General features: G+C 37.1%; 1 long non-coding RNA gene across 7 annotated transcripts; it reads right to left on the reverse strand.

Annotated features, from left to right (window-relative positions):
* Positions 1-47,366: 47,366 nt before the first annotated feature.
* On the reverse strand, positions 47,367-57,679 carry LOC147304692 (uncharacterized). Of its 7 annotated transcripts, none has more exons than XR_015126933.1 (10): positions 55,962-57,658; positions 55,566-55,646; positions 55,139-55,300; positions 54,778-54,886; positions 54,553-54,672; positions 54,249-54,410; positions 50,257-50,370; positions 49,373-49,530; positions 48,888-48,945; positions 47,367-47,934 (listed from the first exon to the last, which is right to left on the reverse strand). It is a non-coding gene; the product is annotated as an uncharacterized LOC147304692 (long non-coding RNA). The 7 variants fall into 7 exon arrangements; XR_015126931.1 differs by lacking the exon at positions 55,566-55,646 and having other exon boundaries at positions 47,370-47,934; positions 55,962-57,420; positions 57,626-57,679; XR_015126936.1 differs by lacking the exon at positions 55,566-55,646 and having other exon boundaries at positions 48,888-48,942.
* Between the last annotated feature and the right edge of the window lie 14,410 nt (positions 57,680-72,089).

The following is a 72,089-nucleotide window of genomic DNA, read 5'->3' on the forward strand; positions in this document are numbered from 1 at the left end:
TACTTTGTTTCAGGCTACTTTCCCATTCAAATGCATGTAACAGTGAGAAACGCATTGTCTTGGCGAAATAAAGCGTTTTTGAACAACTTCATATAAATCGCTGTAACTTTTGATAGAAGACTCAGACAAACATGTTTATGGCTTTATCTTATAGAACTCAATATCCCCGTGCTGGGCAAACAGAACAGGTTTTGCAGCCGTTTGAGCTAAGATTTTAAAATTATTCACATAATGAAAACCTATACTTTGTTTCAGGCGACTTTCCCATTCAAATGCATGTAACAGTGAGAAACACACTGTCTTGGCGAAATAAAGCGTTTTTGTACAACTTCATATAAATCGCTGTAACCTTTGATAGAAGACTCAGACAAACATGTTTATGGCTTTATCTTATAGAACTCAATATCCCCGTGCTGGGCAAACAGGTTTTGCAGCCGTTTGAGCTAAGATTTTAAAATTATTCACATAATGAAAACCTATACTTTGTTTCAGGCGAGTTTCCCATTCAAATGCATGTAACAGTGAGAAACGCATTGTCTTGGCGAAATAAAGCGTTTTTGAACAACTTCATATAAATCGCTGTAACTTTTGATAGAAGACTCAGACAAACATGTTTATGGCTTTATCTTATAGAACTCAATATCCCCGTGCTGGGCAAACAGGTTTTGCAGCCGTTTGAGCTGAGATTTTAAAATTATTCACATAATGAAAACCTATACTTTGTTTCAGGCGAGTTTCCCATTCAAATGCATGTAACAGTGAGAAACGCATTGTCTTGGCGAAATAAAGCGTTTTTGAACAACTTCATATAAATCGCTGTAACCTTTGATAGAAGACTCAGACAAACATGTTTATGGCTTTATCTTATAGAACTCAATATCCCCGTGCTGGGAAAACAGGTTTTGCAGCCGTTTGAGCTAAGATTTTAAAATTATTCACATAATGAAAACCTATACTTTGTTTCAGGCGAGTTTCCCATTCAAATGCATGTAACAGTGAGAAACGCATTGTCTTGGCGAAATAAAGCGTTTTTGAACAACTTCATATAAATCGCTGTAACCTTTGATAGAAGACTCAGACAAACATGTTTATGGCTTTATCTTACAGAACTCAATATCCCCGTGCTGGGCAAACAGGTTTTGCAGCCGTTTGAGCTAAGATTTTAAAATTATTCACATAATGAAAACCTATACTTTGTCTCAGGCGAGTTTCCCATTCAAATGCATGTAACAGTGAGAAACACACTGTCTTGGCGAAATAAAGCGTTTTTGTACAACTTCATATAAATCGCTGTAACCTTTGATAGAAGACTCAGACAAACATGTTTATGGCTTTATCTTATAGAACTCAATATCCCCGTGCTGGGCAAACAGGTTTTGCAGCCGTTTGAGCTGAGATTTTAAAATTATTCACATAATGAAAACCTATACTTTGTTTCAGGCTACTTTCCCATTCAAATGCATGTAACAGTGAGAAACGCATTGTCTTGGCGAAATAAAGCGTTTTTGAACAACTTCATATAAATCGCTATAACTTTTCATAGAAGACTCAGACAAACATGTTTATGGCTTTATCTTATAGAACTCAATATCCCCGTGCTGGGCAAACAGAACAGGTTTTGCAGCCGTTTGAGCTAAGATTTTAAAATTATTCACATAATGAAAACCTATACTTTGTTTCAGGCGACTTTCCCATTCAAATGCATGTAACAGTGAGAAACACACTGTCTTGGCGAAATAAAGCGTTTTTGTACAACTTCATATAAATCGCTGTAACCTTTGATAGAAGACTCAGACAAACATGTTTATGGCTTTATCTTATAGAACTCAATATCCCCGTGCTGGGCAAACAGGTTTTGCAGCCGTTTGAGCTAAGATTTTAAAATTATTCACATAATGAAAACCTATACTTTGTCTCAGGCGAGTTTCCCATTCAAATGCATGTAACAGTGAGAAACACACTGTCTTGGCGAAATAAAGCGTTTTTGTACAACTTCATATAAATCGCTGTAACCTTTGATAGAAGACTCAGACAAACATGTTTATGGCTTTATCTTATAGAACTCAATATCCCCGTGCTGGGCAAACAGGTTTTGCAGCCGTTTGAGCTAAGATTTTAAAATTATTCACATAATGAAAACCTATACTTTGTCTCAGGCGAGTTTCCCATTCAAATGCATGTAACAGTGAGAAACACACTGTCTTGGCGAAATAAAGCGTTTTTGTACAACTTCATATAAATCGCTGTAACCTTTGATAGAAGACTCAGACAAACATGTTTATGGCTTTATCTTATAGAACTCAATATCCCCGTGCTGGGCAAACAGGTTTTGCAGCCGTTTGAGCTGAGATTTTAAAATTATTCACATAATGAAAACCTATACTTTGTTTCAGGCGAGTTTCCCATTCAAATGCATGTAACAGTGAGAAACGCATTGTCTTGGCGAAATAAAGCGTTTTTGAACAACTTCATATAAATCGCTGTAACTTTTGATAGAAGACTCAGACAAACATGTTTATGGCTTTATCTTATAGAACTCAATATCCCGTGCTGGGCAAACAGGTTTTGCAGCCGTTTGAGCTGAGATTTTAAAATTATTCACATAATGAAAACCTATACTTTGTTTCAGGCGAGTTTCCCATTCAAACGCATGTAACAGTGAGAAACGCATTGTCTTGGCGAAATAAAGCGTTTTTGAACAACTTCATATAAATCGCTGTAACCTTTGATAGAAGACTCAGACAAACATGTTTATGGCTTTATCTTACAGAACTCAATATCCCCGTGCTGGGCAAACAGGTTTTGCAGCCGTTTGAGCTAAGATTTTAAAATTATTCACATAATGAAAACCTATACTTTGTCTCAGGCGAGTTTCCCATTCAAATGCATGTAACAGTGAGAAACACACTGTCTTGGCGAAATAAAGCGTTTTTGTACAACTTCATATAAATCGCTGTAACCTTTGATAGAAGACTCAGACAAACATGTTTATGGCTTTATCTTATAGAACTCAATATCCCCGTGCTGGGCAAACAGGTTTTGCAGCCGTTTGAGCTGAGATTTTAAAATTATTCACATAATGAAAACCTATACTTTGTTTCAGGCGAGTTTCCCATTCAAATGCATGTAACAGTGAGAAACGCATTGTCTTGGCGAAATAAAGCGTTTTTGAACAACTTCATATAAATCGCTGTAACTTTTGATAGAAGACTCAGACAAACATGTTTATGGCTTTATCTTATAGAACTCAATATCCCCGTGCTGGGCAAACAGGTTTTGCAGCCGTTTGAGCTAAGACTTTAAAATTATTAACATAATGAAAACCTATACTTTGTTTCAGGCTACTTTCCCATTCAAATGCATGTAACAGTGAGAAACGCATTGTCTTGGCGAAATAAAGCGTTTTTGAACAACTTCATATAAATCGCTGTAACTTTTGATAGAAGACTCAGACAAACATGTTTATGGCTTTATCTTATAGAACTCAATATCCCCGTGCTGGGCAAACAGAACAGGTTTTGCAGCCGTTTGAGCTAAGATTTTAAAATTATTCACATAATGAAAACCTATACTTTGTTTCAGGCGACTTTCCCATTCAAATGCATGTAACAGTGAGAAACACACTGTCTTGGCGAAATAAAGCGTTTTTGTACAACTTCATATAAATCGCTGTAACCTTTGATAGAAGACTCAGACAAACATGTTTATGGCTTTATCTTATAGAACTCAATATCCCCGTGCTGGGCAAACAGGTTTTGCAGCCGTTTGAGCTAAGATTTTAAAATTATTCACATAATGAAAACCTATACTTTGTCTCAGGCGAGTTTCCCATTCAAATGCATGTAACAGTGAGAAACACACTGTCTTGGCGAAATAAAGCGTTTTTGTACAACTTCATATAAATCGCTGTAACCTTTGATAGAAGACTCAGACAAACATGTTTATGGCTTTATCTTATAGAACTCAATATCCCCGTGCTGGGCAAACAGGTTTTGCAGCCGTTTGAGCTAAGATTTTAAAATTATTCACATAATGAAAACCTATACTTTGTCTCAGGCGAGTTTCCCATTCAAATGCATGTAACAGTGAGAAACACACTGTCTTGGCGAAATAAAGCGTTTTTGTACAACTTCATATAAATCGCTGTAACCTTTGATAGAAGACTCAGACAAACATGTTTATGGCTTTATCTTATAGAACTCAATATCCCCGTGCTGGGCAAACAGGTTTTGCAGCCGTTTGAGCTAAGATTTTAAAATTATTCACATAATGAAAACCTATACTTTGTCTCAGGCGAGTTTCCCATTCAAATGCATGTAACAGTGAGAAACACACTGTCTTGGCGAAATAAAGCGTTTTTGTACAACTTCATATAAATCGCTGTAACCTTTGATAGAAGACTCAGACAAACATGTTTATGGCTTTATCTTATAGAACTCAATATCCCCGTGCTGGGCAAACAGGTTTTGCAGCCGTTTGAGCTGAGATTTTAAAATTATTCACATAATGAAAACCTATACTTTGTTTCAGGCGAGTTTCCCATTCAAATGCATGTAACAGTGAGAAACGCATTGTCTTGGCGAAATAAAGCGTTTTTGAACAACTTCATATAAATCGCTGTAACTTTTGATAGAAGACTCAGACAAACATGTTTATGGCTTTATCTTATAGAACTCAATATCCCCGTGCTGGGCAAACAGGTTTTGCAGCCGTTTGAGCTAAGATTTTAAAATTATTCACATAATGAAAACCTATACTTTGTCTCAGGCGAGTTTCCCATTCAAATGCATGTAACAGTGAGAAACGCATTGTCTTGGCGAAATAAAGCGTTTTTGAACAACTTCATATAAATCGCTGTAACTTTTGATAGAAGACTCAGACAAACATGTTTATGGCTTTATCTTATAGAACTCAATATCCCCGTGCTGGGCAAACAGAACAGGTTTTGCAGCCGTTTGAGCTAAGATTTTAAAATTATTCACATAATGAAAACCTATACTTTGTTTCAGGCGACTTTCCCATTCAAATGCATGTAACAGTGAGAAACACACTGTCTTGGCGAAATAAAGCGTTTTTGTACAACTTCATATAAATCGCTGTAACCTTTGATAGAAGACTCAGACAAACATGTTTATGGCTTTATCTTATAGAACTCAATATCCCCGTGCTGGGCAAACAGGTTTTGCAGCCGTTTGAGCTAAGATTTTAAAATTATTCACATAATGAAAACCTATACTTTGTTTCAGGCGAGTTTCCCATTCAAATGCATGTAACAGTGAGAAACGCATTGTCTTGGCGAAATAAAGCGTTTTTGAACAACTTCATATAAATCGCTGTAACTTTTGATAGAAGACTCAGACAAACATGTTTATGGCTTTATCTTATAGAACTCAATATCCCGTGCTGGGCAAACAGGTTTTGCAGCCGTTTGAGCTGAGATTTTAAAATTATTCACATAATGAAAACCTATACTTTGTTTCAGGCGAGTTTCCCATTCAAATGCATGTAACAGTGAGAAACGCATTGTCTTGGCGAAATAAAGCGTTTTTGAACAACTTCATATAAATCGCTGTAACCTTTGATAGAAGACTCAGACAAACATGTTTATGGCTTTATCTTACAGAACTCAATATCCCCGTGCTGGGCAAACAGGTTTTGCAGCCGTTTGAGCTAAGATTTTAAAATTATTCACATAATGAAAACCTATACTTTGTCTCAGGCGAGTTTCCCATTCAAATGCATGTAACAGTGAGAAACACACTGTCTTGGCGAAATAAAGCGTTTTTGTACAACTTCATATAAATCGCTGTAACCTTTGATAGAAGACTCAGACAAACATGTTTATGGCTTTATCTTATAGAACTCAATATCCCCGTGCTGGGCAAACAGGTTTTGCAGCCGTTTGAGCTGAGATTTTAAAATTATTCACATAATGAAAACCTATACTTTGTTTCAGGCGAGTTTCCCATTCAAATGCATGTAACAGTGAGAAACGCATTGTCTTGGCGAAATAAAGCGTTTTTGAACAACTTCATATAAATCGCTGTAACTTTTGATAGAAGACTCAGACAAACATGTTTATGGCTTTATCTTATAGAACTCAATATCCCCGTGCTGGGCAAACAGAACAGGTTTTGCAGCCGTTTGAGCTAAGATTTTAAAATTATTCACATAATGAAAACCTATACTTTGTTTCAGGCGACTTTCCCATTCAAATGCATGTAACAGTGAGAAACGCATTGTCTTGGCGAAATAAAGCGTTTTTGAACAACTTCATATAAATCGCTGTAACTTTTGATAGAAGACTCAGACAAACATGTTTATGGCTTTATCTTATAGAACTCAATATCCCCGTGCTGGGCAAACAGAACAGGTTTTGCAGCCGTTTGAGCTAAGATTTTAAAATTATTCACATAATGAAAACCTATACTTTGTTTCAGGCGACTTTCCCATTCAAATGCATGTAACAGTGAGAAACACACTGTCTTGGCGAAATAAAGCGTTTTTGTACAACTTCATATAAATCGCTGTAACCTTTGATAGAAGACTCAGACAAACATGTTTATGGCTTTATCTTATAGAACTCAATATCCCCGTGCTGGGCAAACAGGTTTTGCAGCCGTTTGAGCTAAGATTTTAAAATTATTCACATAATGAAAACCTATACTTTGTCTCAGGCGAGTTTCCCATTCAAATGCATGTAACAGTGAGAAACACACTGTCTTGGCGAAATAAAGCGTTTTTGTACAACTTCATATAAATCGCTGTAACCTTTGATAGAAGACTCAGACAAACATGTTTATGGCTTTATCTTATAGAACTCAATATCCCCGTGCTGGGCAAACAGGTTTTGCAGCCGTTTGAGCTAAGATTTTAAAATTATTCACATAATGAAAACCTATACTTTGTCTCAGGCGAGTTTCCCATTCAAATGCATGTAACAGTGAGAAACACACTGTCTTGGCGAAATAAAGCGTTTTTGTACAACTTCATATAAATCGCTGTAACCTTTGATAGAAGACTCAGACAAACATGTTTATGGCTTTATCTTATAGAACTCAATATCCCCGTGCTGGGCAAACAGGTTTTGCAGCCGTTTGAGCTGAGATTTTAAAATTATTCACATAATGAAAACCTATACTTTGTTTCAGGCGAGTTTCCCATTCAAATGCATGTAACAGTGAGAAACGCATTGTCTTGGCGAAATAAAGCGTTTTTGAACAACTTCATATAAATCGCTGTAACTTTTGATAGAAGACTCAGACAAACATGTTTATGGCTTTATCTTATAGAACTCAATATCCCCGTGCTGGGCAAACAGGTTTTGCAGCCGTTTGAGCTAAGATTTTAAAATTATTCACATAATGAAAACCTATACTTTGTCTCAGGCGAGTTTCCCATTCAAATGCATGTAACAGTGAGAAACGCATTGTCTTGGCGAAATAAAGCGTTTTTGAACAACTTCATATAAATCGCTGTAACTTTTGATAGAAGACTCAGACAAACATGTTTATGGCTTTATCTTATAGAACTCAATATCCCCGTGCTGGGCAAACAGAACAGGTTTTGCAGCCGTTTGAGCTAAGATTTTAAAATTATTCACATAATGAAAACCTATACTTTGTTTCAGGCGACTTTCCCATTCAAATGCATGTAACAGTGAGAAACACACTGTCTTGGCGAAATAAAGCGTTTTTGTACAACTTCATATAAATCGCTGTAACCTTTGATAGAAGACTCAGACAAACATGTTTATGGCTTTATCTTATAGAACTCAATATCCCCGTGCTGGGCAAACAGGTTTTGCAGCCGTTTGAGCTAAGATTTTAAAATTATTCACATAATGAAAACCTATACTTTGTTTCAGGCGAGTTTCCCATTCAAATGCATGTAACAGTGAGAAACGCATTGTCTTGGCGAAATAAAGCGTTTTTGAACAACTTCATATAAATCGCTGTAACTTTTGATAGAAGACTCAGACAAACATGTTTATGGCTTTATCTTATAGAACTCAATATCCCGTGCTGGGCAAACAGGTTTTGCAGCCGTTTGAGCTGAGATTTTAAAATTATTCACATAATGAAAACCTATACTTTGTTTCAGGCGAGTTTCCCATTCAAATGCATGTAACAGTGAGAAACGCATTGTCTTGGCGAAATAAAGCGTTTTTGAACAACTTCATATAAATCGCTGTAACCTTTGATAGAAGACTCAGACAAACATGTTTATGGCTTTATCTTACAGAACTCAATATCCCCGTGCTGGGCAAACAGGTTTTGCAGCCGTTTGAGCTAAGATTTTAAAATTATTCACATAATGAAAACCTATACTTTGTCTCAGGCGAGTTTCCCATTCAAATGCATGTAACAGTGAGAAACACACTGTCTTGGCGAAATAAAGCGTTTTTGTACAACTTCATATAAATCGCTGTAACCTTTGATAGAAGACTCAGACAAACATGTTTATGGCTTTATCTTATAGAACTCAATATCCCCGTGCTGGGCAAACAGGTTTTGCAGCCGTTTGAGCTGAGATTTTAAAATTATTCACATAATGAAAACCTATACTTTGTTTCAGGCGAGTTTCCCATTCAAATGCATGTAACAGTGAGAAACGCATTGTCTTGGCGAAATAAAGCGTTTTTGAACAACTTCATATAAATCGCTGTAACTTTTGATAGAAGACTCAGACAAACATGTTTATGGCTTTATCTTATAGAACTCAATATCCCCGTGCTGGGCAAACAGGTTTTGCAGCCGTTTGAGCTAAGACTTTAAAATTATTAACATAATGAAAACCTATACTTTGTTTCAGGCTACTTTCCCATTCAAATGCATGTAACAGTGAGAAACGCATTGTCTTGGCGAAATAAAGCGTTTTTGAACAACTTCATATAAATCGCTGTAACTTTTGATAGAAGACTCAGACAAACATGTTTATGGCTTTATCTTATAGAACTCAATATCCCCGTGCTGGGCAAACAGAACAGGTTTTGCAGCCGTTTGAGCTAAGATTTTAAAATTATTCACATAATGAAAACCTATACTTTGTCTCAGGCGAGTTTCCCATTCAAATGCATGTAACAGTGAGAAACACACTGTCTTGGCGAAATAAAGCGTTTTTGTACAACTTCATATAAATCGCTGTAACCTTTGATAGAAGACTCAGACAAACATGTTTATGGCTTTATCTTATAGAACTCAATATCCCCGTGCTGGGCAAACAGGTTTTGCAGCCGTTTGAGCTAAGATTTTAAAATTATTCACATAATGAAAACCTATACTTTGTTTCAGGCGAGTTTCCCATTCAAATGCATGTAACAGTGAGAAACGCATTGTCTTGGCGAAATAAAGCGTTTTTGAACAACTTCATATAAATCGCTGTAACTTTTGATAGAAGACTCAGACAAACATGTTTATGGCTTTATCTTATAGAACTCAATATCCCCGTGCTGGGCAAACAGGTTTTGCAGCCGTTTGAGCTAAGACTTTAAAATTATTAACATAATGAAAACCTATACTTTGTTTCAGGCTACTTTCCCATTCAAATGCATGTAACAGTGAGAAACGCATTGTCTTGGCGAAATAAAGCGTTTTTGAACAACTTCATATAAATCGCTGTAACTTTTGATAGAAGACTCAGACAAACATGTTTATGGCTTTATCTTATAGAACTCAATATCCCCGTGCTGGGCAAACAGAACAGGTTTTGCAGCCGTTTGAGCTAAGATTTTAAAATTATTCACATAATGAAAACCTATACTTTGTTTCAGGCGACTTTCCCATTCAAATGCATGTAACAGTGAGAAACACACTGTCTTGGCGAAATAAAGCGTTTTTGTACAACTTCATATAAATCGCTGTAACCTTTGATAGAAGACTCAGACAAACATGTTTATGGCTTTATCTTATAGAACTCAATATCCCCGTGCTGGGCAAACAGGTTTTGCAGCCGTTTGAGCTAAGATTTTAAAATTATTCACATAATGAAAACCTATACTTTGTTTCAGGCGAGTTTCCCATTCAAATGCATGTAACAGTGAGAAACGCATTGTCTTGGCGAAATAAAGCGTTTTTGAACAACTTCATATAAATCGCTGTAACTTTTGATAGAAGACTCAGACAAACATGTTTATGGCTTTATCTTATAGAACTCAATATCCCCGTGCTGGGCAAACAGGTTTTGCAGCCGTTTGAGCTGAGATTTTAAAATTATTCACATAATGAAAACCTATACTTTGTTTCAGGCGAGTTTCCCATTCAAATGCATGTAACAGTGAGAAACGCATTGTCTTGGCGAAATAAAGCGTTTTTGAACAACTTCATATAAATCGCTGTAACCTTTGATAGAAGACTCAGACAAACATGTTTATGGCTTTATCTTATAGAACTCAATATCCCCGTGCTGGGAAAACAGGTTTTGCAGCCGTTTGAGCTAAGATTTTAAAATTATTCACATAATGAAAACCTATACTTTGTTTCAGGCGAGTTTCCCATTCAAATGCATGTAACAGTGAGAAACGCATTGTCTTGGCGAAATAAAGCGTTTTTGAACAACTTCATATAAATCGCTGTAACCTTTGATAGAAGACTCAGACAAACATGTTTATGGCTTTATCTTACAGAACTCAATATCCCCGTGCTGGGCAAACAGGTTTTGCAGCCGTTTGAGCTAAGATTTTAAAATTATTCACATAATGAAAACCTATACTTTGTCTCAGGCGAGTTTCCCATTCAAATGCATGTAACAGTGAGAAACACACTGTCTTGGCGAAATAAAGCGTTTTTGTACAACTTCATATAAATCGCTGTAACCTTTGATAGAAGACTCAGACAAACATGTTTATGGCTTTATCTTATAGAACTCAATATCCCCGTGCTGGGCAAACAGGTTTTGCAGCCGTTTGAGCTGAGATTTTAAAATTATTCACATAATGAAAACCTATACTTTGTTTCAGGCTACTTTCCCATTCAAATGCATGTAACAGTGAGAAACGCATTGTCTTGGCGAAATAAAGCGTTTTTGAACAACTTCATATAAATCGCTATAACTTTTCATAGAAGACTCAGACAAACATGTTTATGGCTTTATCTTATAGAACTCAATATCCCCGTGCTGGGCAAACAGAACAGGTTTTGCAGCCGTTTGAGCTAAGATTTTAAAATTATTCACATAATGAAAACCTATACTTTGTTTCAGGCGACTTTCCCATTCAAATGCATGTAACAGTGAGAAACGCATTGTCTTGGCGAAATAAAGCGTTTTTGAACAACTTCATATAAATCGCTGTAACTTTTGATAGAAGACTCAGACAAACATGTTTATGGCTTTATCTTATAGAACTCAATATCCCCGTGCTGGGCAAACAGAACAGGTTTTGCAGCCGTTTGAGCTAAGATTTTAAAATTATTCACATAATGAAAACCTATACTTTGTTTCAGGCGACTTTCCCATTCAAATGCATGTAACAGTGAGAAACACACTGTCTTGGCGAAATAAAGCGTTTTTGTACAACTTCATATAAATCGCTGTAACCTTTGATAGAAGACTCAGACAAACATGTTTATGGCTTTATCTTATAGAACTCAATATCCCCGTGCTGGGCAAACAGGTTTTGCAGCCGTTTGAGCTAAGATTTTAAAATTATTCACATAATGAAAACCTATACTTTGTCTCAGGCGAGTTTCCCATTCAAATGCATGTAACAGTGAGAAACACACTGTCTTGGCGAAATAAAGCGTTTTTGTACAACTTCATATAAATCGCTGTAACCTTTGATAGAAGACTCAGACAAACATGTTTATGGCTTTATCTTATAGAACTCAATATCCCCGTGCTGGGCAAACAGGTTTTGCAGCCGTTTGAGCTAAGATTTTAAAATTATTCACATAATGAAAACCTATACTTTGTCTCAGGCGAGTTTCCCATTCAAATGCATGTAACAGTGAGAAACACACTGTCTTGGCGAAATAAAGCGTTTTTGTACAACTTCATATAAATCGCTGTAACCTTTGATAGAAGACTCAGACAAACATGTTTATGGCTTTATCTTATAGAACTCAATATCCCCGTGCTGGGCAAACAGGTTTTGCAGCCGTTTGAGCTGAGATTTTAAAATTATTCACATAATGAAAACCTATACTTTGTTTCAGGCGAGTTTCCCATTCAAATGCATGTAACAGTGAGAAACGCATTGTCTTGGCGAAATAAAGCGTTTTTGAACAACTTCATATAAATCGCTGTAACTTTTGATAGAAGACTCAGACAAACATGTTTATGGCTTTATCTTATAGAACTCAATATCCCGTGCTGGGCAAACAGGTTTTGCAGCCGTTTGAGCTGAGATTTTAAAATTATTCACATAATGAAAACCTATACTTTGTTTCAGGCGAGTTTCCCATTCAAACGCATGTAACAGTGAGAAACGCATTGTCTTGGCGAAATAAAGCGTTTTTGAACAACTTCATATAAATCGCTGTAACCTTTGATAGAAGACTCAGACAAACATGTTTATGGCTTTATCTTACAGAACTCAATATCCCCGTGCTGGGCAAACAGGTTTTGCAGCCGTTTGAGCTAAGATTTTAAAATTATTCACATAATGAAAACCTATACTTTGTCTCAGGCGAGTTTCCCATTCAAATGCATGTAACAGTGAGAAACACACTGTCTTGGCGAAATAAAGCGTTTTTGTACAACTTCATATAAATCGCTGTAACCTTTGATAGAAGACTCAGACAAACATGTTTATGGCTTTATCTTATAGAACTCAATATCCCCGTGCTGGGCAAACAGGTTTTGCAGCCGTTTGAGCTGAGATTTTAAAATTATTCACATAATGAAAACCTATACTTTGTTTCAGGCGAGTTTCCCATTCAAATGCATGTAACAGTGAGAAACGCATTGTCTTGGCGAAATAAAGCGTTTTTGAACAACTTCATATAAATCGCTGTAACTTTTGATAGAAGACTCAGACAAACATGTTTATGGCTTTATCTTATAGAACTCAATATCCCCGTGCTGGGCAAACAGGTTTTGCAGCCGTTTGAGCTAAGACTTTAAAATTATTAACATAATGAAAACCTATACTTTGTTTCAGGCTACTTTCCCATTCAAATGCATGTAACAGTGAGAAACGCATTGTCTTGGCGAAATAAAGCGTTTTTGAACAACTTCATATAAATCGCTGTAACTTTTGATAGAAGACTCAGACAAACATGTTTATGGCTTTATCTTATAGAACTCAATATCCCCGTGCTGGGCAAACAGAACAGGTTTTGCAGCCGTTTGAGCTAAGATTTTAAAATTATTCACATAATGAAAACCTATACTTTGTTTCAGGCGACTTTCCCATTCAAATGCATGTAACAGTGAGAAACACACTGTCTTGGCGAAATAAAGCGTTTTTGTACAACTTCATATAAATCGCTGTAACCTTTGATAGAAGACTCAGACAAACATGTTTATGGCTTTATCTTATAGAACTCAATATCCCCGTGCTGGGCAAACAGGTTTTGCAGCCGTTTGAGCTAAGATTTTAAAATTATTCACATAATGAAAACCTATACTTTGTTTCAGGCGAGTTTCCCATTCAAATGCATGTAACAGTGAGAAACGCATTGTCTTGGCGAAATAAAGCGTTTTTGAACAACTTCATATAAATCGCTGTAACTTTTGATAGAAGACTCAGACAAACATGTTTATGGCTTTATCTTATAGAACTCAATATCCCCGTGCTGGGCAAACAGGTTTTGCAGCCGTTTGAGCTGAGATTTTAAAATTATTCACATAATGAAAACCTATACTTTGTTTCAGGCGAGTTTCCCATTCAAATGCATGTAACAGTGAGAAACGCATTGTCTTGGCGAAATAAAGCGTTTTTGAACAACTTCATATAAATCGCTGTAACCTTTGATAGAAGACTCAGACAAACATGTTTATGGCTTTATCTTATAGAACTCAATATCCCCGTGCTGGGAAAACAGGTTTTGCAGCCGTTTGAGCTAAGATTTTAAAATTACTCACATAATGAAAACCTATACTTTGTCTCAGGCGAGTTTCCCATCAAAAACGCTTTATTTCGCCAAGACAATGCGATTCTCACTGTTACATGCATTTGAATGGGAAACTCGCCTGAGAAAAAGTATAGGTTTTCATTATGTGAATAATTTTAAAATCTTAGCTCAAACGGCTGCAAAACCTGTTCTGTTTGCCCAGCACGGGGATATTGAGTTCTATAAGATAAAGCCATAAACATGTTTGTCTGAGTCTTCTATCAAAAGTTACAGCGATTTATATGAAGTTGTTCAAAAACGCTTTATTTCGCCAAGACAATGCGTTTCTCACTGTTACATGCATTTGAATGGGAAACTCGCCTGAGAAAAAGTATAGGTTTTCATTATGTGAATAATTTTAAAATCTTAGCTCAAACGGCTGCAAAACCTGTTCTGTTTGCCCAGCACGGGGATATTGAGTTCTATAAGATAAAGCCATAAACATGTTTGTCTGAGTCTTCTATCAAAAGTTACAGCGATTTATATGAAGTTGTTCAAAAACGCTTTATTTCGCCAAGACCATGCGTTTCTCACTGTTACATGCATTTGAATGGGAAACTCGCCTGAGACAAAGTATAGGTTTTCATTATGTGAATAATTTTAAAATCTTAGCTCAAACGGCTGCAAAACCTGTTCTGTTTGCCCAGCACGGGGATATTGAGTTCTATAAGATAAAGCCATAAACATGTTTGTCTGAGTCTTCTATGAAAAGTTACAGCGATTTATATGAAGTTGTTCAAAAACGCTTTATTTCGCCAAGACAATGCGTTTCTCACTGTTACATGCATTTGAATGGGGAACTCGCCCGAAACAAAGTATAGGTTTTCATTATGTGAATAATTTTAAAATCTTAGCTCAAACGGCTGCAAAACCTGTTTGCCCAGCACGGGGATATTGAGTTCTATAAGATAAAGCCATAAACATGTTTGTCTGAGTCTTCTATCAAAAGTTACAGCGATTTATATGAAGTTGTTCAAAAACGCTTTATTTCGCCAAGACAATGCGTTTCTCACTGTTACATGCATTTGAATGGGAAACTCGCCTGAGAAAAAGTATAGGTTTTCATTATGTGAATAATTTTAAAATCTTAGCTCAAACGGCTGCAAAACCTGTTTGCCCAGCACGGGGATATTGAGTTCTATAAGATAAAGCCATAAACATGTTTGTCTGAGTCTTCTATCAAAAGTTACAGCGATTTATATGAAGTTGTTCAAAAACGCTTTATTTCGCCAAGACAATGCGTTTCTCACTGTTACATGCATTTGAATGGGAAACTCGCCTGAGACAAAGTATAGGTTTTCATTATGTGAATAATTTTAAAATCTTAGCTCAAACGGCTGCAAAACCTGTTTGCCCAGCACGGGGATATTGAGTTCTATAAGATAAAGCCATAAACATGTTTGTCTGAGTCTTCTATCAAAAGTTACAGCGATTTATATGAAGTTGTTCAAAAACGCTTTATTTCGCCAAGACAATGCGTTTCTCACTGTTACATGCATTTGAATGGGGAACTCGCCTGAGACAAAGTATAAGTTTTCATTATGTGAATAATTTTAAAATCTTAGCTCAAACGGCTGCAAAACCTGTTCTGTTTGCCCAGCACGGGGATATTGAGTTCTATAAGATAAAGCCATAAACATGTTTGTCTGAGTCTTCTATCAAAAGTTACAGCGATTTATATGAAGTTGTTCAAAAACGCTTTATTTCGCCAAGACAATGCGTTTCTCACTGTTACATGCATTTGAATGGGAAACTCGCCTGAGACAAAGTATAGGTTTTCATTATGTGAATAATTTTAAAATCTTAGCTCAAACGGCTGCAAAACCTGTTTGCCCAGCACGGGGATATTGAGTTCTATAAGATAAAGCCATAAACATGTTTGTCTGAGTCTTCTATCAAAAGTTACAGCGATTTATATGAAGTTGTTCAAAAACGCTTTATTTCGCCAAGACAATGCGTTTCTCACTGTTACATGCATTTGAATGGGAAACTCGCCTGAGAAAAAGTATAGGTTTTCATTATGTGAATAATTTTAAAATCTTAGCTCAAACGGCTGCAAAACCTGTTCTGTTTGCCCAGCACGGGGATATTGAGTTCTATAAGATAAAGCCATAAACATGTTTGTCTGAGTCTTCTATCAAAAGTTACAGCGATTTATATGAAGTTGTTCAAAAACGCTTTATTTCGCCAAGACAATGCGTTTCTCACTGTTACATGCATTTGAATGGGAAACTCGCCTGAGACAAAGTATAGGTTTTCATTATGTGAATAATTTTAAAATCTTAGCTCAAACGGCTGCAAAACCTGTTTGCCCAGCACGGGGATATTGAGTTCTATAAGATAAAGCCATAAACATGTTTGTCTGAGTCTTCTATGAAAAGTTACAGCGATTTATATGAAGTTGTTCAAAAACGCTTTATTTCGCCAAGACAATGCGTTTCTCACTGTTACATGCATTTGAATGGGAAACTCGCCTGAGACAAAGTATAGGTTTTCATTATGTGAATAATTTTAAAATCTTAGCTCAAACGGCTGCAAAACCTGTTTGCCCAGCACGGGGATATTGAGTTCTATAAGATAAAGCCATAAACATGTTTGTCTGAGTCTTCTATCAAAAGTTACAGCGATTTATATGAAGTTGTTCAAAAACGCTTTATTTCGCCAAGACAATGCGTTTCTCACTGTTACATGCATTTGAATGGGAAACTCGCCTGAGACAAAGTATAGGTTTTCATTATGTGAATAATTTTAAAATCTTAGCTCAAACGCTGCAAAACCTGTTTGCCCAGCACGGGGATATTGAGTTCTATAAGATAAAGCCATAAACATGTTTGTCTGAGTCTTCTATCAAAAGTTACAGCGATTTATATGAAGTTGTTCAAAAACGCTTTATTTCGCCAAGACAATGCGTTTCTCACTGTTACATGCATTTGAATGGGAAACTCGCCTGAGACAAAGTATAGGTTTTCATTATGTGAATAATTTTAAAATCTTAGCTCAAACGGCTGCAAAACCTGTTTGCCCAGCACGGGGATATTGAGTTCTATAAGATAAAGCCATAAACATGTTTGTCTGAGTCTTCTATCAAAGGTTACAGCGATTTATATGAAGTTGTTCAAAAACGCTTTATTTCGCCAAGACAATGCGTTTCTCACTGTTACATGCATTTGAATGGGAAACTCGCCCGAAACAAAGTATAGGTTTTCATTATGTGAATAATTTTAAAATCTTAGCTCAAACGGCTGCAAAACCTGTTTGCCCAGCACGGGGATATTGAGTTCTATAAGATAAAGCCATAAACATGTTTGTCTGAGTCTTCTATCAAAAGTTACAGCGATTTATATGAAGTTGTTCAAAAACGCTTTATTTCGCCAAGACAATGCGTTTCTCACTGTTACATGCATTTGAATGGGAAACTCGCCTGAGAAAAAGTATAGGTTTTCATTATGTGAATAATTTTAAAATCTTAGCTCAAACGGCTGCAAAACCTGTTCTGTTTGCCCAGCACGGGGATATTGAGTTCTATAAGATAAAGCCATAAACATGTTTGTCTGAGTCTTCTATCAAAAGTTACAGCGATTTATATGAAGTTGTTCAAAAACGCTTTATTTCGCCAAGACAATGCGTTTCTCACTGTTACATGCATTTGAATGGGAAACTCGCCTGAGACAAAGTATAGGTTTTCATTATGTGAATAATTTTAAAATCTTAGCTCAAACGGCTGCAAAACCTGTTTGCCCAGCACGGGGATATTGAGTTCTATAAGATAAAGCCATAAACATGTTTGTCTGAGTCTTCTATCAAAGGTTACAGCGATTTATATGAAGTTGTTCAAAAACGCTTTATTTCGCCAAGACAATGCGTTTCTCACTGTTACATGCATTTGAATGGGAAACTCGCCTGAGAAAAAGTATAGGTTTTCATTATGTGAATAATTTTAAAATCTTAGCTCAAACGGCTGCAAAACCTGTTTGCCCAGCACGGGGATATTGAGTTCTATAAGATAAAGCCATAAACATGTTTGTCTGAGTCTTCTATCAAAAGTTACAGCGATTTATATGAAGTTGTTCAAAAACGCTTTATTTCGCCAAGACAATGCGTTTCTCACTGTTACATGCATTTGAATGGGAAACTCGCCTGAGAAAAAGTATAGGTTTTCATTATGTGAATAATTTTAAAATCTTAGCTCAAACGGCTGCAAAACCTGTTCTGTTTGCCCAGCACGGGGATATTGAGTTCTATAAGATAAAGCCATAAACATGTTTGTCTGAGTCTTCTATCAAAAGTTACAGCGATTTATATGAAGTTGTTCAAAAACGCTTTATTTCGCCAAGACAATGCGTTTCTCACTGTTACATGCATTTGAATGGGAAACTCGCCTGAGACAAAGTATAGGTTTTCATTATGTGAATAATTTTAAAATCTTAGCTCAAACGCTGCAAAACCTGTTTGCCCAGCACGGGGATATTGAGTTCTATAAGATAAAGCCATAAACATGTTTGTCTGAGTCTTCTATCAAAAGTTACAGCGATTTATATGAAGTTGTTCAAAAACGCTTTATTTCGCCAAGACAATGCGTTTCTCACTGTTACATGCATTTGAATGGGAAACTCGCCTGAGACAAAGTATAGGTTTTCATTATGTGAATAATTTTAAAATCTTAGCTCAAACGGCTGCAAAACCTGTTTGCCCAGCACGGGGATATTGAGTTCTATAAGATAAAGCCATAAACATGTTTGTCTGAGTCTTCTATCAAAGGTTACAGCGATTTATATGAAGTTGTTCAAAAACGCTTTATTTCGCCAAGACAATGCGTTTCTCACTGTTACATGCATTTGAATGGGAAACTCGCCCGAAACAAAGTATAGGTTTTCATTATGTGAATAATTTTAAAATCTTAGCTCAAACGGCTGCAAAACCTGTTTGCCCAGCACGGGGATATTGAGTTCTATAAGATAAAGCCATAAACATGTTTGTCTGAGTCTTCTATCAAAAGTTACAGCGATTTATATGAAGTTGTTCAAAAACGCTTTATTTCGCCAAGACAATGCGTTTCTCACTGTTACATGCATTTGAATGGGAAACTCGCCTGAGAAAAAGTATAGGTTTTCATTATGTGAATAATTTTAAAATCTTAGCTCAAACGGCTGCAAAACCTGTTCTGTTTGCCCAGCACGGGGATATTGAGTTCTATAAGATAAAGCCATAAACATGTTTGTCTGAGTCTTCTATCAAAAGTTACAGCGATTTATATGAAGTTGTTCAAAAACGCTTTATTTCGCCAAGACAATGCGTTTCTCACTGTTACATGCATTTGAATGGGAAACTCGCCTGAGACAAAGTATAGGTTTTCATTATGTGAATAATTTTAAAATCTTAGCTCAAACGGCTGCAAAACCTGTTTGCCCAGCACGGGGATATTGAGTTCTATAAGATAAAGCCATAAACATGTGTATCCGAGTCTTCTATCAAAAGTTACAGCTATTTATATGAAGTTGTTCAAAAACGCTTTATTTCGCCAAGACAATGCGTTTCTCACTGTTACATGCATTTGAATGGGAAACTCGCCTGAGACAAAGTATAGGTTTTCATTATGTGAATAATTTTAAAATCTTAGCTCAAACGGCTGCAAAACCTGTTTGCCCAGCACGGGGATATTGAGTTCTATAAGATAAAGCCATAAACATGTTTGTCTGAGTCTTCTATCAAAAGTTACAGCGATTTATATGAAGTTGTTCAAAAACGCTTTATTTCGCCAAGACAATGCGTTTCTCACTGTTACATGCATTTGAATGGGAAACTCGCCTGAGAAAAAGTATAGGTTTTCATTATGTGAATAATTTTAAAATCTTAGCTCAAACGGCTGCAAAACCTGTTCTGTTTGCCCAGCACGGGGATATTGAGTTCTATAAGATAAAGCCATAAACATGTTTGTCTGAGTCTTCTATCAAAAGTTACAGCGATTTATATGAAGTTGTTCAAAAACGCTTTATTTCGCCAAGACAATGCGTTTCTCACTGTTACATGCATTTGAATGGGAAACTCGCCTGAGACAAAGTATAGGTTTTCATTATGTGAATAATTTTAAAATCTTAGCTCAAACGGCTGCAAAACCTGTTCTGTTTGCCCAGCACGGGGATATTGAGTTCTATAAGATAAAGCCATAAACATGTTTGTCTGAGTCTTCTATCAAAAGTTACAGCGATTTATATGAAGTTGTTCAAAAACGCTTTATTTCGCCAAGACAATGCCTTTCTCACTGTTACATGCATTTGAATGGGAAACTCGCCTGAGACAAAGTATAGGTTTTCATTATGTGAATAATTTTAAAATCTTAGCTCAAACGGCTGCAAAACCTGTTTGCCCAGCACGGGGATATTGAGTTCTATAAGATAAAGCCATAAACATGTTTGTCTGAGTCTTCTATCAAAAGTTACAGCGATTTATATGAAGTTGTTCAAAAACGCTTTATTTCGCCAAGACAATGCGTTTCTCACTGTTACATGCATTTGAATGGGAAACTCGCCTGAGAAAAAGTATAGGTTTTCATTATGTGAATAATTTTAAAATCTTAGCTCAAACGGCTGCAAAACCTGTTCTGTTTGCCCAGCACGGGGATATTGAGTTCTATAAGATAAAGCCATAAACATGTTTGTCTGAGTCTTCTATCAAAAGTTACAGCGATTTATATGAAGTTGTTCAAAAACGCTTTATTTCGCCAAGACAATGCGTTTCTCACTGTTACATGCATTTGAATGGGAAACTCGCCCGAAACAAAGTATAGGTTTTCATTATGTGAATAATTTTAAAATCTTAGCTCAAACGGCTGCAAAACCTGTTTGCCCAGCACGGGGATATTGAGTTCTATAAGATAAAGCCATAAACATGTTTGTCTGAGTCTTCTATCAAAAGTTACAGCGATTTATATGAAGTTGTTCAAAAAAGCTTTATTTCGCCAAGACAATGCGTTTCTCACTGTTACATGCATTTGAATGGGAAACTCGCCTGAGAAAAAGTATAGGTTTTCATTATGTGAATAATTTTAAAATCTTAGCTCAAACGGCTGCAAAACCTGTTTGCCCAGCACGGGGATATTGAGTTCTATAAGATAAAGCCATAAACATGTTTGTCTGAATCTTCTATCAAAAGTTACAGCGATTTATATGAAGTTGTTCAAAAACGCTTTATTTCGCCAAGACAATGCGTTTCTCACTGTTACATGCATTTGAATGGGAAACTCGCCTGAGAAAAAGTATAGGTTTTCATTATGTGAATAATTTTAAAATCTTAGCTCAAACGGCTGCAAAACCTGTTCTGTTTGCCCAGCACGGGGATATTGAGTTCTATAAGATAAAGCCATAAACATGTTTGTCTGAGTCTTCTATCAAAAGTTACAGCGATTTATATGAAGTTGTTCAAAAACGCTTTATTTCGCCAAGACAATGCGTTTCTCACTGTTACATGCATTTGAATGGGAAACTCGCCTGAGACAAAGTATAGGTTTTCATTATGTGAATAATTTTAAAATCTTAGCTCAAACGGCTGCAAAACCTGTTTGCCCAGCACGGGGATATTGAGTTCTATAAGATAAAGCCATAAACATGTTTGTCTGAGTCTTCTATCAAAAGTTACAGCGATTTATATGAAGTTGTTCAAAAACGCTTTATTTCGCCAAGACAATGCGTTTCTCACTGTTACATGCATTTGAATGGGAAACTCGCCTGAGAAAAAGTATAGGTTTTCATTATGTGAATAATTTTAAAATCTTAGCTCAAACGGCTGCAAAACCTGTTCTGTTTGCCCAGCACGGGGATATTGAGTTCTATAAGATAAAGCCATAAACATGTTTGTCTGAGTCTTCTATCAAAAGTTACAGCGATTTATATGAAGTTGTTCAAAAACGCTTTATTTCGCCAAGACAATGCGTTTCTCACTGTTACATGCATTTGAATGGGAAACTCGCCTGAGACAAAGTATAGGTTTTCATTATGTGAATAATTTTAAAATCTTAGCTCAAACGGCTGCAAAACCTGTTTGCCCAGCACGGGGATATTGAGTTCTATAAGATAAAGCCATAAACATGTTTGTCTGAGTCTTCTATCAAAAGTTACAGCGATTTATATGAAGTTGTTCAAAAACGCTTTATTTCGCCAAGACAATGCGTTTCTCACTGTTACATGCATTTGAATGGGAAACTCGCCTGAGACAAAGTATAGGTTTTCATTATGTGAATAATTTTAAAATCTTAGCTCAAACGGCTGCAAAACCTGTTTGCCCAGCACGGGGATATTGAGTTCTATAAGATAAAGCCATAAACATGTTTGTCTGAGTCTTCTATCAAAGGTTACAGCGATTTATATGAAGTTGTTCAAAAACGCTTTATTTCGCCAAGACAATGCGTTTCTCACTGTTACATGCATTTGAATGGGAAACTCGCCCGAAACAAAGTATAGGTTTTCATTATGTGAATAATTTTAAAATCTTAGCTCAAACGGCTGCAAAACCTGTTTGCCCAGCACGGGGATATTGAGTTCTATAAGATAAAGCCATAAACATGTTTGTCTGAGTCTTCTATCAAAAGTTACAGCGATTTATATGAAGTTGTTCAAAAACGCTTTATTTCGCCAAGACAATGCGTTTCTCACTGTTACATGCATTTGAATGGGAAACTCGCCTGAGAAAAAGTATAGGTTTTCATTATGTGAATAATTTTAAAATCTTAGCTCAAACGGCTGCAAAACCTGTTCTGTTTGCCCAGCACGGGGATATTGAGTTCTATAAGATAAAGCCATAAACATGTTTGTCTGAGTCTTCTATCAAAAGTTACAGCGATTTATATGAAGTTGTTCAAAAACGCTTTATTTCGCCAAGACAATGCGTTTCTCACTGTTACATGCATTTGAATGGGAAACTCGCCTGAGACAAAGTATAGGTTTTCATTATGTGAATAATTTTAAAATCTTAGCTCAAACGGCTGCAAAACCTGTTTGCCCAGCACGGGGATATTGAGTTCTATAAGATAAAGCCATAAACATGTGTATCCGAGTCTTCTATCAAAAGTTACAGCTATTTATATGAAGTTGTTCAAAAACGCTTTATTTCGCCAAGACAATGCGTTTCTCACTGTTACATGCATTTGAATGGGAAACTCGCCTGAGACAAAGTATAGGTTTTCATTATGTGAATAATTTTAAAATCTTAGCTCAAACGGCTGCAAAACCTGTTTGCCCAGCACGGGGATATTGAGTTCTATAAGATAAAGCCATAAACATGTTTGTCTGAGTCTTCTATCAAAAGTTACAGCGATTTATATGAAGTTGTTCAAAAACGCTTTATTTCGCCAAGACAATGCGTTTCTCACTGTTACATGCATTTGAATGGGAAACTCGCCTGAGAAAAAGTATAGGTTTTCATTATGTGAATAATTTTAAAATCTTAGCTCAAACGGCTGCAAAACCTGTTCTGTTTGCCCAGCACGGGGATATTGAGTTCTATAAGATAAAGCCATAAACATGTTTGTCTGAGTCTTCTATCAAAAGTTACAGCGATTTATATGAAGTTGTTCAAAAACGCTTTATTTCGCCAAGACAATGCGTTTCTCACTGTTACATGCATTTGAATGGGAAACTCGCCTGAGACAAAGTATAGGTTTTCATTATGTGAATAATTTTAAAATCTTAGCTCAAACGGCTGCAAAACCTGTTCTGTTTGCCCAGCACGGGGATATTGAGTTCTATAAGATAAAGCCATAAACATGTTTGTCTGAGTCTTCTATCAAAAGTTACAGCGATTTATATGAAGTTGTTCAAAAACGCTTTATTTCGCCAAGACAATGCCTTTCTCACTGTTACATGCATTTGAATGGGAAACTCGCCTGAGACAAAGTATAGGTTTTCATTATGTGAATAATTTTAAAATCTTAGCTCAAACGGCTGCAAAACCTGTTTGCCCAGCACGGGGATATTGAGTTCTATAAGATAAAGCCATAAACATGTTTGTCTGAGTCTTCTATCAAAAGTTACAGCGATTTATATGAAGTTGTTCAAAAACGCTTTATTTCGCCAAGACAATGCGTTTCTCACTGTTACATGCATTTGAATGGGAAACTCGCCTGAGAAAAAGTATAGGTTTTCATTATGTGAATAATTTTAAAATCTTAGCTCAAACGGCTGCAAAACCTGTTCTGTTTGCCCAGCACGGGGATATTGAGTTCTATAAGATAAAGCCATAAACATGTTTGTCTGAGTCTTCTATCAAAAGTTACAGCGATTTATATGAAGTTGTTCAAAAACGCTTTATTTCGCCAAGACAATGCGTTTCTCACTGTTACATGCATTTGAATGGGAAACTCGCCCGAAACAAAGTATAGGTTTTCATTATGTGAATAATTTTAAAATCTTAGCTCAAACGGCTGCAAAACCTGTTTGCCCAGCACGGGGATATTGAGTTCTATAAGATAAAGCCATAAACATGTTTGTCTGAGTCTTCTATCAAAAGTTACAGCGATTTATATGAAGTTGTTCAAAAAAGCTTTATTTCGCCAAGACAATGCGTTTCTCACTGTTACATGCATTTGAATGGGAAACTCGCCTGAGAAAAAGTATAGGTTTTCATTATGTGAATAATTTTAAAATCTTAGCTCAAACGGCTGCAAAACCTGTTTGCCCAGCACGGGGATATTGAGTTCTATAAGATAAAGCCATAAACATGTTTGTCTGAATCTTCTATCAAAAGTTACAGCGATTTATATGAAGTTGTTCAAAAACGCTTTATTTCGCCAAGACAATGCGTTTCTCACTGTTACATGCATTTGAATGGGAAACTCGCCTGAGAAAAAGTATAGGTTTTCATTATGTGAATAATTTTAAAATCTTAGCTCAAACGGCTGCAAAACCTGTTCTGTTTGCCCAGCACGGGGATATTGAGTTCTATAAGATAAAGCCATAAACATGTTTGTCTGAGTCTTCTATCAAAAGTTACAGCGATTTATATGAAGTTGTTCAAAAACGCTTTATTTCGCCAAGACAATGCGTTTCTCACTGTTACATGCATTTGAATGGGAAACTCGCCTGAGACAAAGTATAGGTTTTCATTATGTGAATAATTTTAAAATCTTAGCTCAAACGGCTGCAAAACCTGTTTGCCCAGCACGGGGATATTGAGTTCTATAAGATAAAGCCATAAACATGTTTGTCTGAGTCTTCTATCAAAAGTTACAGCGATTTATATGAAGTTGTTCAAAAACGCTTTATTTCGCCAAGACAATGCGTTTCTCACTGTTACATGCATTTGAATGGGAAACTCGCCTGAGAAAAAGTATAGGTTTTCATTATGTGAATAATTTTAAAATCTTAGCTCAAACGGCTGCAAAACCTGTTCTGTTTGCCCAGCACGGGGATATTGAGTTCTATAAGATAAAGCCATAAACATGTTTGTCTGAGTCTTCTATCAAAAGTTACAGCGATTTATATGAAGTTGTTCAAAAACGCTTTATTTCGCCAAGACAATGCGTTTCTCACTGTTACATGCATTTGAATGGGAAACTCGCCTGAGACAAAGTATAGGTTTTCATTATGTGAATAATTTTAAAATCTTAGCTCAAACGGCTGCAAAACCTGTTTGCCCAGCACGGGGATATTGAGTTCTATAAGATAAAGCCATAAACATGTTTGTCTGAGTCTTCTATCAAAAGTTACAGCGATTTATATGAAGTTGTTCAAAAACGCTTTATTTCGCCAAGACAATGCGTTTCTCACTGTTACATGCATTTGAATGGGAAACTCGCCTGAGACAAAGTATAGGTTTTCATTATGTGAATAATTTTAAAATCTTAGCTCAAACGGCTGCAAAACCTGTTTGCCCAGCACGGGGATATTGAGTTCTATAAGATAAAGCCATAAACATGTTTGTCTGAGTCTTCTATCAAAGGTTACAGCGATTTATATGAAGTTGTTCAAAAACGCTTTATTTCGCCAAGACAATGCGTTTCTCACTGTTACATGCATTTGAATGGGAAACTCGCCTGAGAAAAAGTATAGGTTTTCATTATGTGAATAATTTTAAAATCTTAGCTCAAACGGCTGCAAAACCTGTTTGCCCAGCACGGGGATATTGAGTTCTATAAGATAAAGCCATAAACATGTTTGTCTGAATCTTCTATCAAAAGTTACAGCGATTTATATGAAGTTGTTCAAAAACGCTTTATTTCGCCAAGACAATGCGTTTCTCACTGTTACATGCATTTGAATGGGAAACTCGCCTGAGACAAAGTATAGGTTTTCATTATGTGAATAATTTTAAAATCTTAGCTCAAACGGCTGCAAAACCTGTTTGCCCAGCACGGGGATATTGGGTTCTATAAGATAAAGCCATAAACATGTTTGTCTGAGTCTTCTATCAAAAGTTACAGCGATTTATATGAAGTTGTTCAAAAACGCTTTATTTCGCCAAGACAATGCGTTTCTCACTGTTACATGCATTTGAATGGGAAACTCGCCTGAGAAAAAGTATAGGTTTTCATTATGTGAATAATTTTAAAATCTTAGCTCAAACGGCTGCAAAACCTGTTCTGTTTGCCCAGCACGGGGATATTGAGTTCTATAAGATAAAGCCATAAACATGTTTGTCTGAGTCTTCTATCAAAAGTTACAGCGATTTATATGAAGTTGTTCAAAAACGCTTTATTTCGCCAAGACAATGCGTTTCTCACTGTTACATGCATTTGAATGGGAAACTCGCCCGAAACAAAGTATAGGTTTTCATTATGTGAATAATTTTAAAATCTTAGCTCAAACGGCTGCAAAACCTGTTTGCCCAGCACGGGGATATTGAGTTCTATAAGATAAAGCCATAAACATGTTTGTCTGAGTCTTCTATCAAAAGTTACAGCGATTTATATGAAGTTGTTCAAAAACGCTTTATTTCGCCAAGACAATGCGTTTCTCACTGTTACATGCATTTGAATGGGAAACTCGCCTGAGAAAAAGTATAGGTTTTCATTATGTGAATAATTTTAAAATCTTAGCTCAAACGGCTGCAAAACCTGTTTGCCCAGCACGGGGATATTGAGTTCTATAAGATAAAGCCATAAACATGTTTGTCTGAGTCTTCTATCAAAAGTTACAGCGATTTATATGAAGTTGTTCAAAAACGCTTTATTTCGCCAAGACAATGCGTTTCTCACTGTTACATGCATTTGAATGGGAAACTCGCCTGAGAAAAAGTATAGGTTTTCATTATGTGAATAATTTTAAAATCTTAGCTCAAACGGCTGCAAAACCTGTTTGCCCAGCACGGGGATATTGAGTTCTATAAGATAAAGCCATAAACATGTTTGTCTGAGTCTTCTATCAAAAGTTACAGCGATTTATATGAAGTTGTTCAAAAACGCTTTATTTCGCCAAGACAATGCGTTTCTCACTGTTACATGCATTTGAATGGGAAACTCGCCTGAGAAAAAGTATAGGTTTTCATTATGTGAATAATTTTAAAATCTTAGCTCAAACGGCTGCAAAACCTGTTCTGTTTGCCCAGCACGGGGATATTGAGTTCTATAAGATAAAGCCATAAACATGTTTGTCTGAGTCTTCTATCAAAAGTTACAGCGATTTATATGAAGTTGTTCAAAAACGCTTTATTTCGCCAAGACAATGCGTTTCTCACTGTTACATGCATTTGAATGGGAAACTCGCCTGAGACAAAGTATAGGTTTTCATTATGTGAATAATTTTAAAATCTTAGCTCAAACGGCTGCAAAACCTGTTTGCCCAGCACGGGGATATTGAGTTCTATAAGATAAAGCCATAAACATGTTTGTCTGAGTCTTCTATCAAAAGTTACAGCGATTTATATGAAGTTGTTCAAAAACGCTTTATTTCGCCAAGACAATGCGTTTCTCACTGTTACATGCATTTGAATGGGAAACTCGCCTGAGACAAAGTATAGGTTTTCATTATGTGAATAATTTTAAAATCTTAGCTCAAACGGCTGCAAAACCTGTTTGCCCAGCACGGGGATATTGAGTTCTATAAGATAAAGCCATAAACATGTTTGTCTGAGTCTTCTATCAAAAGTTACAGCGATTTATATGAAGTTGTTCAAAAACGCTTTATTTCGCCAAGACAATGCGTTTCTCACTGTTACATGCATTTGAATGGGAAACTCGCCTGAGAAAAAGTATAGGTTTTCATTATGTGAATAATTTTAAAATCTTAGCTCAAACGGCTGCAAAACCTGTTCTGTTTGCCCAGCACGGGGATATTGAGTTCTATAAGATAAAGCCATAAACATGTTTGTCTGAGTCTTCTATCAAAAGTTACAGCGATTTATATGAAGTTGTTCAAAAACGCTTTATTTCGCCAAGACAATGCGTTTCTCACTGTTACATGCATTTGAATGGGAAACTCGCCCGAAACAAAGTATAGGTTTTCATTATGTGAATAATTTTAAAATCTTAGCTCAAACGGCTGCAAAACCTGTTTGCCCAGCACGGGGATATTGAGTTCTATAAGATAAAGCCATAAACATGTTTGTCTGAGTCTTCTATCAAAAGTTACAGCGATTTATATGAAGTTGTTCAAAAAAGCTTTATTTCGCCAAGACAATGCGTTTCTCACTGTTACATGCATTTGAATGGGAAACTCGCCTGAGAAAAAGTATAGGTTTTCATTATGTGAATAATTTTAAAATCTTAGCTCAAACGGCTGCAAAACCTGTTTGCCCAGCACGGGGATATTGAGTTCTATAAGATAAAGCCATAAACATGTTTGTCTGAATCTTCTATCAAAAGTTACAGCGATTTATATGAAGTTGTTCAAAAACGCTTTATTTCGCCAAGACAATGCGTTTCTCACTGTTACATGCATTTGAATGGGAAACTCGCCTGAGAAAAAGTATAGGTTTTCATTATGTGAATAATTTTAAAATCTTAGCTCAAACGGCTGCAAAACCTGTTCTGTTTGCCCAGCACGGGGATATTGAGTTCTATAAGATAAAGCCATAAACATGTTTGTCTGAGTCTTCTATCAAAAGTTACAGCGATTTATATGAAGTTGTTCAAAAACGCTTTATTTCGCCAAGACAATGCGTTTCTCACTGTTACATGCATTTGAATGGGAAACTCGCCTGAGACAAAGTATAGGTTTTCATTATGTGAATAATTTTAAAATCTTAGCTCAAACGGCTGCAAAACCTGTTTGCCCAGCACGGGGATATTGAGTTCTATAAGATAAAGCCATAAACATGTTTGTCTGAGTCTTCTATCAAAGGTTACAGCGATTTATATGAAGTTGTTCAAAAACGCTTTATTTCGCCAAGACAATGCGTTTCTCACTGTTACATGCATTTGAATGGGAAACTCGCCTGAGAAAAAGTATAGGTTTTCATTATGTGAATAATTTTAAAATCTTAGCTCAAACGGCTGCAAAACCTGTTTGCCCAGCACGGGGATATTGAGTTCTATAAGATAAAGCCATAAACATGTTTGTCTGAGTCTTCTATCAAAAGTTACAGCGATTTATATGAAGTTGTTCAAAAACGCTTTATTTCGCCAAGACAATGCGTTTCTCACTGTTACATGCATTTGAATGGGAAACTCGCCTGAGAAAAAGTATAGGTTTTCATTATGTGAATAATTTTAAAATCTTAGCTCAAACGGCTGCAAAACCTGTTCTGTTTGCCCAGCACGGGGATATTGAGTTCTATAAGATAAAGCCATAAACATGTTTGTCTGAGTCTTCTATCAAAAGTTACAGCGATTTATATGAAGTTGTTCAAAAACGCTTTATTTCGCCAAGACAATGCGTTTCTCACTGTTACATGCATTTGAATGGGAAACTCGCCTGAGACAAAGTATAGGTTTTCATTATGTGAATAATTTTAAAATCTTAGCTCAAACGGCTGCAAAACCTGTTTGCCCAGCACGGGGATATTGAGTTCTATAAGATAAAGCCATAAACATGTTTGTCTGAGTCTTCTATCAAAAGTTACAGCGATTTATATGAAGTTGTTCAAAAACGCTTTATTTCGCCAAGACAATGCGTTTCTCACTGTTACATGCATTTGAATGGGAAACTCGCCTGAGAAAAAGTATAGGTTTTCATTATGTGAATAATTTTAAAATCTTAGCTCAAACGGCTGCAAAACCTGTTTGCCCAGCACGGGGATATTGAGTTCTATAAGATAAAGCCATAAACATGTTTGTCTGAGTCTTCTATCAAAGGTTACAGCGATTTATATGAAGTTGTTCAAAAACGCTTTATTTCGCCAAGACAATGCGTTTCTCACTGTTACATGCATTTGAATGGGAAACTCGCCTGAGAAAAAGTATAGGTTTTCATTATGTGAATAATTTTAAAATCTTAGCTCAAACGGCTGCAAAACCTGTTTGCCCAGCACGGGGATATTGAGTTCTATAAGATAAAGCCATAAACATGTTTGTCTGAGTCTTCTATCAAAAGTTACAGCGATTTATATGAAGTTGTTCAAAAACGCTTTATTTCGCCAAGACAATGCGTTTCTCACTGTTACATGCATTTGAATGGGAAACTCGCCTGAGAAAAAGTATAGGTTTTCATTATGTGAATAATTTTAAAATCTTAGCTCAAACGGCTGCAAAACCTGTTCTGTTTGCCCAGCACGGGGATATTGAGTTCTATAAGATAAAGCCATAAACATGTTTGTCTGAGTCTTCTATCAAAAGTTACAGCGATTTATATGAAGTTGTTCAAAAACGCTTTATTTCGCCAAGACAATGCGTTTCTCACTGTTACATGCATTTGAATGGGAAACTCGCCTGAGACAAAGTATAGGTTTTCATTATGTGAATAATTTTAAAATCTTAGCTCAAACGGCTGCAAAACCTGTTTGCCCAGCACGGGGATATTGAGTTCTATAAGATAAAGCCATAAACATGTTTGTCTGAGTCTTCTATCAAAAGTTACAGCGATTTATATGAAGTTGTTCAAAAACGCTTTATTTCGCCAAGACAATGCGTTTCTCACTGTTACATGCATTTGAATGGGAAACTCGCCTGAGAAAAAGTATAGGTTTTCATTATGTGAATAATTTTAAAATCTTAGCTCAAACGGCTGCAAAACCTGTTTGCCCAGCACGGGGATATTGAGTTCTATAAGATAAAGCCATAAACATGTTTGTCTGAGTCTTCTATCAAAAGTTACAGCGATTTATATGAAGTTGTTCAAAAACGCTTTATTTCGCCAAGACAATGCGTTTCTCACTGTTACATGCATTTGAATGGGAAACTCGCCCGAAACAAAGTATAGGTTTTCATTATGTGAATAATTTTAAAATCTTAGCTCAAACGGCTGCAAAACCTGTTTGCCCAGCACGGGGATATTGAGTTCTATAAGATAAAGCCATAAACATGTTTGTCTGAGTCTTCTATCAAAGGTTACAGCGATTTATATGAAGTTGTTCAAAAACGCTTTATTTCGCCAAGACAATGCGTTTCTCACTGTTACATGCATTTGAATGGGAAACTCGCCTGAGAAAAAGTATAGGTTTTCATTATGTGAATAATTTTAAAATCTTAGCTCAAACGGCTGCAAAACCTGTTTGCCCAGCACGGGGATATTGAGTTCTATAAGATAAAGCCATAAACATGTTTGTCTGAGTCTTCTATCAAAAGTTACAGCGATTTATATGAAGTTGTTCAAAAACGCTTTATTTCGCCAAGACAATGCGTTTCTCACTGTTACATGCATTTGAATGGGAAACTCGCCTGAGAAAAAGTATAGGTTTTCATTATGTGAATAATTTTAAAATCTTAGCTCAAACGGCTGCAAAACCTGTTCTGTTTGCCCAGCACGGGGATATTGAGTTCTATAAGATAAAGCCATAAACATGTTTGTCTGAGTCTTCTATCAAAAGTTACAGCGATTTATATGAAGTTGTTCAAAAACGCTTTATTTCGCCAAGACAATGCCTTTCTCACTGTTACATGCATTTGAATGGGAAACTCGCCTGAGACAAAGTATAGGTTTTCATTATGTGAATAATTTTAAAATCTTAGCTCAAACGGCTGCAAAACCTGTTTGCCCAGCACGGGGATATTGAGTTCTATAAGATAAAGCCATAAACATGTTTGTCTGAGTCTTCTATCAAAAGTTACAGCGATTTATATGAAGTTGTTCAAAAACGCTTTATTTCGCCAAGACAATGCGTTTCTCACTGTTACATGCATTTGAATGGGAAACTCGCCTGAGACAAAGTATAGGTTTTCATTATGTGAATAATTTTAAAATCTTAGCTCAAACGGCTGCAAAACCTGTTTGCCCAGCACGGGGATATTGAGTTCTATAAGATAAAGCCATAAACATGTTTGTCTGAGTCTTCTATCAAAAGTTACAGCGATTTATATGAAGTTGTTCAAAAACGCTTTATTTCGCCAAGACAATGCGTTTCTCACTGTTACATGCATTTGAATGGGAAACTCGCCTGAGACAAAGTATAGGTTTTCATTATGTGAATAATTTTAAAATCTTAGCTCAAACGGCTGCAAAACCTGTTTGCCCAGCACGGGGATATTGAGTTCTATAAGATAAAGCCATAAACATGTTTGTCTGAGTCTTCTATGAAAAGTTACAGCGATTTATATGAAGTTGTTCAAAAACGCTTTATTTCGCCAAGACAATGCGTTTCTCACTGTTACATGCATTTGAATGGGAAACTCGCCTGAGAAAAAGTATAGGTTTTCATTATGTGAATAATTTTAAAATCTTAGCTCAAACGGCTGCAAAACCTGTTTGCCCAGCACGGGGATATTGAGTTCTATAAGATAAAGCCATAAACATGTTTGTCTGAATCTTCTATCAAAAGTTACAGCGATTTATATGAAGTTGTTCAAAAACGCTTTATTTCGCCAAGACAATGCGTTTCTCACTGTTACATGCATTTGAATGGGAAACTCGCCTGAGAAAAAGTATAGGTTTTCATTATGTGAATAATTTTAAAATCTTAGCTCAAACGGCTGCAAAACCTGTTTGCCCAGCACGGGGATATTGAGTTCTATAAGATAAAGCCATAAACATGTTTGTCTGAGTCTTCTATCAAAAGTTACAGCGATTTATATGAAGTTGTTCAAAAACGCTTTATTTCGCCAAGACAATGCGTTTCTCACTGTTACATGCATTTGAATGGGAAACTCGCCTGAGAAAAAGTATAGGTTTTCATTATGTGAATAATTTTAAAATCTTAGCTCAAACGGCTGCAAAACCTGTTTGCCCAGCACGGGGATATTGAGTTCTATAAGATAAAGCCATAAACATGTTTGTCTGAGTCTTCTATCAAAAGTTACAGCGATTTATATGAAGTTGTTCAAAAACGCTTTATTTCGCCAAGACAATGCGTTTCTCACTGTTACATGCATTTGAATGGGAAACTCGCCTGAGACAAAGTATAGGTTTTCATTATGTGAATAATTTTAAAATCTTAGCTCAAACGGCTGCAAAACCTGTTTGCCCAGCACGGGGATATTGAGTTCTATAAGATAAAGCCATAAACATGTTTGTCTGAGTCTTCTATCAAAAGTTACAGCGATTTATATGAAGTTGTTCAAAAACGCTTTATTTCGCCAAGACAATGCCTTTCTCACTGTTACATGCATTTGAATGGGGAACTCGCCTGAGACAAAGTATAGGTTTTCATTATGTGAATAATTTTAAAATCTTAGCTCAAACGGCTGCAAAACCTGTTCTGTTTGCCCAGCACGGGGATATTGAGTTCTATAAGATAAAGCCATAAACATGTTTGTCTGAGTCTTCTATCAAAAGTTACAGCGATTTATATGAAGTTGTTCAAAAACGCTTTATTTCGCCAAGACAATGCCTTTCTCACTGTTACATGCATTTGAATGGGGAACTCGCCTGAGACAAAGTATAGGTTTTCATTATGTGAATAATTTTAAAATCTTAGCTCAAACGGCTGCAAAACCTGTTTGCCCAGCACGGGGATATTGAGTTCTATAAGATAAAGCCATAAACATGTTTGTCTGAGTCTTCTATCAAAAGTTACAGCGATTTATATGAAGTTGTTCAAAAACGCTTTATTTCGCCAAGACAATGCGTTTCTCACTGTTACATGCATTTGAATGGGAAACTCGCCTGAGACAAAGTATAGGTTTTCATTATGTGAATAATTTTAAAATCTTAGCTCAAACGGCTGCAAAACCTGTTTGCCCAGCACGGGGATATTGAGTTCTATAAGATAAAGCCATAAACATGTTTGTCTGAGTCTTCTATCAAAAGTTACAGCGATTTATATGAAGTTGTTCAAAAACGCTTTATTTCGCCAAGACAATGCGTTTCTCACTGTTACATGCATTTGAATGGGAAACTCGCCTGAGAAAAAGTATAGGTTTTCATTATGTGAATAATTTTAAAATCTTAGCTCAAACGGCTGCAAAACCTGTTTGCCCAGCACGGGGATATTGAGTTCTATAAGATAAAGCCATAAACATGTTTGTCTGAGTCTTCTATCAAAAGTTACAGCGATTTATATGAAGTTGTTCAAAAACGCTTTATTTCGCCAAGACAATGCGTTTCTCACTGTTACATGCATTTGAATGGGAAACTCGCCTGAGACAAAGTATAGGTTTTCATTATGTGAATAATTTTAAAATCTTAGCTCAAACGGCTGCAAAACCTGTTTGCCCAGCACGGGGATATTGAGTTCTATAAGATAAAGCCATAAACATGTTTGTCTGAGTCTTCTATCAAAAGTTACAGCGATTTATATGAAGTTGTTCAAAAACGCTTTATTTCGCCAAGACAATGCGTTTCTCACTGTTACATGCATTTGAATGGGAAACTCGCCTGAGAAAAAGTATAGGTTTTCATTATGTGAATAATTTTAAAATCTTAGCTCAAACGGCTGCAAAACCTGTTCTGTTTGCCCAGCACGGGGATATTGAGTTCTATAAGATAAAGCCATAAACATGTTTGTCTGAGTCTTCTATCAAAAGTTACAGCGATTTATATGAAGTTGTTCAAAAACGCTTTATTTCGCCAAGACAATGCGTTTCTCACTGTTACATGCATTTGAATGGGAAACTCGCCTGAGACAAAGTATAGGTTTTCATTATGTGAATAATTTAAAAATCTTAGCTCAAACGGCTGCAAAACCTGTTCTGTTTGCCCAGCACGGGGATATTGAGTTCTATAAGATAAAGCCATAAACATGTTTGTCTGAGTCTTCTATCAAAAGTTACAGCGATTTATATGAAGTTGTTCAAAAACGCTTTATTTCGCCAAGACAATGCGTTTCTCACTGTTACATGCATTTGAATGGGAAACTCGCCTGAGACAAAGTATAGGTTTTCATTATGTGAATAATTTTAAAATCTTAGCTCAAACGGCTGCAAAACCTGTTTGCCCAGCACGGGGATATTGAGTTCTATAAGATAAAGCCATAAACATGTTTGTCTGAATCTTCTATCAAAAGTTACAGCGATTTATATGAAGTTGTTCAAAAACGCTTTATTTCGCCAAGACAATGCGTTTCTCACTGTTACATGCATTTGAATGGGAAACTCGCCTGAGAAAAAGTATAGGTTTTCATTATGTGAATAATTTTAAAATCTTAGCTCAAACGGCTGCAAAACCTGTTTGCCCAGCACGGGGATATTGAGTTCTATAAGATAAAGCCATAAACATGTTTGTCTGAATCTTCTATCAAAAGTTACAGCGATTTATATGAAGTTGTTCAAAAACGCTTTATTTCGCCAAGACAATGCGTTTCTCACTGTTACATGCATTTGAATGGGAAACTCGCCCGAAACAAAGTATAGGTTTTCATTATGTGAATAATTTTAAAATCTTAGCTCAAACGGCTGCAAAACCTGTTTGCCCAGCACGGGGATATTGAGTTCTATAAGATAAAGCCATAAACATGTTTGTCTGAATCTTCTATCAAAAGTTACAGCGATTTATATGAAGTTGTTCAAAAACGCTTTATTTCGCCAAGACAATGCGTTTCTCACTGTTACATGCATTTGAATGGGAAACTCGCCTGAGAAAAAGTATAGGTTTTCATTATGTGAATAATTTTAAAATCTTAGCTCAAACGGCTGCAAAACCTGTTTGCCCAGCACGGGGATATTGAGTTCTATAAGATAAAGCCATAAACATGTTTGTCTGAGTCTTCTATCAAAAGTTACAGCGATTTATATGAAGTTGTTCAAAAACGCTTTATTTCGCCAAGACAATGCGTTTCTCACTGTTACATGCATTTGAATGGGAAACTCGCCTGAGAAAAAGTATAGGTTTTCATTATGTGAATAATTTTAAAATCTTAGCTCAAACGGCTGCAAAACCTGTTCTGTTTGCCCAGCACGGGGATATTGAGTTCTATAAGATAAAGCCATAAACATGTTTGTCTGAGTCTTCTATCAAAAGTTACAGCGATTTATATGAAGTTGTTCAAAAACGCTTTATTTCGCCAAGACAATGCGTTTCTCACTGTTACATGCATTTGAATGGGAAACTCGCCTGAGAAAAAGTATAGGTTTTCATTATGTGAATAATTTTAAAATCTTAGCTCAAACGGCTGCAAAACCTGTTCTGTTTGCCCAGCACGGGGATATTGAGTTCTATAAGATAAAGCCATAAACATGTTTGTCTGAGTCTTCTATGAAACGTTACAGCGATTTATATGAAGTTGTTCAAAAACGCTTTATTTCGCCAAGACAATGCCTTTCTCACTGTTACATGCATTTGAATGGGAAACTCGCCTGAGACAAAGTATAGGTTTTCATTATGTGAATAATTTTAAAATCTTAGCTCAAACGGCTGCAAAACCTGTTTGCCCAGCACGGGGATATTGAGTTCTATAAGATAAAGCCATAAACATGTTTGTCTGAGTCTTCTATGAAAAGTTACAGCGATTTATATGAAGTTGTTCAAAAACGCTTTATTTCGCCAAGACAATGCGTTTCTCACTGTTACATGCATTTGAATGGGAAACTCGCCTGAGAAAAAGTATAGGTTTTCATTATGTGAATAATTTTAAAATCTTAGCTCAAACGGCTGCAAAACCTGTTCTGTTTGCCCAGCACGGGGATATTGAGTTCTATAAGATAAAGCCATAAACATGTTTGTCTGAATCTTCTATCAAAAGTTACAGCGATTTATATGAAGTTGTTCAAAAACGCTTTATTTCGCCAAGACAATGCGTTTCTCACTGTTACATGCATTTGAATGGGAAACTCGCCTGAGAAAAAGTATAGGTTTTCATTATGTGAATAATTTTAAAATCTTAGCTCAAACGGCTGCAAAACCTGTTTGCCCAGCACGGGGATATTGAGTTCTATAAGATAAAGCCATAAACATGTTTGTCTGAGTCTTCTATCAAAAGTTACAGCGATTTATATGAAGTTGTTCAAAAACGCTTTATTTCGCCAAGACAATGCGTTTCTCACTGTTACATGCATTTGAATGGGAAACTCGCCTGAGAAAAAGTATAGGTTTTCATTATGTGAATAATTTTAAAATCTTAGCTCAAACGGCTGCAAAACCTGTTCTGTTTGCCCAGCACGGGGATATTGAGTTCTATAAGATAAAGCCATAAACATGTTTGTCTGAGTCTTCTATCAAAAGTTACAGCGATTTATATGAAGTTGTTCAAAAACGCTTTATTTCGCCAAGACAATGCGTTTCTCACTGTTACATGCATTTGAATGGGAAACTCGCCTGAGAAAAAGTATAGGTTTTCATTATGTGAATAATTTTAAAATCTTAGCTCAAACGGCTGCAAAACCTGTTCTGTTTGCCCAGCACGGGGATATTGAGTTCTATAAGATAAAGCCATAAACATGTTTGTCTGAGTCTTCTATGAAACGTTACAGCGATTTATATGAAGTTGTTCAAAAACGCTTTATTTCGCCAAGACAATGCCTTTCTCACTGTTACATGCATTTGAATGGGAAACTCGCCTGAGACAAAGTATAGGTTTTCATTATGTGAATAATTTTAAAATCTTAGCTCAAACGGCTGCAAAACCTGTTTGCCCAGCACGGGGATATTGAGTTCTATAAGATAAAGCCATAAACATGTTTGTCTGAGTCTTCTATCAAAGGTTACAGCGATTTATATGAAGTTGTTCAAAAACGCTTTATTTCGCCAAGACAATGCGTTTCTTACTGTTACATGCATTTGAATGGGAAACTCGCCTGAGACAAAGTATAGGTTTTCATTATGTGAATAATTTTAAAATCTTAGCTCAAACGGCTGCAAAACCTGTTTGCCCAGCACGGGGATATTGAGTTCTATAAGATAAAGCCATAAACATGTTTGTCTGAGTCTTCTATCAAAAGTTACAGCGATTTATATGAAGTTGTTCAAAAACGCTTTATTTCGCCAAGACAATGCGTTTCTCACTGTTACATGCATTTGAATGGGAAACTCGCCTGAGACAAAGTATAGGTTTTCATTATGTGAATAATTTTAAAATCTTAGCTCAAACGGCTGCAAAACCTGTTCTGTTTGCCCAGCACGGGGATATTGAGTTCTATAAGATAAAGCCATAAACATGTTTGTCTGAGTCTTCTATCAAAAGTTACAGCGATTTATATGAAGTTGTTCAAAAACGCTTTATTTCGCCAAGACAATGCCTTTCTCACTGTTACATGCATTTGAATGGGAAACTCGCCTGAGACAAAGTATAGGTTTTCATTATGTGAATAATTTTAAAATCTTAGCTCAAACGGCTGCAAAACCTGTTTGCCCAGCACGGGGACCTTGAGTTCTATAAGATAAAGCCATAAACATGTTTGTCTGAGTCTTCTATCAAAAGTTACAGCGATTTATATGAAGTTGTTCAAAAACGCTTTATTTCGCCAAGACAATGCGTTTCTCACTGTTACATGCATTTGAATGGGAAACTCGCCTGAGAAAAAGTATAGGTTTTCATTATGTGAATAATTTTAAAATCTTAGTTCAAACGGCTGCAAAACCTGTTTGCCCAGCACGGGGATATTGAGTTCTATAAGATAAAGCCATAAACATGTTTGTCTGAGTCTTCTATCAAAAGTTACAGCGATTTATATGAAGTTGTTCAAAAACGCTTTATTTCGCCAAGACAATGCGTTTCTCACTGTTACATGCATTTGAATGGGAAACTCGCCTGAGACAAAGTATAGGTTTTCATTATGTGAATAATTTTAAAATCTTAGCTCAAACGGCTGCAAAACCTGTTTGCCCAGCACGGGGATATTGAGTTCTATAAGATAAAGCCATAAACATGTTTGTCTGAATCTTCTATCAAAAGTTACAGCGATTTATATGAAGTTGTTCAAAAACGCTTTATTTCGCCAAGACAATGCGTTTCTCACTGTTACATGCATTTGAATGGGAAACTCGCCTGAGACAAAGTATAGGTTTTCATTATGTGAATAATTTTAAAATCTTAGCTCAAACGGCTGCAAAACCTGTTTGCCCAGCACAGGGATATTGAGTTCTATAAGATAAAGCCATAAACATGTTTGTCTGAGTCTTCTATCAAAAGTTACAGCGATTTATATGAAGTTGTTCAAAAACGCTTTATTTCGCCAAGACAATGCGTTTCTCACTGTTACATGCATTTGAATGGGAAACTCGCCTGAGACAAAGTATAGGTTTTCATTATGTGAATAATTTTAAAATCTTAGCTCAAACGGCTGCAAAACCTGTTTGCCCAGCACGGGGACCTTGAGTTCTATAAGATAAAGCCATAAACATGTTTGTCTGAGTCTTCTATCAAAAGTTACAGCGATTTATATGAAGTTGTTCAAAAACGCTTTATTTCGCCAAGACAATGCGTTTCTCACTGTTACATGCATTTGAATGGGAAACTCGCCTGAGACAAAGTATAGGTTTTCATTATGTGAATAATTTTAAAATCTTAGCTCAAACGGCTGCAAAACCTGTTCTGTTTGCCCAGCACGGGGATATTGAGTTCTATAAGATAAAGCCATAAACATGTTTGTCTGAGTCTTCTATCAAAAGTTACAGCGATTTATATGAAGTTGTTCAAAAACGCTTTATTTCGCCAAGACAATGCGTTTCTCACTGTTACATGCATTTGAATGGGAAACTCGCCTGAGAAAAAGTATAGGTTTTCATTATGTGAATAATTTTAAAATCTTAGCTCAAACGGCTGCAAAACCTGTTCTGTTTGCCCAGCACGGGGATATTGAGTTCTATAAGATAAAGCCATAAACATGTTTGTCTGAGTCTTCTATGAAAAGTTACAGCGATTTATATGAAGTTGTTCAAAAACGCTTTATTTCGCCAAGACAATGCGTTTCTCACTGTTACATGCATTTGAATGGGAAACTCGCCTGAGACAAAGTATAGGTTTTCATTATGTGAATAATTTTAAAATCTTAGCTCAAACGGCTGCAAAACCTGTTTGCCCAGCACGGGGATATTGAGTTCTATAAGATAAAGCCATAAACATGTTTGTCTGAGTCTTCTATCAAAAGTTACAGCGATTTATATGAAGTTGTTCAAAAACGCTTTATTTCGCCAAGACAATGCGTTTCTCACTGTTACATGCATTTGAATGGGAAACTCGCCTGAGACAAAGTATAGGTTTTCATTATGTGAATAATTTTAAAATCTTAGCTCAAACGGCTGCAAAACCTGTTTGCCCAGCACAGGGATATTGAGTTCTATAAGATAAAGCCATAAACATGTTTGTCTGAGTCTTCTATCAAAAGTTACAGCGATTTATATGAAGTTGTTCAAAAACGCTTTATTTCGCCAAGACAATGCGTTTCTCACTGTTACATGCATTTGAATGGGAAACTCGCCTGAGACAAAGTATAGGTTTTCATTATGTGAATAATTTTAAAATCTTAGCTCAAACGGCTGCAAAACCTGTTTGCCCAGCACGGGGACCTTGAGTTCTATAAGATAAAGCCATAAACATGTTTGTCTGAGTCTTCTATCAAAAGTTACAGCGATTTATATGAAGTTGTTCAAAAACGCTTTATTTCGCCAAGACAATGCGTTTCTCACTGTTACATGCATTTGAATGGGAAACTCGCCTGAGACAAAGTATAGGTTTTCATTATGTGAATAATTTTAAAATCTTAGCTCAAACGGCTGCAAAACCTGTTCTGTTTGCCCAGCACGGGGATATTGAGTTCTATAAGATAAAGCCATAAACATGTTTGTCTGAGTCTTCTATCAAAAGTTACAGCGATTTATATGAAGTTGTTCAAAAACGCTTTATTTCGCCAAGACAATGCGTTTCTCACTGTTACATGCATTTGAATGGGAAACTCGCCTGAGAAAAAGTATAGGTTTTCATTATGTGAATAATTTTAAAATCTTAGCTCAAACGGCTGCAAAACCTGTTCTGTTTGCCCAGCACGGGGATATTGAGTTCTATAAGATAAAGCCATAAACATGTTTGTCTGAGTCTTCTATGAAAAGTTACAGCGATTTATATGAAGTTGTTCAAAAACGCTTTATTTCGCCAAGACAATGCGTTTCTCACTGTTACATGCATTTGAATGGGAAACTCGCCTGAGACAAAGTATAGGTTTTCATTATGTGAATAATTTTAAAATCTTAGCTCAAACGGCTGCAAAACCTGTTTGCCCAGCACGGGGATATTGAGTTCTATAAGATAAAGCCATAAACATGTTTGTCTGAGTCTTCTATCAAAAGTTACAGCGATTTATATGAAGTTGTTCAAAAACGCTTTATTTCGCCAAGACAATGCGTTTCTCACTGTTACATGCATTTGAATGGGAAACTCGCCTGAGACAAAGTATAGGTTTTCATTATGTGAATAATTTTAAAATCTTAGCTCAAACGGCTGCAAAACCTGTTTGCCCAGCACGGGGATATTGAGTTCTATAAGATAAAGCCATAAACATGTTTGTCTGAATCTTCTATCAAAAGTTACAGCGATTTATATGAAGTTGTTCAAAAACGCTTTATTTCGCCAAGACAATGCGTTTCTCACTGTTACATGCATTTGAATGGGAAACTCGCCTGAGACAAAGTATAGGTTTTCATTATGTGAATAATTTTAAAATCTTAGCTCAAACGGCTGCAAAACCTGTTTGCCCAGCACAGGGATATTGAGTTCTATAAGATAAAGCCATAAACATGTTTGTCTGAGTCTTCTATCAAAAGTTACAGCGATTTATATGAAGTTGTTCAAAAACGCTTTATTTCGCCAAGACAATGCGTTTCTCACTGTTACATGCATTTGAATGGGAAACTCGCCTGAGACAAAGTATAGGTTTTCATTATGTGAATAATTTTAAAATCTTAGCTCAAACGGCTGCAAAACCTGTTTGCCCAGCACGGGGATATTGAGTTCTATAAGATAAAGCCATAAACATGTTTGTCTGAGTCTTCTATCAAAAGTTACAGCGATTTATATGAAGTTGTTCAAAAACGCTTTATTTCGCCAAGACAATGCGTTTCTCACTGTTACATGCATTTGAATGGGAAACTCGCCTGAGACAAAGTATAGGTTTTCATTATGTGAATAATTTTAAAATCTTAGCTCAAACGGCTGCAAAACCTGTTCTGTTTGCCCAGCACGGGGATATTGAGTTCTATAAGATAAAGCCATAAACATGTTTGTCTGAGTCTTCTATCAAAAGTTACAGCGATTTATATGAAGTTGTTCAAAAACGCTTTATTTCGCCAAGACAATGCGTTTCTCACTGTTACATGCATTTGAATGGGAAACTCGCCTGAGAAAAAGTATAGGTTTTCATTATGTGAATAATTTTAAAATCTTAGCTCAAACGGCTGCAAAACCTGTTCTGTTTGCCCAGCACGGGGATATTGAGTTCTATAAGATAAAGCCATAAACATGTTTGTCTGAGTCTTCTATGAAAAGTTACAGCGATTTATATGAAGTTGTTCAAAAACGCTTTATTTCGCCAAGACAATGCGTTTCTCACTGTTACATGCATTTGAATGGGAAACTCGCCTGAGACAAAGTATAGGTTTTCATTATGTGAATAATTTTAAAATCTTAGCTCAAACGGCTGCAAAACCTGTTTGCCCAGCACGGGGATATTGAGTTCTATAAGATAAAGCCATAAACATGTTTGTCTGAGTCTTCTATCAAAAGTTACAGCGATTTATATGAAGTTGTTCAAAAACGCTTTATTTCGCCAAGACAATGCGTTTCTCACTGTTACATGCATTTGAATGGGAAACTCGCCTGAGAAAAAGTATAGGTTTTCATTATGTGAATAATTTTAAAATCTTAGCTCAAACGGCTGCAAAACCTGTTTGCCCAGCACGGGGATATTGAGTTCTATAAGATAAAGCCATAAACATGTTTGTCTGAGTCTTCTATCAAAAGTTACAGCGATTTATATGAAGTTGTTCAAAAACGCTTTATTTCGCCAAGACAATGCGTTTCTCACTGTTACATGCATTTGAATGGGAAACTCGCCTGAGAAAAAGTATAGGTTTTCATTATGTGAATAATTTTAAAATCTTAGCTCAAACGGCTGCAAAACCTGTTTGCCCAGCACGGGGATATTGAGTTCTATAAGATAAAGCCATAAACATGTTTGTCTGAGTCTTCTATCAAAAGTTACAGCGATTTATATGAAGTTGTTCAAAAACGCTTTATTTCGCCAAGACAATGCGTTTCTCACTGTTACATGCATTTGAATGGGAAACTCGCCTGAGAAAAAGTATAGGTTTTCATTATGTGAATAATTTTAAAATCTTAGCTCAAACGGCTGCAAAACCTGTTCTGTTTGCCCAGCACGGGGATATTGAGTTCTATAAGATAAAGCCATAAACATGTTTGTCTGAGTCTTCTATCAAAAGTTACAGCGATTTATATGAAGTTGTTCAAAAACGCTTTATTTCGCCAAGACAATGCGTTTCTCACTGTTACATGCATTTGAATGGGAAACTCGCCTGAGACAAAGTATAGGTTTTCATTATGTGAATAATTTTAAAATCTTAGCTCAAACGGCTGCAAAACCTGTTTGCCCAGCACGGGGATATTGAGTTCTATAAGATAAAGCCATAAACATGTTTGTCTGAGTCTTCTATCAAAAGTTACAGCGATTTATATGAAGTTGTTCAAAAACGCTTTATTTCGCCAAGACAATGCGTTTCTCACTGTTACATGCATTTGAATGGGAAACTCGCCTGAGACAAAGTATAGGTTTTCATTATGTGAATAATTTTAAAATCTTAGCTCAAACGGCTGCAAAACCTGTTTGCCCAGCACGGGGATATTGAGTTCTATAAGATAAAGCCATAAACATGTTTGTCTGAGTCTTCTATCAAAAGTTACAGCGATTTATATGAAGTTGTTCAAAAACGCTTTATTTCGCCAAGACAATGCGTTTCTCACTGTTACATGCATTTGAATGGGAAACTCGCCTGAGACAAAGTATAGGTTTTCATTATGTGAATAATTTTAAAATCTTAGCTCAAACAGCTGCAAAACCTGTTTGCCCAGCACGGGGATATTGAGTTCTATAAGATAAAGCCATAAACATGTTTGTCTGAGTCTTCTATCAAAAGTTACAGCGATTTATATGAAGTTGTTCAAAAACGCTTTATTTCGCCAAGACAATGCGTTTCTCACTGTTACATGCATTTGAATGGGAAACTCGCCTGAGAAAAAGTATAGGTTTTCATTATGTGAATAATTTTAAAATCTTAGCTCAAACGGCTGCAAAACCTGTTTGCCCAGCACGGGGATATTGAGTTCTATAAGATAAAGCCATAAACATGTTTGTCTGAGTCTTCTATCAAAAGTTACAGCGATTTATATGAAGTTGTTCAAAAACGCTTTATTTCGCCAAGACAATGCGTTTCTCACTGTTACATGCATTTGAATGGGAAACTCGCCTGAGACAAAGTATAGGTTTTCATTATGTGAATAATTTTAAAATCTTAGCTCAAACGGCTGCAAAACCTGTTTGCCCAGCACGGGGATATTGAGTTCTATAAGATAAAGCCATAAACATGTTTGTCTGAGTCTTCTATCAAAAGTTACAGCGATTTATATGAAGTTGTTCAAAAACGCTTTATTTCGCCAAGACAATGCGTTTCTCACTGTTACATGCATTTGAATGGGAAACTCGCCTGAAACAAAGTATAGGTTTTCATTATGTGAATAATTTTAAAATCTTAGCTCAAACGGCTGCAAAACCTGTTTGCCCAGCACGGGGATATTGAGTTCTATAAGATAAAGCCATAAACATGTTTGTCTGAGTCTTCTATCAAAAGTTACAGCGATTTATATGAAGTTGTTCAAAAACGCTTTATTTCGCCAAGACAATGCGTTTCTCACTGTTACATGCATTTGAATGGGAAACTCGCCTGAGAAAAAGTATAGGTTTTCATTATGTGAATAATTTTAAAATCTTAGCTCAAACGGCTGCAAAACCTGTTTGCCCAGCACGGGAATATTGAGTTCTATAAGATAAAGCCATAAACATGTTTGTCTGAGTCTTCTATCAAAAGTTACAGCGATTTATATGAAGTTGTTCAAAAACGCTTTATTTCGCCAAGACAATGCGTTTCTCACTGTTACATGCATTTGAATGGGAAACTCGCCTGAGACAAAGTATAGGTTTTCATTATGTGAATAATTTTAAAATCTTAGCTCAAACGGCTGCAAAACCTGTTTGCCCAGCACGGGGATATTGAGTTCTATAAGATAAAGCCATAAACATGTTTGTCTGAGTCTTCTATCAAAGGTTACAGCGATTTATATGAAGTTGTTCAAAAACGCTTTATTTCGCCAAGACAATGCGTTTCTCACTGTTACATGCATTTGAATGGGAAACTCGCCCGAAACAAAGTATAGGTTTTCATTATGTGAATAATTTTAAAATCTTAGCTCAAACGGCTGCAAAACCTGTTTGCCCAGCACGGGGATATTGAGTTCTATAAGATAAAGCCATAAACATGTTTGTCTGAGTCTTCTATCAAAAGTTACAGCGATTTATATGAAGTTGTTCAAAAACGCTTTATTTCGCCAAGACAATGCGTTTCTCACTGTTACATGCATTTGAATGGGAAACTCGCCTGAGACAAAGTATAGGTTTTCATTATGTGAATAATTTTAAAATCTTAGCTCAAACGGCTGCAAAACCTGTTTGCCCAGCACGGGGCTATTGAGTTCTATAATATAAAGCCATAAACATGTTTGTCTGAGTCTTCTATCAAAAGTTACAGCGATTTATATGAAGTTGTTCAAAAACGCTTTATTTCGCCAAGACAATGCGTTTCTCACTGTTACATGCATTTGAATGGGAAACTCGCCTGAGAAAAAGTATAGGTTTTCATTATGTGAATAATTTTAAAATCTTAGCTCAAACGGCTGCAAAACCTGTTTGCCCAGCACGGGGATATTGAGTTCTATAAGATAAAGCCATAAACATGTTTGTCTGAGTCTTCTATGAAAAGTTACAGCAATTTATATGAAGTTGTTCAAAAACGCTTTATTTCGCCAAGACAATGCGTTTCTCACTGTTACATGCATTTGAATGGGAAACTCGCCTGAAACAAAGTATAGGTTTTCATTATGTGAATAATTTTAAAATCTTAGCTCAAACAGCTGCAAAACCTGTTTGCCCAGCACGGGGACATTGAGTTCTATAAGATAAAGTCATGAATACCTATATCTGAATCTTCTATCAAAAGTTACAGCTATTTATATGAAGTTGTACAAAAACGCTTTTCAAGACAGTGGGTTTTAGAGTCTTCATCATTAAATCTCTGGTTGCTTCATTTTTTCTATCCTATATCAGATATTTTAAAGGTTAGCTTAGGTAAAGTTCCATTCTCATGGTGAGGCAAAGTGCTTTATGTGTGTGTGTGCGTGTCATGAACGGCTATAAAAGGCCTATAATTAAAGAACAAAGTGGGGTTTGAGTTCGAGTTGCGGCAGACTGTCACTACTTGTAAATGGAACGCAGCCTTCCTACGGCGGACAGCTAATAACAGGAATCGGACGCGGTCCAGCCAAGTCCACAGCAACCACCATAGCAACCGCCTAGCATGACCTTAAAAACATATTCTGTCTTCATAACTATCAAAATCGTGAAATGATTTGCAAAGTGTGAAAGTGTTACAGCTGCAGAGAGCTATGGCGGTATCTATGGAAGCTGTTTACATAGCTAATAATATACGATGTAACCATGGAGACAGTCAGTCACTTGAGCTAGCGGTGCATGTTTACTACAGTGAATAAGGTGATTGAGTGCACAGCGTCCACACTCTGCAGGGGGTAAAGACATTACTTCAATATTGTTTTATATTGATATATATTAGCCTTCTGTTGACCATCACCTCAGGTTCACCATTACAGTTTCAGATTACAGATGCACACTGTCTAAACACATTCAAAAACTCATGTCTCAGAAATAAGCACAGCTGTTCATGTTTGTCATTAGAGTTTTATTTGTAAGAAAATTATGAACTTCATATTGTGCATTAAATAAAAGAACATTTCACAACTCTGAGTCAACAGAAACAGGTAACAGAAATGTCTCTAATGTGTACAGTGTAGTGTAAGCATTAAAAGATCATAAAGGAAAAACTAACATTTATGTGAAACTAATTGTAATAAAAAATGAGCAGGTGCTTTATAGATTTAAAAGAAAGAATCTGAAAACCACACTTTTTTGGTCTAAGTGATCAAAGTAGAAAACAGAACTGATGTTCAAGAACAAACCGTAGCTGCACTAATATTACACATCTCGATCGTTGTACTGAACAGACATGTTGCTTTTAAAACCACATGCAGTGTGTGACCATGACTGTTCACTGAGACCATGAACGCCACTTCGCTGAAGCATTCTTCTTCTTCTTCTTGCCATTAAATTGGAAGCAGAAGCAGCACGAGCTGATTTGATCTACTGAAAGGAAAAAGCAGAACATCTGAGTTGAAACCAGTCAGCTGAAATCATTAAGACAGGAACAAATTCAATGCAGTGTCTCAAGTGGCTTAGCCTGTTACAACTGTTGATACAAGCTAAATACGGTTAACACACAGTGTCAGGGAGCTCCAGTGTGGGAACTAGTGGCTTTAGGTTTGTAGTCATTTAACTTTCATCCATTCATTCATTTAATTCAGGAGGAAGAAATGCCAGGTTGGTGCAGGCTGGTTACATGCATTTGGTCCCATGCTGTCTTTAATTAAATGACTTGGTTCATTTTATGGCTGGGCTGTATGTGGGGTTATATCATGTTATTTGGGCAGGAGTACCTGTCCCCTGTTAGACTTAGAAAGTTTCTCCATAAGTAGAGTTTCTAACTCTTCTAGCACATCTGTGGCTGACAGCTTTTTGGTGGCTCTTTTTACCCCACACTGGTTGTGAGTGTGTAAATAGCCCCACTAGTTATTTTGGGTTGCAGTTAACTAGGGAGGAAGGGGTGGGTATGCCATGATTAGGTGAATAACAATTATATGTGATACATAAATTTCACAATGCATGCATATATCTCTATCAATTAAACCTGGCCTGAGGGCTGCCATTTTTTACATTCAGTTATTTCTCTTAGAAATGTTGGAACTAAATAATGAATGTGTTACAGTTAAAGTGAAACACTGGTCAGTGTAAATGGCTCATTGGGACACAGAAACCTTTAAATTAAACCTGATATCTAGTGTCAAACAATATCAAAGCTGTAAAAGATGTTTACATTCAGAATTTATAAAACTATGATTGTAAATAAATTCAAACAAGTGAGCTTTTCTCTTTGTGCTGAATATCAACACTGTGGTTTCTTAGACTGTAAGCTTTACTTTAGTGCAACCAGTTGCAGAAGCTGCCACTCCAAATGTCTTTTGATAACAAGAAAAAAATACCTTTTCAGTACACGGCCTGAAGTTCTTCTCCGACATCTTCTGCAATCGGCTTTGTCTGCTGGTTTGAAGACAATAAACCATAAAAAAGATGATTTAGTCACTTTGTCTGTGTCATGCAGCTCGAATGTGTCGTGTAACGATGTTGAATAGCCGTCGTTATCCCTCTGCTGCATCAGTAGGATTGTACTGTACAGCATCTCATTGATATGTGAGGAATGCTAATGTAACACGATAACAGACTTACATCATTAAAATATAAAGTGCAGGAGATATTTAGATATTTTTTATATTTATATTACATTTTATAGCTGACGGATTTTACTAAATAGATAGAATTTACTAAATAGCTGGATGAACATGAAAAATATGTCTATAATAACAAATGACCATGAGAGCCAGTAGAATTAATTCAGCTGGACACTCAAAAGACGTCCTTAAATGCTCTTTAAGTGGCAGAACAGATGAACAAACAGTTAATCGCTTACTTGAGATGAAATCTGCTCAGCTACTTTGAAAACAGCTTCTAACTGGTTCCTCCTTTAACAGGATGACTGCTCAGGGGTAAGGCCATCATGCAATCCAGCAACCTTTATGGTTCTGCTTTGATTCACCAGGAACTATTAGGGAAACCTTCCAGCGCCTCCTGTGAAAGACACAGGCATAAACACACAAACATTTATTAACATGTTCCACAGTGTTCCAGTTTGATTTTCTTATCCTGTGGACAACAACGTACATGGATGCAGGTTTATTGTTAACTTTTGTAAGGTTTATTTAATGAACATATCCAGCTGCAGCTCCACTGTGATCCTGAACTGGATAAGCACTTAAGAAAATGTGTCAATAAATGGACAAACATCAACTTACTATATTTATCCAAACAGACGGGACCAATAATGCTTCGCTGAGTTAGAGACTTTAACAGACTCTTCTATGTAAGAATGTCTCGTGCTGATATACCTGCAAACTTGACAACAAAGGTTTTTCAGACTACATGTAGCTGTCCTCTATGTCAGCTAACACATTTACATTTATGTCACACTTATTTCTGCTTTCCCATTTTATAATTATTACTTACATTTTGATTAGATACCTTGAGTTTGTAAATGATCAGATTACATAATTGGAATACAATGTATCCAATTCAGGGTTGCGGGAGGATGAAGCCTATCCCAGCTGATACAGGACAAAGACAGGCTGCCAGTTTATTGCAGGGCTAATACAATATGTGTAACAGAAAATCCACTTAAATGTTTGATATTTCTTATAATAATCATAATTATGACTATTATTTAAAGGTTTCTTCATAAATACATTTTGATTTTTTATAACCCCTAAAATATAAACCTGAGCTGTTTCAGATTCTGACCTCTGACCTCAGTGACCTGGCTGTGTCCTCACTGCAGCTCCCTCTTGGAAGTACGTCTGCTTCTTGTCTTCCCCCAGTGTTGACCGCCTGATATCAAGATATCACGTACTGTAACTGAGGAACAAAAAAGGACAAACACTTGCCTTCATTTAAAAGTACATTCATACAGAGATAATCTATGGAAACACACTAGTTCACAGTTTGGGAGGAACCAGTTCCTGTGAAACATTTCTGTATATGAACATCATGTGGAGAATGAATGAAATGAGTTCTTCAGGTGACTCAGCAGTCCCACACTGACAAATGAAATCTAGTTAAACTATTAAGCATATTTGCTCTTCTGAAATCTGTGTTAAACAACAACAAACATAAATTAGTAACAAAAACTACAGCTGAGTATAGGCTTTACAAACCACCAGCAGCCATAATGCTAAATTTTAATCTTCAAATGTTTCTGAGCTGTCTTCAACCTGCTTTTAGCACATTAAAGTCTCAATAAATAAAGTCAATGCAGACTCAATCCTAAATGTTCAGCACACAGAGACACAGAGGTACTGTTTAAAGTTTAGTGTTAACTTGAGTCACTGATCATTCACAGTATTACAGAGTCTGGCAGTCTTTGCATGATGTCCACGTCACTGTAAGTTTCTAGCTGACTCTCAGGTGTGCCAGCAGGAAAGAGTAATAATAACCTGCATCCTGAGGTTTGTCATGCAGGATTAAAGGAGCCAAGCTTTGTTCACACAGCTAGGATTGTATTTTACACTGACCGTGGGTCAGTATCAACTTCAAGAAGACAGCTGTAACTGTTGATAGAAGAATCACACACACATATTTATGGCTTTGCCTTATAGAATTCAGCATCTCAGTGCTCAGGAAATAGGTTTTGCAGCTGTTTGAGCTAAGATTTTCAAGTTATTCACAAATTAAAACCTATACTTTGTGTCGGGCAAGAACTAAATTCAAATGCATGTAACAGTGAGAAACGCACTGTCTTGGCGAAGTAAAGCGTTTCTCATCAACTTCATAGAGCTTGCTGTAACTTTTGATAGAAGACTCAGACAAACATATTCATGGCTTTATCTTATAGACTTCAATATCCCCCCAATGTGTGTGTGAGTCTTCTCTCAAAATTTACAGCTGTCTTTATGAAGTTTATGGAAAAACGCTTTATTTCACCACGTTAGTGCGTTTCTCGCTATTACATGCATTTGAATGGAGTTCTCGCCCGACACAAAGTATAGGTTTTCAATTTGTGAATAACTTGAAAATCTTAGCTCAAACAGCTGCAAAACCTATTTCCTCAGCACGGAGATGCTGAATTCTATAAGGCAAAGCCATAAATATGTGTGTGTGTGAGTCCTCTATCAAAAGTTACAGCTGTCTTCATGAAGTTGATACTGACCCAGGGTCAGTGTAAAATACAAGTTATTCACATAATGAAAACTTATACTTTGTTTCGTGCAAGAACTCCATTCAAATGCATGTAATAGTCAGAAACGCACTGTCTTGGCGAAATGAAGCCTTTTTGTCCAACTTCATGAAGTTAGCTGTAACTTTTGATAAAAGGCTCAAAGCAGAGGGATAACGACGGCTATTCAACATCGTTACACGACACATTCGAGCTGCATGACGCAGACAAAGTGACTAAATCATCTTTTTTGTGGTTTATTGTCTTCAAACCAGCAGACAAAGCCGATTGCAGAAGATGTCGGAGAAGAACTTCAGGCCGTGTACTGAAAAGGTATTTTTTTCTTGTTATCAAAAGACATTTGGAGTGGCAGCTTCTGCAACTGGTTGCACTAAAGTAAAGCTTACAGTCTAAGAAACCACAGTGTTGATATTCAGCACAAAGAGAAAAGCTCACTTGTTTGAATTTATTTACAATCATAGTTTTATAAATTCTGAATGTAAACATCTTTTACAGCTTTGATATTGTTTGACACTAGATATCAGGTTTAATTTAAAGGTTTCTGTGTCCCAATGAGCCATTTACACTGACCAGTGTTTCACTTTAACTGTAACACATTCATTATTTAGTTCCAACATTTCTAAGAGAAATAACTGAATGTAAAAAATGGCAGCCCTCAGGCCAGGTTTAATTGATAGAGATATATGCATGCATTGTGAAATTTATGTATCACATATAATTGTTATTCACCTAATCATGGCATACCCACCCCTTCCTCCCTAGTTAACTGCAACCCAAAATAACTAGTGGGGCTATTTACACACTCACAACCAGTGTGGGGTAAAAAGAGCCACCAAAAAGCTGTCAGCCACAGATGTGCTAGAAGAGTTAGAAACTCTACTTATGGAGAAACTTTCTAAGTCTAACAGGGGACAGGTACTCCTGCCCAAATAACATGATATAACCCCACATACAGCCCAGCCATAAAATGAACCAAGTCATTTAATTAAAGACAGCATGGGACCAAATGCATGTAACCAGCCTGCACCAACCTGGCATTTCTTCCTCCTGAATTAAATGAATGAATGGATGAAAGTTAAATGACTACAAACCTAAAGCCACTAGTTCCCACACTGGAGCTCCCTGACACTGTGTGTTAACCGTATTTAGCTTGTATCAACAGTTGTAACAGGCTAAGCCACTTGAGACACTGCATTGAATTTGTTCCTGTCTTAATGATTTCAGCTGACTGGTTTCAACTCAGATGTTCTGCTTTTTCCTTTCAGTAGATCAAATCAGCTCGTGCTGCTTCTGCTTCCAATTTAATGGCAAGAAGAAGAAGAAGAATGCTTCAGCGAAGTGGCGTTCATGGTCTCAGTGAACAGTCATGGTCACACACTGCATGTGGTTTTAAAAGCAACATGTCTGTTCAGTACAACGATCGAGATGTGTAATATTAGTGCAGCTACGGTTTGTTCTTGAACATCAGTTCTGTTTTCTACTTTGATCACTTAGACCAAAAAAGTGTTGTTTTCAGATTCTTTCTTTTAAATCTATAAAGCACCTGCTCATTTTTTATTACAATTAGTTTCACATAAATGTTAGTTTTTCCTTTATGATCTTTTAATGCTTACACTACACTGTACACATTAGAGACATTTCTGTTACCTGTTTCTGTTGACTCAGAGTTGTGAAATGTTCTTTTATTTAATGCACAATATGAAGTTCATAATTTTCTTACAAATAAAACTCTAATGACAAACATGAACAGCTGTGCTTATTTCTGAGACATGAGTTTTTGAATGTGTTTAGACAGTGTGCATCTGTAATCTGAAACTGTAATGGTGAACCTGAGGTGATGGTCAACAGAAGGCTAATATATATCAATATAAAACAATATTGAAGTAATGTCTTTACCCCCTGCAGAGTGTGGACGCTGTGCACTCAATCACCTTATTCACTGTAGTAAACATGCACCGCTAGCTCAAGTGACTGACTGTCTCCATGGTTACATCGTATATTATTAGCTATGTAAACAGCTTCCATAGATACCGCCATAGCTCTCTGCAGCTGTAACACTTTCACACTTTGCAAATCATTTCACGATTTTGATAGTTATGAAGACAGAATATGTTTTTAAGGTCATGCTAGGCGGTTGCTATGGTGGTTGCTGTGGACTTGGCTGGACCGCGTCCGATTCCTGTTATTAGCTGTCCGCCGTAGGAAGGCTGCGTTCCATTTACAAGTAGTGACAGTCTGCCGCAACTCGAACTCAAACCCCACTTTGTTCTTTAATTATAGGCCTTTTATAGCCGTTCATGACACGCACACACACACATAAAGCACTTTGCCTCACCATGAGAATGGAACTTTACCTAAGCTAACCTTTAAAATATCTGATATAGGATAGAAAAAATGAAGCAACCAGAGATTTAATGATGAAGACTCTGGGTTCTGTAGTGACCTGAATGACTCTTTGCATACAATTTATTGAAGAGGACTTTAGAATGCACTTTACATTTAGACTGTTGCTGTTTAATTTTTTACATTGTTGCGGTGTTATGTCATGAATAAAGTTCACCTGCTGGGGGTTTGATGGATCAGATCATCATAATCAATGGGTCCTGAGGTGGGCGGGACTGCCTCTGGTGATGTCACCATGAAGGAACAGCATCTGGCACATGTTGCTGAAACATCCCAGTACACTGGTGTAGTTTCCTCTCCAGCTGTTTGACATTTGACACTTCAACATTAAGGGGAAGAAGAAGAAACAGTGTTAGGTCAGGTGACCACATGGTTTCTAAAGTAACTGACAGGAAGTAACCAGGCCGTTAGAAATGGATGGCATGTGTTTAGAGTTACTGGAGTTGGGTAACTCTACTTACCAAAAGCAGAAGCACACAGATGAAGGATCAGATGCTGAATGTTGCAGGAACATGCTCGTGCGGTGGTCATTCAGTGCTGCTCCGGCAGGTTAGACAGTCCAAGACTGATATACTGCCCATCTGAGAGTTTGAAAACACACATGCAAAGATTTATTTTGTATTACAGTCAAAGTTGGATGTTCATTTTTGTCCTTTAAAAATGTTTGTGTATTTGAAAGCGCTAACATTTAAGGATGACTTGGATCGTCTCCTTTAAAGGGGAGACAAGTGTATCCACTGATCCACGTCACTTTACCTGGATGATGACTCCTCTCCCCCTCACTCAGAAACGCTCCTAATATAACCAAGCAAATAAATAATATTGAAGATTTACTTACATCATTACAAAAACAGGAATAACATCTCCCTTTGATTCTATTTCTCCATTCCTGCTGAACATCAGGCAACAAATATCTCAATAAATCACAGTAAAATGTAAAGCACATGTTTTCTCTGCTTTGTCTAACCTCTGCAGAGCCTCTGTCAAGAAAAACATATCTGTAAGCATAAAACAAATATACATTTCATAACACGTCACTGGACAAACCTCGGTCAGTTGATTTCCTCTGTGCAGTGCAGACGAACATCAGTCAGCAAGTCAAGGTGGTGAGATGGACTGGTGTCCTTTGTGACTCTGCTGGTTCTTCTGAGGAAATACCACCGTCTCTCCACACCGTCACCATCTGTGAGCACAAACTGCTGCTCTGCCCTGCCAGCATGTAGGAAATCACATATCACACACACAGGGGTGAAGAAACATTAGAACTCAACTTTGGATACTTTAGATCTAAACAGATCAAAGTAGCTCTTAGCTTCAACAATCAGTGAACAGACAAACAATGATACCATACTGATTCTGTATGAATACAATATGGTATTTTCAATACAGGTGTCAAATTAATTTACTAAAACTAATACAGATATATGTGGGTTTTTTTTGATAAATTCGTTTGCTAAATTTAAATGTTGTATACCTATGTGGTGTGTGACTTTTGTTGCTATGATGCCAGGTCTCTCTTGGAAATGAGATTTTTAATCTCAATGAGATTTTTTACCTGGATAAATAAAGGATTAATAAAAAATTATAAGAATATATATTTTTTCATTTAACAATTGCAACTGAAAGAAATTAAATATTGAACAAAAATATATTGTCACATTTTGAGCATGCTCAGCATGCTGACAGACTTGAAGTTGCTACAGATTTTAAGAAGTGATAATTATAGGGAAAAAACTTCTCTTTTTCATCCGTTTAATCAAACATTTGATGCCTTAGATGTCTCAGTCCTATAGCATTCTGCAACTACAACTAAGCTGAAGCTTGGATTTGGCTGCAGGTGCCCTGTACATCCTTCTCAACATGTGGGTACCATTTAATCACACTTCTTCCTGAGCTTTGCTTCGTCACAAGACCAAAGGTGGCATCCCGTGTCACGGTCATATCATCATCCAGAAGAAACATTTGAAGAAACATCATGGAGAAGAAACATTTACGCGCCTCCCGGTTTTGTTTTCTGATCCTGCAAAAAGACTGAGGACAACAAAGCCCAGAGAACACGAGATACACAACATCCAACATTCAGACTCAACAGCCTCCATAAATGAAGAGCACCAGGTTGGTTCAGTTATAGTAGATGTCATGGAATTTTTTTAATAAAGTCTGCAACACAGAAAGAGCTGTGATCATGCTATTTATTACTGTGCACAGGAGAGCAAACACACATCAAACATCACAGTTCAGTCATGTCAGCTCTGCCACTTCACGTGTCTCGCTATGAAACCTAACGGATCAATGGTTATGCTGTTTTGTGCCCTTGACGTTATCAGCACCTGTAAAGGGAGTTGTTTTCTCAAACTGCTGAAGTAAGTTCATCTAGTTTTAGAAACTTTCATTGAACAGTCTATAACAGTGTCACAACTAAGCATATGCATAAGCACTTAAATGCTTTAAATGAGAATAACATAAAATTTCTATTACAGGAGCTAGAGCCTGTCCCAGTAGTCATAGGTAGAGCACACCTGGACAGGTCACCAGTCTGTCAGAGGACTAACACAGATGCAGCCTGACTCAATCCTAAATGTTCAGCACACAGAGACACAGAGGTACTGTTTAAAGTTTAGTGTTAACTTGAGTCACTGATCATTTGCAGTATTACAGAGTCTGGCAGTCTTTGCATGATGTCCACGTCACTGTAAGTTTCTAGCTGACTCTCAGGTGTGACAGGTGTGCCAGCAGGAAAGAGTAATAATAACCTGCATCCTGAGGTTTTTCATGCAGGATTAAAGGAGCCAGGCTTTGTTCACACAGCTAGGATTGTATTTTACACTGACCCTGGGTCAGTATAAGTATCATACAGTTTAAACGAAGCACTGAAACTTGCACATATTTATTACAGATGCACTGAAGCTAATCGAGATATTTGCTGTCAGTCTGTGGCTGCGATTAAACACTTTACTGGAAACTTTATTAACTAGTAACTTCGTCAGTCATGACAGAAGCTAATATTTCTGTGCTAACATCGTTTAAACAGTAACAGCTTTACTCCAATATAAGCTAACGTTTACACCGTAACTTTAAGCTAGCACCATAAAGACGGTAAAACACGTAATAACATCTACAAATGCATCTTAAAGCTGTTATATTAGCACTCGGTGTATTACTAACATAACCACATTAACATTATTGACACTCGCTGGTCTGACTTTTAATAGTCATTCTATAAATGCTGTCCGTTTAAACGGTCTTACCTGTAAACACTGCTGTATCCACCGGATTGCAGCCAGAGTGGATTCTGGAGTCATCCCACGCTCCTGTTAGTGATCCTCCATCTGGATGGATGATAACAACCTTCTGAACAATCTAGCAGGAGATGGTCCATATCTAGGGGATATGGACTGATAACAGCCGAAGCGGGTGAATAAAGTCACCCAGTCGCTAGCTGTGCGATTACCCAGCATACACCAGCACAATATTAGGCACAGCACCACCATAGACATTTTCAGTGGTTTTGAATGCAGGACATGGTTATCTTACCTTGTAAAATGCATGACAATAAAACAGCTAACCACCATAAAATGGTATTATGTGTGTGTGTGTGTGTGTGTGTGTGTGTGTGTGTGTGTGTGTGTGTGTGTGTGTGTGTGAGAGAGAGAGAGAGAGAGAGAGAGAGAGAGAGAGAGAGAGAGAGAGAGATCAAAGGCGTGCGCTTATGTTTTTTCTTGATCAAAAGTGTGCCTCCTCTCTCTTATTGGATGTATGGTATAGCATGTTTATTCAGGTGCACCTTTGAAGTCTATGAGAATACTTTGCAGCCTGGTCTGAGTGGTCATTTCTGCACAGACACAATGAAGCTGCACTCAGTTTAGAGGAGGCTGTTGCTGCAGTTTTGCACTCTCCACAAGCAGTGGAGATACTTCTGACAGCGAAGAAGAATTTTTGCCAGGCACCGAGGAGCTTTGCAGCTCATGTGCGGAGGAGGAGAAGGAGAAGGAGGAAGAAGAGCAGGAGGAAGAGACAAGACTGGAGGATGGCCAGTAGAGATCTAAAAATGGAGAAATCATGTGGCAACCCACACACGAAGAGGTCCTGCCATTTTTTCCTCCCCCCATTTTAACCCCAGGACCAACCCATTATGCAATTCGTATAGGATCAGCAGCCCTGTGAGCACTTTCCATCTTTTTTTTGCAGAGGACATTATGCAGTTAATCCTGCATTTCACCAACCTGCAGGGGCAACAGGTCAGTAAAAGACTGGAAGGACATAGATGAGGAGTTGCAGGCTTACATGGGGCTTGTGATGCTGGCTGGCCTGTACAGGTCTCAACATGAAACGACAACAAGCCTGTGAAATGGGGAGACAGGGCTCTTCTGTTTCATGCTACCATGTCAAAAAAAAAAAAAAGATTTGAGCAAAGAAAAAAGGTTGTCTTATTGAGCACCAGGCACCGTGAGCTACAAGTCCAGGACTCTGGGAAGAGAAAGCCCCACATCATCCTGGATTATAACAAATGCAAAGGGACTGTGGATCATTTGGACCAGGTAAGCACAATTATAAGTAATTTATTTGCCAAATTGTTTACCGTTTCTCATTGTTATAACTGATAAAGTCAGATAATGTGATTATAATAGTTTTGATATGAGATGATAGTTTTAGACTATGATAGTTTTGATAGTTACAGTAAGGAGGGGGGGGGGGGGGGGGGGGGGGGGGGGTCCAGTTTGACGCCCACAGGCAGGAAGAATCTCTTGCTTATGGCTGTATAAATCTGTTCATGTCACCTGATCATTTCTTTTTGTTTTGCAGGTTTGTGGCAACTACTCCTGCCGTAGAAGGACACGTAGGTGGCCCATGTGTCTGTTCTACCACATGATCGAGGTAAGCTGCTATAATGCTTTCATTCAAGACAGCTGTAACTTTTGTGTTTTTGTGTTTTTGTACAGCTTGAAGTTACCTGTAACTTTTGATAGAAGGCTCAGACACACATCAATATGGCTTTGCCTTATACAATTCAGCATCTCCGTGCTGGGGAAACAGGTTTTGCAGCTGTTTGAGCCAAGAGCTTCCAGTTATTGAAAAAATGAAAGCCTATACTTTGTTTCGTGCGAGAACTCCATTCAAATGCATGTAAAAGTCAGAAACGCACTGTCTCGGCGAAATAAAGGGTTTACAACTTCATGAAGACAGCTGTAACTTTTGATAGGAAACTCAGATATACGTATTTATGGCTTTATCTTATAGAATTCAATATCCCCATTGAGCAAACAGTTTTAAAGCTATGTGAGCTAAGATTTTTAAGTTATTCACAAAATAAAAAGCTATACTTTGTTTCGTGTGAGAACTCCATTTATGTTACGCCCCTAATCTAGGCGTGTAGGGACGCACATAAGGTTGGAGGAGAGAGATACAAATCCCCGCCCTGGTTCCCAAGCCAAACATCCAAACCAGTTGTGAGTAAAAAAAGGTGATTTTATTTAAGGACAAGAAGCATAGCTCCAGGGTGAGCCCAGGCCAAAATAATAAACAAAACCAACTAAGACCCACCAGAAAAGACTAACTAAACCCTAGGAAAGAAAAAGAACAAACAAATGACAGAGCTATCCCTCGCTCCCTGACCAAGAAAACAGGAGAAAACGATTCCAAAAGAAAAGGCAGCTCACCCCTTCCGCTTCAGCCCACGAGTGCCTAAGCTCTCAGCTAATGCACTAGGAGCGGCTTTTACAATTCACCCTCACACAAATACACAAGGCTGGGAAAACCATGGTCAGGACCGCGACGGCTGTCAGGCTACTCGCTCGTTGCACACACTCTCTCCCTCTCTCCCCTCTGGAGCTGTCAGAGCGGCTTTTTGAACGTGGTCACCTGTTCCATGGTCCAATCAGCTGCTCACTACTCTTCATTAGGGGAGGGACCTGTAAAGTGTCTTAAACACAGTAAAGAGACACATGTCTCGCATGTAATAGTCAGAAACGCACTATCTTTGCAAAATAAAGCCTTTTTGTACAACTTCATGAAGTTAGCTGTAACTTTTGATACAAGATTCAGATTTATGTAGTTATGGCTTTATCTTATAATATTCAGTATCCCCGTGTTGAGCAAACAGGCTTGAGCTAAGATTTTCGAGTTATTCACATAATGAAAACCTATACTTTGTTTCGTGCGAGAACTGCATTCAAATGCATGTAATAGTCAGAAACGCACTGTCTCGGCGAAATAAAGTGTTTTTGTACAGCTTCACGAAGAAAGCTGTAACTTTTGATAGAAGGCTCAGATTTATGTATTTATGGCTTTATCTTATAGAATTCAATATCCCCGTGCTGGGCAAACAGGTTTTGCAGCTGTGTGAGCTAAGATTCCCAAGTTATACACATAATGAAAACCTATACTTTGTTTCGGTCGAGTTCCCCATTCAAATGCATGTAACAGTGAGAAACGCACTGTCTTGGCGAAAGAAAGCGTTTTTGTACAACTTCATATAAATAGCTGTAACTTTTGATAGAAGACTCGGATACACATGTCCCAGTGCTGGGAAAACAGGTTTTGCAGCCGTTTGAGCTAAGATTTTAAAATTATTCACATAATGAAAACCTATACTTTGTTTCGGGCGAGTTCCCCATTCAAATGCATGTAACAGTGAGAAACGCATTGTCTTGGCGAAATAAAGCGTTTTTGAACAACTTCATATAAATCGCTGTAACTTTTCATAGAAGACTCAGACAAACATGTTTATGGATTTATCTTATAGAACTCAAGGTCCCCGTGCTGGGAAAACAGGTTTTGCAGCTGTTTGAGCTAAGATTTCCAAGTTATACACATAATGAAAACCTATACTTTGTTTCGGTCGAGTTCCCCATTCAAATGCATGTAACAGTGAGAAACGCATTGTCTTGGCGAAATAAAGCGTTTTTGAACAACTTCATATAAATCGCTGTAACTTTTGATAGAAGACTCAGACAAACATGTTTATGGCTTTATCTTATAGAACTCAATATCCCCGTGCTGGGCAAACAGAACAGGTTTTGCAGCTGTGTGAGCTAAGATTTCCAAGTTATACACATAATGAAAACCTATACTTTGTTTCGGTTGAGTTCCCCATTCAAATGCATGTAACAGTGAGAAACGCATTGTCTTGGCGAAATAAAGCGTTTTTGAACAACTTCATATAAATCGCTGTAACTTTTGATAGAAGACTCAGACAAACATGTTTATGGCTTTATCTTATAGAACTCAAGGTCCCCGTGCTGGGCAAACAGGTTTTGCAGCCGTTTGAGGTAAGATTTTAAAATTATTCACATAATGAAAACCTATACTTTGTCTCAGGTGAGTTTCCCATTCAAATGCATGTAACAGTGAGAAACGCATTGTCTTGGCGAAATAAAGCGTTTTTGAACAACTTCATATAAATCGCTGTAACTTTTGATAGAAGACTCAGACAAACATGTTTATGGCTTTATCCCCAATTTCCCCATGGGGATCAATAAAGTATCCATTATTATAAATAGCTGTAACTTTTGATAGAAGACTCGGATACACATGTTTATGGCTTTATATTATAGAACTCAAGGTCCCCGTGCTGGGCAAACAGGTTTTGCAGCCGTTTGAGCTAAGATTTTCAAGTTATTCACATAATAAAAACCTATACTTTGTTTCGGTCGAGTTCCCCATTCAAATGCATGTAACAGTGAGAAACGCACTGTCTTGGCGAAAAAAAGCGTTTTTGTACAACTTCATATAAATAGCTGTAACTTTTGATGAAAGACTCAGACAAACATGTTTATGGCTTTATCTTATAGAACTCAAGGTCCCCGTGCTGGGAAAACAGGATTTGCAGCTGTTTGAGCTAAGATTTCCAAGCTATACACATAATGAAAACCTATACTTTGTTTCGGTCGAGATTCCTATTCAAATGCATGTAACAGTGAGAAACTCACTGTCTTGGCGAAAGAAAGCGTTTTTGAACAACTTCATATAAATAGCTGTAACTTTTGATAGAAGACGCGGATACACATGTTTATGGCTTTATCTTGTAGAACTCAAGGTCCCCATGCTGGGCAAACAGGATTTGCAGCTGTTTGAGCTAAGATTTCCAAGTTATACACATAATGAAAACCTATACTTTGTTTCGATCGAGTTCCCCATTCAAATGCATGTAACAGTGAGAAACGCACTGTCTTGGCGAAAGAAAGCGTTTTTGTACAACTTCATATAAATAGCTGTAACTTTTGATAGAAGACTCGGATACACATGTTTATGGCTTTATCTTATAGAACTCAAGGTCCCCGTGCTGGGAAAACAGGATTTGCAGCTGTTTGAGCTAAGATTTTCAAGTTATACACATAATGAAAACCTATACTTTGTTTCGGTCGAGTTCCCCATTCAAATGCATGTAACAGTGAGAAACGCACTGTCTTGGCGAAAGAAAGCGTTTTTGTACAACTTCCTATAAATAGCTGTAACTTTTGATGGAAGACTCAGAAACACATGTTCATGGCTTTATCTTATAGAACTCAAGGTCCCTGTGCTGGGAAAACAGAACAGGATTTGCAGCTGTTTGAGCTAGGATTTTAAAATTATACACATAATGAAAACCTATACTTTGTTTCGGTCGAGTTCCCCATTCAAATGCATGTAACAGTGAGAAACGCACTGTCTTGGCGAAAGAAAGCGTTTTTGTACAACTTCATATAAATAGCTGTAACTTTTGATAGAAGACTCAGACAAACATGTTTATGGCTTTATCTTATAGAACTCAAGGTCCCCGTGCTGGGAAAACAGGATTTGCAGCTGTTTGAGCTAAGATTTTAAAGTTATACACATAATGAAAACCTATACTTTGTTTCGGTCGAGTTCCCCATTCAAATGCATGTTACAGTGAGAAACGCACTGTCTTGGCGAAAGAAAGCGTTTTTGTACAACTTCATATAAATAGCTGTAACTTTTGATGGAAGACTCAGAAACACATGTTCATGGCTTTATCTTATAGAACTCAAGGTCCCCGTGCTTGGGAAAACAGGATTTGCAGCTGTTTGAGCTAAGATTTTCAAGTTATACACAAAATGAAAACCTATACTTTGTTTCGGTCGAGTTCCCCATTCAAATGCATGTAACAGTGAGAAACGCACTGTCTTGGAGAAATAAAGCGTTTTTGTACAACTTCATATAAATAGCTGTAACTTTTGGTAGAAGACTCAGACAAACATGTTTATGGCTTTATCTTTTAGAACTTAAGGTCCCCGTGCTGGGAAAACAGGATTTGCAGCTGTTTGAGCTAGGATTTTCAAGTTATACACATAATGAAAACCTATACTTTGTTTCGGTCGAGTTCCCCATTCAAATGCATGTAACAGTGAGAAACGCACTGTCTTGGCAAAAGAAAGCGTTTTTGTACAACTTCCTATAAATAGCTGTAACTTTTGATGGAAGACTCAGAAACACATGTTCATGGCTTTATCTTATAGAACTCAAGGTCCCTGTGCTGGGAAAACAGAACAGGTTTTGCAGCTGTTTGAGCTAAGATTTCCAAGTTATACACATAATGAAAACCTATACTTTGTTTCGGGCGAGTTTCCCATTCAAATGCATGTAACAGTGAGAAACGCACTGTCTTGGCGAAAGAAAGCGTTTTTGTACAACTTCATATAAATAGCTGTAACTTTTGATAGAAGACTCGGATACACATGTTTATGGCTTTATCTTATAGAACTCAAGGTCCCCGTGCTGGGCAAACAGGATTTGCAGCTGTTTGAGCTAAGATTTTCAAGTTATACACATAATGAAAACCTATACTTTGTTTCGGTCGAGTTCCCCATTCAAATGCATGTAACAGTGAGAAACGCACTGTCTTGGCGAAAGAAAGCGTTTTTGTACAACTTCCTATAAATAGCTGTAACTTTTGATGGAAGACTCAGAAACACATGTTCATGGCTTTATCTTATAGAACTCAAGGTCCCTGTGCTGGGAAAACAGAACAGGTTTTGCAGCTGTTTGAGCTAAGATTTCCAAGTTATACACATAATGAAAACCTATACTTTGTTTCGGGCGAGTTTCCCATTCAAATGCATGTAACAGTGAGAAACGCACTGTCTTGGCGAAAGAAAGCGTTTTTGTACAACTTCATATAAATAGCTGTAACTTTTGATAGAAGACTCGGATACACATGTTTATGGCTTTATCTTATAGAACTCAAGGTCCCCGTGCTGGGAAAACAGGATTTGCAGCTGTTTGAGCTAAGATTTCCAAGTTATACACATAATGAAAACCTATACTTTGTTTCGGTCGAGTTCCCCATTCAAATGCATGTAACAGTGAGAAACGCACTGTCTTGGCGAAAGAAAGCGTTTTTGTACAACTTCATATAAATAGCTGTAACTTTTGATGGAAGACTCAGAAACACATGTTCATGGCTTTATCTTATAGAACTCAAGGTCCCCGTGCTGGGAAAACAGGATTTGCAGCTGTTTGAGCTAAGATTTTCAAGTTAAACACATAATGAAAACCTATACTTTGTTTCGGTCGAGTTCCCCATTCAAATGCATGTAACAGTGAGAAACGCATTGTCTTGGCGAAATAAAGCGTTTTTGAACAACTTCATATAAATAGCTGTAACTTTTGATGGAAGACTCAGAAACACATGTTCATGGCTTTATCTTATAGAACTCAAGGTCCCCGTGCTGGGAAAACAGGATTTGCAGCTGTTTGAGCTAGGATTTTAAAATTATACACATAATGAAAACCTATACTTTGTTTCGGTCGAGTTCCCCATTCAAATGCATGTAACAGTGAGAAACGCACTGTCTTGGCGAAAGAAAGCGTTTTTGTACAACTTCATATAAATAGCTGTAACTTTTGATAGAAGACTCAGACAAACATGTTTATGGCTTTATCTTATAGAACTCAAGGTCCCCGTGCTGGGAAAACAGGTTTTGCAGCTGTTTGAGCTAAGATTTTAAAGTTATACACATAATGAAAACCTATACTTTGTTTCGGTCGAGTTCCCCATTCAAATGCATGTTACAGTGAGAAACGCACTGTCTTGGCGAAAGAAAGCGTTTTTGTACAACTTCATATAAATAGCTGTAACTTTTGATGGAAGACTCAGAAACACATGTTCATGGCTTTATCTTATAGAACTCAAGGTCCCCGTGCTGGGAAAACAGGATTTGCAGCTGTTTGAGCTAGGATTTTCAAGTTATACACATAATGAAAACCTATACTTTGTTTCGGTCGAGTTCCCCATTCAAATGCATGTAACAGTGAGAAACGCACTGTCTTGGCGAAATAAAGCGTTTTTGTACAACTTCATATAAATAGCTGTAACTTTTGATAGAAGACTCGGATACACATGTTTATGGCTTTATCTTATAGAACTCAAGGTTCCCTTGCTGGGAAAACAGGATTTGCAGCTGTTTGAGCTAGGATTTTCAAGTTATACACATAATGAAAACCTATACTTTGTTTCGGTCGAGTTCCCCATTCAAATGCATGTTACAGTGAGAAACGCACTGTCTTGGCGAAAGAAAGCGTTTTTGTACAACTTCATATAAATAGCTGTAACTTTTGATAGAAGACTCGGATACACATGTTTATGGCTTTATCTTATAGAACTCAAGGTCCCCGTGCTGGGCAAACAGGTTTTGCAGCCGTTTGAGCTAAGATTTTCAAGTTATTCACATAATAAAAACCTATACTTTGTTTCGGTCGAGTTCCCCATTCAAATGCATGTAACAGTGAGAAACGCACTGTCTTGGCGAAAAAAAGCGTTTTTGTACAACTTCATATAAATAGCTGTAACTTTTGATGAAAGACTCAGACAAACATGTTTATGGCTTTATCTTATAGAACTCAAGGTCCCCGTGCTGGGAAAACAGGATTTGCAGCTGTTTGAGCTAAGATTTCCAAGCTATACACATAATGAAAACCTATACTTTGTTTCGGTCGAGATTCCTATTCAAATGCATGTAACAGTGAGAAACTCACTGTCTTGGCGAAAGAAAGCGTTTTTGAACAACTTCATATAAATAGCTGTAACTTTTGATAGAAGACGCGGATACACATGTTTATGGCTTTATCTTGTAGAACTCAAGGTCCCCATGCTGGGCAAACAGGATTTGCAGCTGTTTGAGCTAAGATTTCCAAGTTATACACATAATGAAAACCTATACTTTGTTTCGATCGAGTTCCCCATTCAAATGCATGTAACAGTGAGAAACGCACTGTCTTGGCGAAAGAAAGCGTTTTTGTACAACTTCATATAAATAGCTGTAACTTTTGATAGAAGACTCGGATACACATGTTTATGGCTTTATCTTATAGAACTCAAGGTCCCCGTGCTGGGAAAACAGGATTTGCAGCTGTTTGAGCTAAGATTTTCAAGTTATACACATAATGAAAACCTATACTTTGTTTCGGTCGAGTTCCCCATTCAAATGCATGTAACAGTGAGAAACGCACTGTCTTGGCGAAAGAAAGCGTTTTTGTACAACTTCCTATAAATAGCTGTAACTTTTGATGGAAGACTCAGAAACACATGTTCATGGCTTTATCTTATAGAACTCAAGGTCCCTGTGCTGGGAAAACAGAACAGGATTTGCAGCTGTTTGAGCTAGGATTTTAAAATTATACACATAATGAAAACCTATACTTTGTTTCGGTCGAGTTCCCCATTCAAATGCATGTAACAGTGAGAAACGCACTGTCTTGGCGAAAGAAAGCGTTTTTGTACAACTTCATATAAATAGCTGTAACTTTTGATAGAAGACTCAGACAAACATGTTTATGGCTTTATCTTATAGAACTCAAGGTCCCCGTGCTGGGAAAACAGGATTTGCAGCTGTTTGAGCTAAGATTTTAAAGTTATACACATAATGAAAACCTATACTTTGTTTCGGTCGAGTTCCCCATTCAAATGCATGTTACAGTGAGAAACGCACTGTCTTGGCGAAAGAAAGCGTTTTTGTACAACTTCATATAAATAGCTGTAACTTTTGATGGAAGACTCAGAAACACATGTTCATGGCTTTATCTTATAGAACTCAAGGTCCCCGTGCTTGGGAAAACAGGATTTGCAGCTGTTTGAGCTAAGATTTTCAAGTTATACACAAAATGAAAACCTATACTTTGTTTCGGTCGAGTTCCCCATTCAAATGCATGTAACAGTGAGAAACGCACTGTCTTGGAGAAATAAAGCGTTTTTGTACAACTTCATATAAATAGCTGTAACTTTTGGTAGAAGACTCAGACAAACATGTTTATGGCTTTATCTTTTAGAACTTAAGGTCCCCGTGCTGGGAAAACAGGATTTGCAGCTGTTTGAGCTAGGATTTTCAAGTTATACACATAATGAAAACCTATACTTTGTTTCGGTCGAGTTCCCCATTCAAATGCATGTAACAGTGAGAAACGCACTGTCTTGGCAAAAGAAAGCGTTTTTGTACAACTTCCTATAAATAGCTGTAACTTTTGATGGAAGACTCAGAAACACATGTTCATGGCTTTATCTTATAGAACTCAAGGTCCCTGTGCTGGGAAAACAGAACAGGTTTTGCAGCTGTTTGAGCTAAGATTTCCAAGTTATACACATAATGAAAACCTATACTTTGTTTCGGGCGAGTTTCCCATTCAAATGCATGTAACAGTGAGAAACGCACTGTCTTGGCGAAAGAAAGCGTTTTTGTACAACTTCATATAAATAGCTGTAACTTTTGATAGAAGACTCGGATACACATGTTTATGGCTTTATCTTATAGAACTCAAGGTCCCCGTGCTGGGCAAACAGGATTTGCAGCTGTTTGAGCTAAGATTTTCAAGTTATACACATAATGAAAACCTATACTTTGTTTCGGTCGAGTTCCCCATTCAAATGCATGTAACAGTGAGAAACGCACTGTCTTGGCGAAAGAAAGCGTTTTTGTACAACTTCCTATAAATAGCTGTAACTTTTGATGGAAGACTCAGAAACACATGTTCATGGCTTTATCTTATAGAACTCAAGGTCCCTGTGCTGGGAAAACAGAACAGGTTTTGCAGCTGTTTGAGCTAAGATTTCCAAGTTATACACATAATGAAAACCTATACTTTGTTTCGGGCGAGTTTCCCATTCAAATGCATGTAACAGTGAGAAACGCACTGTCTTGGCGAAAGAAAGCGTTTTTGTACAACTTCATATAAATAGCTGTAACTTTTGATAGAAGACTCGGATACACATGTTTATGGCTTTATCTTATAGAACTCAAGGTCCCCGTGCTGGGAAAACAGGATTTGCAGCTGTTTGAGCTAAGATTTCCAAGTTATACACATAATGAAAACCTATACTTTGTTTCGGTCGAGTTCCCCATTCAAATGCATGTAACAGTGAGAAACGCACTGTCTTGGCGAAAGAAAGCGTTTTTGTACAACTTCATATAAATAGCTGTAACTTTTGATGGAAGACTCAGAAACACATGTTCATGGCTTTATCTTATAGAACTCAAGGTCCCCGTGCTGGGAAAACAGGATTTGCAGCTGTTTGAGCTAAGATTTTCAAGTTAAACACATAATGAAAACCTATACTTTGTTTCGGTCGAGTTCCCCATTCAAATGCATGTAACAGTGAGAAACGCATTGTCTTGGCGAAATAAAGCGTTTTTGAACAACTTCATATAAATAGCTGTAACTTTTGATGGAAGACTCAGAAACACATGTTCATGGCTTTATCTTATAGAACTCAAGGTCCCCGTGCTGGGAAAACAGGATTTGCAGCTGTTTGAGCTAGGATTTTAAAATTATACACATAATGAAAACCTATACTTTGTTTCGGTCGAGTTCCCCATTCAAATGCATGTAACAGTGAGAAACGCACTGTCTTGGCGAAAGAAAGCGTTTTTGTACAACTTCATATAAATAGCTGTAACTTTTGATAGAAGACTCAGACAAACATGTTTATGGCTTTATCTTATAGAACTCAAGGTCCCCGTGCTGGGAAAACAGGTTTTGCAGCTGTTTGAGCTAAGATTTTAAAGTTATACACATAATGAAAACCTATACTTTGTTTCGGTCGAGTTCCCCATTCAAATGCATGTTACAGTGAGAAACGCACTGTCTTGGCGAAAGAAAGCGTTTTTGTACAACTTCATATAAATAGCTGTAACTTTTGATGGAAGACTCAGAAACACATGTTCATGGCTTTATCTTATAGAACTCAAGGTCCCCGTGCTGGGAAAACAGGATTTGCAGCTGTTTGAGCTAGGATTTTCAAGTTATACACATAATGAAAACCTATACTTTGTTTCGGTCGAGTTCCCCATTCAAATGCATGTAACAGTGAGAAACGCACTGTCTTGGCGAAATAAAGCGTTTTTGTACAACTTCATATAAATAGCTGTAACTTTTGATAGAAGACTCGGATACACATGTTTATGGCTTTATCTTATAGAACTCAAGGTTCCCTTGCTGGGAAAACAGGATTTGCAGCTGTTTGAGCTAGGATTTTCAAGTTATACACATAATGAAAACCTATACTTTGTTTCGGTCGAGTTCCCCATTCAAATGCATGTTACAGTGAGAAACGCACTGTCTTGGCGAAAGAAAGCGTTTTTGTACAACTTCATATAAATAGCTGTAACTTTTGATAGAAGACTCGGATACACATGTTTATGGCTTTATCTTATAGAACTCAAGGTCCCCGTGCTGGGCAAACAGGTTTTGCAGCCGTTTGAGCTAAGATTTTCAAGTTATTCACATAATAAAAACCTATACTTTGTTTCGGTCGAGTTCCCCATTCAAATGCATGTAACAGTGAGAAACGCACTGTCTTGGCGAAAAAAAGCGTTTTTGTACAACTTCATATAAATAGCTGTAACTTTTGATGAAAGACTCAGACAAACATGTTTATGGCTTTATCTTATAGAACTCAAGGTCCCCGTGCTGGGAAAACAGGATTTGCAGCTGTTTGAGCTAAGATTTCCAAGCTATACACATAATGAAAACCTATACTTTGTTTCGGTCGAGATTCCTATTCAAATGCATGTAACAGTGAGAAACTCACTGTCTTGGCGAAAGAAAGCGTTTTTGAACAACTTCATATAAATAGCTGTAACTTTTGATAGAAGACGCGGATACACATGTTTATGGCTTTATCTTGTAGAACTCAAGGTCCCCATGCTGGGAAAACAGGATTTGCAGCTGTTTGAGCTAAGATTTCCAAGTTATACACATAATGAAAACCTATACTTTGTTTCGATCGAGTTCCCCATTCAAATGCATGTAACAGTGAGAAACGCACTGTCTTGGCGAAAGAAAGCGTTTTTGTACAACTTCATATAAATAGCTGTAACTTTTGATAGAAGACTCGGATACACATGTTTATGGCTTTATCTTATAGAACTCAAGGTCCCCGTGCTGGGAAAACAGGATTTGCAGCTGTTTGAGCTAAGATTTTCAAGTTATACACATAATGAAAACCTATACTTTGTTTCGGTCGAGTTCCCCATTCAAATGCATGTAACAGTGAGAAACGCACTGTCTTGGCGAAAGAAAGCGTTTTTGTACAACTTCCTATAAATAGCTGTAACTTTTGATGGAAGACTCAGAAACACATGTTCATGGCTTTATCTTATAGAACTCAAGGTCCCTGTGCTGGGAAAACAGAACAGGATTTGCAGCTGTTTGAGCTAGGATTTTAAAATTATACACATAATGAAAACCTATACTTTGTTTCGGTCGAGTTCCCCATTCAAATGCATGTAACAGTGAGAAACGCACTGTCTTGGCGAAAGAAAGCGTTTTTGTACAACTTCATATAAATAGCTGTAACTTTTGATAGAAGACTCAGACAAACATGTTTATGGCTTTATCTTATAGAACTCAAGGTCCCCGTGCTGGGAAAACAGGATTTGCAGCTGTTTGAGCTAAGATTTTAAAGTTATACACATAATGAAAACCTATACTTTGTTTCGGTCGAGTTCCCCATTCAAATGCATGTTACAGTGAGAAACGCACTGTCTTGGCGAAAGAAAGCGTTTTTGTACAACTTCATATAAATAGCTGTAACTTTTGATGGAAGACTCAGAAACACATGTTCATGGCTTTATCTTATAGAACTCAAGGTCCCCGTGCTTGGGAAAACAGGATTTGCAGCTGTTTGAGCTAAGATTTTCAAGTTATACACAAAATGAAAACCTATACTTTGTTTCGGTCGAGTTCCCCATTCAAATGCATGTAACAGTGAGAAACGCACTGTCTTGGAGAAATAAAGCGTTTTTGTACAACTTCATATAAATAGCTGTAACTTTTGGTAGAAGACTCAGACAAACATGTTTATGGCTTTATCTTTTAGAACTTAAGGTCCCCGTGCTGGGAAAACAGGATTTGCAGCTGTTTGAGCTAGGATTTTCAAGTTATACACATAATGAAAACCTATACTTTGTTTCGGTCGAGTTCCCCATTCAAATGCATGTAACAGTGAGAAACGCACTGTCTTGGCAAAAGAAAGCGTTTTTGTACAACTTCCTATAAATAGCTGTAACTTTTGATGGAAGACTCAGAAACACATGTTCATGGCTTTATCTTATAGAACTCAAGGTCCCTGTGCTGGGAAAACAGAACAGGTTTTGCAGCTGTTTGAGCTAAGATTTCCAAGTTATACACATAATGAAAACCTATACTTTGTTTCGGGCGAGTTTCCCATTCAAATGCATGTAACAGTGAGAAACGCACTGTCTTGGCGAAAGAAAGCGTTTTTGTACAACTTCATATAAATAGCTGTAACTTTTGATAGAAGACTCGGATACACATGTTTATGGCTTTATCTTATAGAACTCAAGGTCCCCGTGCTGGGCAAACAGGATTTGCAGCTGTTTGAGCTAAGATTTTCAAGTTATACACATAATGAAAACCTATACTTTGTTTCGGTCGAGTTCCCCATTCAAATGCATGTAACAGTGAGAAACGCACTGTCTTGGCGAAAGAAAGCGTTTTTGTACAACTTCCTATAAATAGCTGTAACTTTTGATGGAAGACTCAGAAA

Source organism: Aulonocara sp. 'chitande type north' Nkhata Bay, linkage group LG22 (genome assembly GCF_057382095.1).
Source record: "Aulonocara sp. 'chitande type north' Nkhata Bay isolate Kocher_YH1m ecotype deep benthic linkage group LG22, A_spYH_male_GT1.1, whole genome shotgun sequence".
NCBI classification, from domain to species: Eukaryota; Metazoa; Chordata; class Actinopteri; order Cichliformes; family Cichlidae; genus Aulonocara; species Aulonocara sp. 'chitande type north' Nkhata Bay.